At 50.7% G+C, this 72089-nt stretch overlaps 1 pseudogene; it reads right to left on the bottom strand.

Moving 5' to 3' along the window:
• Positions 1 to 43688: 43688 nt before the first annotated feature.
• Positions 43689 to 46138, bottom strand: LOC100344232 (ATPase GET3-like; annotated as a pseudogene).
• Between the last annotated feature and the right edge of the window lie 25951 nt (positions 46139 to 72089).

Raw genomic sequence — 72089 nt, 5'->3', positions numbered from 1 at the left:
CTGGGTCGGTGGGCGGCACCGTCGGTCTGCTGTGCACGTCCGGCTCGCTGCCTGCCGAGGGCCCGGAGCTCTGCTGGGTCGGTGCCCGCCGAGGGCACGGAGCTCTGCTGGGTCGGTGGGCGGCACCGTCGGTCTGCTGTGCACGTCCGGCTCGCTGCCCGCCGAGGGCATGGCATCCCTGCAGGCAGCACCGTCTCAGGCCTTTGTTTCTGAAAGTCGAATGGGGTGGCGTCCCTGTCACCAGTATCTCTAAGTTTTATTTCTCAGTTTTAGTCTGCTTCGTGGATTAAGTGAATTTGGCAAATTGGACAAATTTGACTGTTTAGCTACTGTCAAGTAAGGACATTTCAATCAAGTAAATTAGAACATAGCCCCCTTTTGAATTCTCTCATGGTTAACGAGCTCGTAAGAATAGGAATGAGATCCACACACCTGTTGATGGCCAAGCGAAATCAAATGCGAACTAAATCTAGACGCAGGGCAAGCAAATGGCGTTGGGTCACTTCAGAAAAACAGCAGGTAACGCAGGTTAGCCCCGATGGCTTGGGGCTACTGGAGCTGAGCGTGCGGCTGTACCCGTCACAGCCTCATCCGGGACAGGACTGGCGTGGAGATCAAACGCACTCCCACCGTTCCACGTGCGGCCTGCGCGGGCCAACCCCTGGTGCTTGTGCTGGCCCAGACTTGGTCAGCAGAGGCGGACACGCTGGGTGAGTGTGGACCGCGGGCTTGGAGGGGTCCTGGAAACCCGGGTGCATCCACCCCGAAGTCACTTGTTACACTGGTGGTCAGCAACTTCCCAAACACTGTGCCAGCCTCCACGTGTTCTCGTCAGGCTCCTGCACCCACAGGCAGGGCCCTTCTCTCCCACGGCCCGAGGTGCTGAATGCTGGGTGCTAAGGGAAGCAGAGCCACACTGTCCCCTGATCCTGATCCTCCGCTCGCCGGCCCGTCGTGCCTCTGCCCTCTGGTCCTGATCCTCTGCTCGCCGCCCATCGCGCCTCTGCCCTCTGACCCTGATCCTCCGCTCACCGGCCCATCGCGCCTCTGCCCTCTGACCCTGATCCTCCCCTCACTGGCCCATCGTGCCTCTGCCCTCTGACCCTGATCCTCCCCTCACCGGCCCATCGTGCCTCTGCCCTCTGACCCTGATCCTCCGCTCGCCGGCCCCTCGCGCCTCTGCCCTCTGACCCTGATCCTCCGCTCGCCGGCCCGTCGCGCCTCTGCCCTCTGACCCTGATCCTCCGCTCGCCGGCCCGTCGCGCCTCTGCCCTCTGACCCTGATCCTCCGCTCGCCGGCCCGTCGTGCCTCTGCCCTCTGACCCTGATCCTCCGCTCGCCGGCCCATGGTGCCTCTGCCCTCTGACCCTGATCCTCCGCTCGCCGGCCCATCGTGCCTCTGCCCTCTGACCCTGATCCTCCGCTCGCCGGCCCATGGTGCCTCTGCCCTCTGACCCTGATCCTCCGCTCGCCGGCCCCTCGCGCCTCTGCCCTCTGACCCTGATCCTCCGCTCGCCGGCCCATGGTGCCTCTGCCCTCTGACCCTGATCCTCCGCTCGCCGGCCCATCGTGCCTCTGCCCTCTGACCCTGATCCTCCGCTCGCCGGCCCATCGTGCCTCTGCCCTCTGACCCTGATCCTCCGCTCGCCGGCCCATGGTGCCTCTGCCCTCTGACCCTGATCCTCCGCTCGCCGGCCCCTCGCGCCTCTGCCCTCTGACCCTGATCCTCCACTCGCTGGCCCATCGCGCCTCTGCCCTCTGGTCCTGATCCGTTGCTCGCTGGCCCCTCGTGCCTCTGCCCTCTGACCCTGATCCTCCGCTCGCCGGCCCATGGTGCCTCTGCCCTCTGACCCTGATCCTCCGCTCGCCGGCCCATCCTGCCTCTGCCCTCTGACCCTGATCCTCCGCTCGCCGGCCCCTCGCGCCTCTGCCCTCTGACCCTGATCCTCCGCTTGCCGGCCCATCGTGCCTCTGCCCTCTGACCCTGATCCTCCGCTCGCTGGCCCATGGTGCCTCTGCCCTCTGGTCCTGATCCTCCGCTCGCCGGCCCGTCGTGCCTCTGCCCTCTGGTCCTGATCCTCCGCTCGCCGGCCCGTCGTGCCTCTGCCCTCTGACCCTGACCCTCCGCTCGCCGGCCCATCCTGCCTCTGCCCTCTGACCCTGATCCTCCGCTCGCCGGCCCATCCTGCCTCTGCCCTCTGACCCTGATCCTCCGCTCGCCGGCCCCTCGCGCCTCTGCCCTCTGACCCTGATCCTCCGCTCGCTGGCCCATGGTGCCTCTGTGTCTTGTCTGTTCGCCCTTTCCCAGGCAAGCATGTTTCATTCTCACTCTTCCTGCCAATTTCATGTTGTGTCTCCCCAGACTCCAGATTTTCGTGCTCTGCTGACTATTCTCGTGAGCATTCCAATTTGCACAATTATTATCAGTTTGATCTTGCACACAGTCAAGGAATGATATCCGTATGTGAGGCACTGTCAGTGAAGCCTGGGCGTTCAGAGAGAAACATGATGTCGTCTCTATCGTATCATCTCTATCATATGATCTCTGTCATCGTATCATTCTTTGAGCACACTTTGTTTTTGTAAATAAAATAAAATTTTTATTTTTGTAAATAAAATACAATAAAGCACACTTTATTATTTCAAGCTCTCACTTCCCCACTTTTTGGTCAAATACATTTTGCACTAGCTTTTTCTTCCTCTTGCTACGGATTGCCACAGTGCACACTTGGCTCCATTCCGGTGCACACTGGGCAGAGAGCTGGCTGGAGGTCAGAGTTCATGCCAGGACACTGGGTGGAAGGGTCAGGACCAGATGTGGCAGCCGCTGGGGGCACTTGCTGCTTGTGGAGCGGGCGGTAGAAACAGCTCTAATCCCAGCGCTGGTGTGGAATGACCCCTGTAAGCCCAGCCCTGGGTCTGCGTAACTGCCTGTGCCTGGAGAGGTGCAGCCTGGGTGCAGCCCACGCATGGGCAGCTGGGGGTGCTCCGTCCAGGCGCACTCACATTCCTCCTCTACAGAGAGCCCCGGAAATGAGCCCCTTAGGGGCCTGTCCGCTCCAGGCGTCCGGTCTGAGCACAGAGCCGACCTCACGCCTGCTGAGTGCAGACAGACGTGGGTATGGGTCACACACGGTTCTGTTACCCACATCCTCACAGATTTGCTTCCAGCCCCAGGGGGCACCATGGGAAGAGGAGGAGGGGAAGGAAGGAGGCCCGAGGTCTGTGTAGCAGAGAGAGGTTCCTGTCACCAGGGTGCTATGGCTGGGCTCGGTGGAGCTCGTCCTGGCGAGGGAGCAGCCACCGCCCAGGAGCAGCCAGTGTCTGGTAGATCAGACATCCCTCAGGCTGGCGCCTTCCTGCCTGCTCCTGCCCCAGGCCTGGCTCCCTGGATTCGACTCTCATCTGATGAAGGAGATCTGTCTTGTACTCAACTCCTTATCAGACACCGGAACACCTTGGGTGCTGCTCCTGAGTACTGCAAAGTGCCAGGTTAGCCCATTGGAGGAGTACAAATCAGAAAATCAAATGTGTCGCCTCTTGGAAACTGAGAAACGGAGCAGAGTGATCCAGGACTCCAGACCAAGTCCTAAAGGCAGCTCCTGTGCAGCAGACAAGCTGCGATGGACAGCAGGTCAGAGAGGAGGGAGCAAAACAGCTCTTGCAGGAGAACTGGGCACAGTCCCAGGAGGACCACACCAGTCCCCGCCCAGGGCAGCCGGGCCAGCCACCGCCACCTCTTCCAGGTCCACCCACTGGGGAGCCAGTGCCAACCCATGAAGTCTCGGGGACAAATCACAGGCAGATCATCGTGACCCGTTTAAATCCTGAGTCTTCTAGATCAGACTGGACTGTCAGCTACAGCACAAGCGTATTACATACAAGGGCTACAGCACACACACATACAAGGTCACACACATATTACATACAAGGGCACACATATTACACACAAGGGCTACAGCACACGCATACAAGGTCACATACATATTACATACAAGGGCACACATATCACATACAAGGGCACACATATTACATACAAGGGCTACAGCACACACATACAAGGGCACACATATTACATAAAAGGACACACATATTACATACAAGGGCTACAGCACACACATATTACAAGGGCTACAGCATACGCATATTACATACAATGGCACATGTATTATAAGGGCACACACATTAACACAAGAGCTACAGCACATGTATGTTACATGCAAGGGCTACATCAATGCATGTTACATGCAAAGGCTACAGCACACACATATTGCATACAAGGGTGCACATGTTACATACAAGGGCACACACCTATTACAAGGGCTACAGCACATGTATGTTACATACAAAGTCTACAGCACACACATATTGCATACATGTTACGTACAAGGGCACACACAAGTTGCAAGCCTTACTTCTAATGGTTGCATTTTATGCTGCATCAGGAAGTTGCTAATAAAGCAGAGACAGCAAGCCATGGCAGGCACATGACGGCACCAGCCCCACTCCACAGTGCCAGCTACTGTGAGAACACAGAAGGCACCACACAGCGCTCCTACTCTTCCTGCCTCCTCCCCACCTGGTGGGGCCTGCAGAGACCTCAGGAAAGAGGGAGACTGCTGGGCACCTGCGGAAGGTCTTACTGTCATTGTCCTCCCATAAACCCAGCAACCTGACTGCAGCTGGCCCTGTTCCCAGCCTGGTCCCTCCTCCCACGCCCTGCATGGCCTGTGCCGTGGCTGTGACAGCCTCCTGGGTGGTGGATGAGCACAGGCCCCCCTTGGGGTGCGTGGACCCCTCCTCACTCCGTGTTCCCAGTGGTGCTCGGTCCAAGCCCAGCGGCCAGAAGGCTTTCCCACTTCACTGCTCTCTGCTGAGCTTCCCACCCAAAACCTGGAAAGTGACCCCTGTCGAGCTGGAGCCATTGCACCTGGTCACATATGTCATCCCCTTAAACACACTCGTGCAGTTACGCTGTTTTAAGAAAACTTTAGCAGCCAAACTGCCTATTTTGTGTGTGTGTTTTAAAGATCTATTTCATTTATTTGAAAGGCAGAGTTGGGGGGGGAGAGAGAGAGCGAGAAAGAGGGAGAGAGAGAGCGAGACTCTCCATCTGCTGGTTCACTTCCCCAGTGGCCAAAGCAGCCAGGGCTGGGCCTGACCGAAGCCAGGGCCAGGAGCCTCATCTGGGTCTCCGCGTCGGGGCAGGAGTCCAGGCACTTGGGCCAGCTTCTGCTGCGCTCTCAGGCACATTAGCAGGGCGCTTGAGGAGAAGTGAGGCGGCTGGGTCTTGAACTGGTGCCCCTATGGGATGCTGGCCCTATAGGCGGTGGCTTAACCTGCTGCACCGTGATGCTGGCCCCTTTTGTGTATGTTTGGAAAGTTATTCTTTTTATTGTTTCCTTAAAATAAATTGAGTAGGAAAGTTTTTGTTTATGACAGGAAGGCAATGTCCGTTGAAGAACACATTAATCTTTATTTTGCCGTTTTGAGTATGTTATAATTGCTTCATTTTACAAGTAGAAAATGACATCTTCAATGCAGTAGGTCCCCAATCCTTTAGGTAAATGATGCATAGCAAATATTTAATCAAGCAATTAACAGTAATTTAAATATATATAAATGAGGTGATTATATAACATCAAAATGCATGCCTTATTAAGCTGGTGATTGCTTTCATTATTTTCTGTTTAATTTTCTTTGTTATCCATCAATTCTTTTTTTAAAAAAATGAATAATCCATGACTCTAAATAGATTTTGCTGCATTTTCCTATTAAACAAACTTCCTGTACATTGCTATCTGCTAGTGTACTTGGCATCCCATCACACATACTCCACAGAACACTGTGTCCCAAAGTCATGTTATTTTTGTCAATATACACGTCACAGATGTCATAACAAGAGTGCCATTGCTGATTAGACTCACCCCAGCTGGCGCTTCTGAAGTCAGCGGTGCTGCCTGTGTCGTTCTTGCTGTGTGAAACCTACTTTTGAAAACTGCTGATGACTCTCATCTGCTGAAGTACTCCGGCGCCCACCTGGGTTCATTTCCTGCTCCTGGACAAATCCATGATTCCTGGACCGGATTGGGCATCAGCGCACATCTGCCCTGGAACTCCTCACAGCTCCTTCTGAATATCAAGATGGAAAAGTCTCCCCTAAACATTCTTGACATTCATAAGATATATAAAAACAAGAAAACGCCAGCTTCCGCCTGGGTGCACACGTTGTCTAGGATCCATATTTGTACCCTGAAGTTACAGAATTGAGGGCAAAACTTGTTGCTGAGCTGAAACCGACTGAAGAATCCATCACTTGCCAGGCATTCTGTTGAGGGTCTCCCTCGGGAAGCCGTCCCCTGATCACCGTTCCTCCTAAAGATGGCGCCTCCTAACGACAGGCTGGGACCTGGTTTGCTGTTTATGTCTAAGTAAGTCTCAGCACAACATCTCAAATCTAAAGAACAACTTAATGTCATGGGATTTATGTCACCATAGCAGCATTTGGTATTCCATGAGTTAAATGTGAGATAAACTTACTATTTTTCCTTGAAGAAAACAAATGAGTAGTTAACAATTCTTGCTCACAGCAGCAGTTGAAGTTGGACTTTTTCAGGCCAAGGCCGAGTGAGCAAATACAGGTGCAGGCTGACACTTGCCCAGGGTGCTGTAGACGCCAGCACACTGACCAGTGGTCTTGCTGCGAGCCTCCCAGGGGGACACAGTGACGAGGGGCACCGGGAGATGAGCCGCGTGGGAGACGCTGAGTACTTCCTATGTGGACATGCAGGGGGGCAGATGGAGCCGTGGCGTTCCTGGAATCTTGGGTCTGCTGTGGGTGCCTGCTGTTCTGTTCCCACAGTGCCCAGGGTTTAGGCTTTCCCTTGCTTCAGGGATGTTCTCCGAATTTTCTGTGGCTGCTTTACGTGCGATTTGAGGACAGCGTGACCACAGCTCTTCGAGGGTGGGCATAGGGGCCAACGTGTCTTCACATCAGCTGTGACGCCCTTCGAAATGGGATAAGAACACAATGAGAGGAAAACTTTGATGTTGCCTTTAAAAAAGTCCACAATTCATTTAAAGATATAAAGAACTTCTTACAGTGTAAATGTCCTAAAAACTACAAAAACTGTCACCAGCCGCAGGTCCGAGCTGAGCGTCAGGGTGGTCTCTGAGCTGAAACTCCCTGAGGCTCCCACGTGGGGAGCGGGCACACAAGTACTTGAGGCGTCACTTGCTGCCTCCCAAGGGGCCAGTTAGCAGGAAGCTCATAGGAACAGAAGCAGGACTTGACCCTGGCCCCTCTGACTTGAGATAAGAGCACACCAAGTGGCGGGTTAGCTCGCCACACCACAGTGGATGCCCCTTTGGAATGAAACTCTTGGCTCCTGTTGGCCTGGCCCCATCCTGGCTGCTGCTGCCATTTGGGGAGTGAACCAGTGGATGAAGGACCTCTTTCCGTCTCCCTCTTTCTTTGGCGACTCTGCTCTCAAAAAAATAAGACACCTTTTGGTTTGCTTGTCTTTTTAAGAAAGTGTGCATCTATTTGTCTTTGCAGAACAGATTATTCTGGATCATTTGTGTTCTTCCCACGTCATTTGATAGCTGAAATATATAAACTGTACGTTCTAGGATTATTTCTTTGGAACATGTTGTTGTAGTTTACCAGGGTATTCTGATTCTTTTTTTCTTCTCTTTTATTTATTCATTTATTTGAAAGTCAAGACACACCACTATCACCTATTTATTTATTTGAAAGTCAGAGTTAGAGAGAGGTAGAGGCAGAGAGAGAGAGAGAGAGAGAGAGAGAGAGGTCTTCCATCCACTGGTTCACTCCCCAGATGGCCACAACGACTGGAGCGGCATAGATCCCAAGCCAGGAGCCAGGAGCTTCCTCGGAGGCTCCCACTCAGGTGCAGGGGCCAAAGGACCTGGGCCGTCTTCTACTGCTTTCCCAGGGCATAGCAGAGAGCTGGATCGGAAGTGGAGCAGGCGGGACTTGAACCGGCGGCCATATGGGATGCTGGCACTACGGGCGGTGGCTCTACCTGCTACACCACAGTGCCAGTCCTTTCAGATTCTTTAACAAACTGATAGTTCATAACTTTTGCCCAAATATTTTACTGTATTTTTCTTCGTGTAAGTCAGGCATTGTATCCAGGAAGAATATCATCTGCCATGAGATGATCTGGTGAAATAAATACGTAAATCCAGCTTTTCAAAACCAATTATTTGGAAGACACAATTACAAAGAGAGAAAAAGAGAGAAATGAGTCTTCCATCCACTAGTTCACTCTTCAAATGGCCACAACCATCAGGGCTGGCCTGGCTAACGTGAAGAGCATGGAACTCCATCTGGGTCTCTGATGTGTATGGCAGGGGCCCAAGTGCGTGGGCCGTGTTCTGCTGCCTCTCAGGAACCCTAGCAGGAACCTGGGTCCAGTGCAGAGCAGCTGAGACTCGAACCCGTGCTCCTCTGTGGGATGCCAGCACAGTAAGCAGTGGTTTAACCTGCAGCACCACAGTGCCAGCCCCCAGATCCAGCTTCCCAACAGAGCAAGGGACGCTTTCACACTGCTGACAAAGCTCAGACTGTAAAAGCTCTCTGAACTCTGACTCAGTGTATGTAGCAGAAATCTGAATCTGCCCATCAGTGACACTGAAAATACAGAAACAGACGTAAGCTCAGCCTTGCGGTTCCAGTTTGCACGACCTTTTGGAAGTGCACTTGCATTCTGTTGGGTAGAGGTCTCATGTTAGCTCCACATGAAGGCCGCTGGCCAATTCATTTTTAGTGTGTGTCATTCCTATTTTACTTCCTTAGTTACTGCACAGGAGGGCACTTCTGGCTTGATGCTGAATAGAAGTGAGCAAGCGCACCCTCTCCTGTCACCAACCCCTCTGTCAATTCATGAATGTGCGTGACCTACATGTGGAAACCTAGAAAACGGAAAACAATGCACAGAAGGGGATGTGTGTACGTGGAGAGGCTCCGTGTCTGGGATCGCGAAGCTCCATGTGGCTGATGGCTCACTCCGCCCCATCTGCTCTATGGGTCCAGGGAAATCTCAACCCAAACGGCAGCCTGGTATTTTGAAGACACAGGCAACTTGACTGTTAACTTTATTCTGAAAGACGCAGAATAGGCCAAACAGTGCCAACTCACAGCACAATCAGAGGATGCAGATGGCGCGATTTCAAAGCTTCCTGTCAAGCTGGCGCGAGCGAGACCGTGTGGTCCTGTGAAGAGAAAACCCGCACAGATCAGGATTACACGGCCACCCCAGGCACCCTCGTCAGGACGCCCGGCTGAGCCCAGAATCTGCCAGGGTCTGCAGAGGAGCCGGCACCTCCTGAGAGCAAGGAGCCTCCCTGAACAAGTGTTGCTGCAACAGTCGGAGTCCGATGCACAGACCCCACCTGTAGCGCAGACAGCTCAGATGGACAGATGACGACAGGCATTACACTCCCTGCACAATTGAATTTCCAGAAGAAAACACAAGAGGAAATGGCTGTGACGTTGCATTTGCTAACGAGCTTTAGATCCAACACCAGAGCAGGGTTCATGGAAGAAATAATTGGGTTTTATTAGCAATAGAAAAGTCTGCAGTGTTAAAAATGCTCTTCAGGGAGTGAAAAGACTGGACCACCTGCGGATTAAGAGCAAACGTCCAGAGTCGACATCTGATAAGCAGCTGTATCTAACCATACACAAAAATACCTGAGACTCTAAAATTAAAAACAAACAAAGCCAACAAATCCTGCCAATAAAAGTGGCCACCACAAAGACTCCACTGGTAAGAAGAGGTGTTGAATAAACTCAGGTTCAGCCCTGTCTGGGGGAAGGGAGAGCAGTGAGCTGCCACTGTGGACGGATCGGAGTGGCCACAGTTCAGTCACTGACGGTGCCAGCGGCCGAAGCTGCCCGTCAGTGCCCGTGGGCAGGCAAAGCAGCTCGATCCCTTTGAGTGGGCAGATTTGGTAAAGCTGAGCACACCCCTCCCACGAGATCCAGTGTTCAGTCCGCGTAGTTAAGAAGCTGGTAACTCATCCTCACACGCATCTTTGCACAGAGGTTTTCTGCACCATTATTTGCTGATAATCACCAAAGACTGGGACCAAACGCCCTTCCCCAGGCGAGTGAGCAAGTGACCCGGTGCACACCCGCCAAGGGGGTGCCATCCAGCTGCTGTGGTCCCAGACTCCCAGACTCCTGTGTTCAGGCGAAGCCTTTTGCCGGTGGCTGCAGGGCTGGGGCACCGTGAGGGGTGATCAGGTCCTGGGGCCGTGCTCAGCAGTGGAGCAGTGGCCTTCTCACGGGGGTGAGTGGGCTGCCAGTGGAGGCATTTGTTACGAAAGCTCCCGCGGGTGCTCTCGCCACCTGATGCCCTCCCCAGCAGGGTGCAGCCTAGGGCTCTGGTCATACCTGTGAGAAGCACGTTTCCTGTAGTGTCCCAGTCTGCCATGCTGTCCCACAGCAGAAAGCAGACCCCACAGTCCTGAGAGAAACAGGCAGATCTTCAGTGTCGAGTGCAGTGAAAGGGGCTCTCTGAGCGGTCGGCCTGTGGTCTCCCTCTGCTTCCAGGACGTGCGGGTGGTTCTCTGGGACAGGCAGGACCAGGGCTTCCAGGGAGCCCGCAGGTGGTTTGCAGGGTGGAGGGGCTGTTCTTCTGGACTCTGCCAGTGGGCGCCTGGAATCACAGGGTCCTCGCCACCCTCAAAGCTCAAGGACTTGTCAGCAGGGTGAACAGACATGAATTTGCAGAATTTGAAAGAAATATTTAGAAGATTTTCATGGTTAGGATAAAATGCGGATTGTGCTAAAAGACTGGAGCTGCGTGATGAATATATGCCGTAACCTCACTGACTGAATGGGGGAAAAACCTCTGGTCACAGTTACTTTGGAAATGAGTAGAGCTTGTAAGACTAGTGGGAAAATGAAGTGAGCATAAACTCTTTATCCCAGCAAGTAAAATCGTGTGCCCTGGAGCATGATAAGCAGCTCTGGCTCCAGGACACTGTGAGTCAAGGGATCAGCAGACGCCTGGCACAGAGGAGGAACTGGGTTCTCAGAGCTGGAGTTGTGGTTTCAGATGGCCAGGTGGAGAGGCAGAAGATGGTCTGGGGTGTGTTGGAGTCAAGCTGAAGACAGGAGTACACACTTGGGCTTAGCTTCCTTTGCGGACAGGCAGGAACACACAGTGTGGAGAGATGTGCGGACATGTGGGTGAGTGCACACTCCCACACCTCTGTCCTGCCAGCGGATCGTGACCTGCAGCTCTGAGCCCCAACACAGCTGGCTCTGCACCAGGTGTGCTTTCTCCCACGGAAGGAGCCAGAGTGGTTGGAGAAGTGCCAGGGTGTGGAATACACCCCATGAGCTGGTGAACTTGGCAGTGCCGACGGCAGGAAGTGCTCAGGGCACAATGCACTACGATGCTCAATGCAATGCAATTCCAGCCCTGGAATCTGGAAGTTAGAGCAACGAATCAGCAGCGTCGTACAGGATCACCGTGCTAATTCTAAACAGAAATCCCCGCATCTGTATGGATGTAAACGCATGCTTAAGCAAAATCAGTGAATGGGGAAGGAAGAGAAATTCTGCAGGCAGAATGATCCCAAATACGGCATGCAGCTCCAGCCCCTCAAGCAGGTGGACTAGGCCTCCCCTGCCCTCCACCTGTGCTGGGCACCGCAGCTTGGTTCCCAAGGATGCAGTGCAAAGGAGAGAAACGTCACCTCATGGTGAAGGGACCAACAGGTGCCAGGTCGGTAAGGAGACCTGGAGCATCAGCAGGGGCATGCCACGTGGCTGGTGTGCACCTGGATGTGACGATACAATGAGAACAGAGCCTGCTCCACCAAACCCATAACCCACTGCCTCAGGAGAAACTCCGGCTGAGAGGGAGTCCACGGGACACCCGAGCAGAGCACCTCAGACATACCGAGGCTGTCCAAAACACGAAGGTCTGCAGAACGGGCCTCACAAGGAGCTTCAAGAGTCAGGCACGAAGACAAAGTGACATCCTGCGTGGCTTCCTGGGGAGTGCAGGTGTGTGTGTGTGCACGCCAGAACACGCTCCGATGTCCATGTAACTGTGTGTGCACATACCAGGACATGCTATGACGTCCATGCAAGTGTGTACAATGCACACCCGGACACACTCCAGTGTCCTTGTAAGTGTGTGTGTGCACACTGGGACACACTATGACATCCATGCAAGTGTGTGCCTATACACACCAGGACACATACAATGCCCAGGAAGTGTGTGTGTGCACACCGGGACACACTGACATTCCTGGAGACAGATTTAAAATCTAGGCATCTGAGGAGTTTTCACCTAGTTCATGGAAAATACAGATTATGAAAATTTTATGCACGGATTTTGAAACTTTTTGTACCAAAATAAATGATCCTTTATCTTCATCTTCCACAGACTCTTGAAATATCCCCATATATTTCAGTAATGAATTCACAGTTCTATGAAATAGAATACAAATAAGTATGAGCAAGAAAAATATGAAAGCACCAAATGTAGGTTCAACATTTTCATTATTAAATACAGCAGATAGAATTACATTTCAATAAATAAAAACCGTAATAAACAATGCAGTAACATAGAAAAACATTTCTCAACTTACATACTTTTTCATGGCTATTATGCATATAAATGACTAATTTAGAGAATCATTGCTTTATTTGCAATTTTTTGTTCTTCCACAACCAAAATTAAACAAAAACTGATGAAGCGGCTAGTGGTTGCTATGTTAAACACCTGTACACACACCTTGAGGGAACATCCTGTACATCAATATTTAAGCTTTTAATGTGAGGTGTACTAGCGGTGCCGGCACACCGGGTTCTAGTCCCGGTCGGGGCGCCGGATTCTGTCCCGGTTGCTCCTCTTCCAGGCCAGCTCTCTGCTGTGTCCAGGGAGTGCAGTGGAGGATGGCCCAAGTGCTTGGGCCCTGCACCCCATGGGAGACCAGGATAAGCACCTGGCTCTTGCCTTCGGATCAGCGCGGTGCGCCGGCCGCAGCGCACCAGCCGTGGCGGCCATTGGAGGGTGAACCAACAGCAAAAGGAAAACCTTTCTCTCTGTCTCTCTCTCTCACTATCCACTCTGCCTGTCAAAAAAAAATAATAATGTGAGGTGTAATCTTGCTTCTTGCTAATGCACTTAATTACTTTAGGTTGGTTGGTGGCAAGGTTCCTCTTGAGGAGTAATTTAAATGATTCCTGTATTTTCTTGTAATGAAGTCCATAGCAGAGAAACCTGTGTCTCACAGAAATCTATTGGAATAGAAGAAATTTCAAAGTAATTCTCACAAACACAGAACCTTACTTATACATTTGATCACCACTGAGTTGTGTTGTTTGAAGTCTGACTTCATCCTCCAGCCAGCTGCAGTCATTCCCTCCGTACGGTTATACTTGTCTTCCTTTATCAAGTCTTTTATTTATGTATATTTCTGTATTTGTCAGGCCTCGAGGGACAGAAAACAGAGACAGATAGACATCTTCTGTCTGCCAGTTCACTCCCCAAATACCTACAAGTGGGTCAGGCAGAAGCCAGGAGCCCAGAGCTCAACCCAAGTCCCCCCCCCCCCCCCCCGGTAGCATGGACCTGACTCCTTGAGGCACTCCTGCGTCCTCCTGGGGTGCGCACTAGCAGGAATCTAGAATTGGAGGTGGAGCCGGGGCTCAACCCAGGTACTCCCAAGTGGGACACAGATGTCCCTCGTGGCTTCTCAACCACTTTGCCAAATGTCCAGCCCTAGCTGACTTGCGAATATGTTTCAATAAAAGAAAGTGATCCAAGTCCACTAATTGCCTACTCAAGGATCTTCTTTGATTAGAAAATTATAAAGTGTAAAACATACAATCCAATTTTTATTGTATCACCTATGATAGCTTTTATTTAGTAGCAAACCATCAAGAGCATCATCCAATTGTTGGTGAAGTGTGAGATGCATTACCACAACCTGTAGAGATGCGTCTCGTCCATTCCTCTGTCTTTCACTAATAATACATGTTCTCCACGGTCACACATTTTTTGCCCATAGTCTATCTCGAAATGTCACACACATTGACGAGGTCCTGAACTGCACGGGCATCTCCGTAGCCTTCACTGCACACGGCCGACCACACGCACTGGACTCAGCTCTGCCTCGTGTCCAGGTAGCGTGCCCCTGGCTGTGTGGCCATGTCAAGGTGCTCTGGACATTTCTCACTGGTTCATTCCCACTTCTTCCTGACTCTCATCACGGAACACTGGCATCTCATGGGCACTGCTGAAGTCACTGAGACCAGCTGGCCACAGGACACGGCCCTTTCCTGCTCTGTCGGCCATGGGACACGGCCCCCTCCTGCTCTGCTGGTCATGGGATGTGGCTCCCTCCTGCTCTGCTGGCCACAGGACATGGCTCACCCCAGCCATGCTGGGGTCCTTGTTTTCTACCAGAAACTGTCCATGGATGCCCCTGCAGAGAAAATCCCTCTGTCTCCTGGGATACAAAGGGTCCCTTGATTCGCCTTCCGCGTGCCCTTCCCTTCTGATTGGAAGTCTCATGCGCAGCACACTCATAGCTGCACACCCCGGGCTCACACTGGAGGGGGCGCGACAACCGCGGAGTCAAAACGCAGGACAAGAGGTTATTGCAGAGCTGGTGAAGGGGGATGATTGCGTTATCATCTTTACCAGACACTTAATTGGTTTTCCTTAGGCGGCCCAAATACCCATGTCCACCATTAATCAGAAGTGGCTGCTGGCTAATTGTTTGAATTCCAGGTCTGCCAGAAAACATCTCCCTCCCAGCTTTGCTCTGATCTGTTATGCAGACTCTGGAAAGCAGGACAAAGGCTTGGCGTGTGTGGAGTAGGGGCAGAACTGCCTTTTAATGTGAGCACTGCTCCGATCTGCAGAAAGATTTGAACTCAAAGGAGAAGGGGCGGGGGGCCTCAGGGAGAGGCTGCCGTCTGCAGGTGCAGCGAGACGCGGCCCCTCTGTGCTGGGGCAGCTCATCCTCTCATTGTCCAGTCCACGAGCGCCCCAGGGCTTTCTGAGAGCAAAGGTGGACACTGCCCCCCCCCCCAGCCGCAGCAAAGCCCGATGCTTGTTCTAGGGTCCCTCATCTGTCTGCCCTTCTCTCAAAGGTGCAAACTTGGATTTGTTGTGTTTTCCAGGGTGGGGAGCAGAAACAATCTGCTGCTTCCCTTCTGATGTTCAAAACAAACTCCCAACACAGCCCTGCCTTCGTTAAGTTGCAAATGTAATCACGAGGGTTGACCTGATAAAAGCGACAGTACTGGGATTCTGTAAAATCTCTAAACCTGGTGCCCACGGCTGGAAGGCCCCTGGCTCCCCAGCCTCAGTCGGGTCCAGGAATCAAGGTGCTGGGAGGGAGGCCACGTGCACCTGTGCTGCAGACGCTGTCCTGAATTTTCAGCTCATTTGTTTCTGGAAGTGAAGGGACGTGAGTTCAGCCCAGCTCGGCAGCTCAGGGTCCCCAGGGCTTCCGCAAAACCTGTGCACGCTGCTGTCAGCTGTGAAACTTCTCAAGAAAAATCGGAGATCACACGTGGCTCAGAGACTCCGGGGCGTGCACACGGCCTCCAGTGCCCGGGCCATCAAGGCAGCGTCCAGCCTGCCCACCTGGAGCTGGATGCAGTGTCTCCGGGGTTTCCTCTAACAGTTGCTCAGTCTCAGGCTTAGAGCTCTGACCCACGGGGCTGAGTCCTGGACAGGGTGAAGGGTGGCCGTCTTGTTTTAAACCAGCACACGTGGAAATGCAAGCTGTTTCTTGGTGATGTTTCTCCTGATTCTTGGGCAACTTCTGTGGCATTGCGCTCTCTCGCTCTCTCTCTCTCTTCTTCCTCTCCCTTCTCCCTCCCTCTTTTCTTTCTCCCCCATCCCCTGCTCTCCCCCTCCCCTTCTTCCCCTCTTCTCCCTCTCCTTCTCTCTCTCTCCTTCTCCTGCCCGCCCTGCCCCACCGCGTCGCTCATCCTGGCCCAGCGTGGCTGAGGCGTGCGATGCCCATGAATCTTGGGCTCTGGAACCTGCAACTTTTATGTGTGATTACAAATGCATCCTGTCACAGCGGGTATAATTTTGACAAGGCATAAAAGTAATCTATGCCTCAGTCTCCAATCCTGTATATGGAGAATAATAACACTTGATTTGTAGAGCTGTTATTTGCTTCAAGAAGTAATCAGTATAAAGTTCTCAGAACAATCTCTGCATATTATAAATGTACTCATAATACGAGACATTATGAAGAATTTTGTCGTCTCCACTTTTATAACATATTCACAGTGGAGGTGCTCCATCTCCCATCTTGCTTCATTTTTTAAACCATTTCCCAAGTTTACCTCATTTATGAGTAAGAAGGCCTGCATCAAAGGCTCGCAGATCCAGGAGTTCCAGCTGTATACACGCCCGTGCCAGAGCGAGGCCGGCGGTGACCGGCAAGAGGACACGGCAGCCCCTCACTCAGGAGGACCCGGGGTCTCAGGGGCCCTGCTGTGAGGGCTGGCCCTGCTCCCCACCCCTCCTCACAGCCTCCCTGGGCTGGGGTTAAACAGGTGCAGCAGGGGTGGCCAATGCTCCATGGCAACCTTGCAGGGGACAAAGGAGCCCTGGTGACTGCAATGTCTTCCTGCAGTCTAACTTCACAGTCTGAGGCGTGGCGCTCACCTCAGAGGCACAGGGCGCCTGGTGCAGAACAACCCCGCTACGGCTGAGCAGATCGGCTGCATGCACCCTCGCTGTCCACGGAGACTGAGTTGAGGACGGCCTGGGACTGACCCGTCCTGGGGGACCCTGAGGTCGGGGTGCTGGGCGGGGGTCCGTTACCCTCAGGCTGAGCTCACAGTTGATGCGGCGCCCGCCTCCTGCTGCACAGGATGACACCTGCAGTGCTGGCGGGCTTGGCCGCTGTGCCCCCTCCTGGAGGCGTGGAGCCAGGGCAAGCCTCCTCCCAGGGCCCGACTCTCGGCCCGGGACACGGACGTCCTTACGTCTTCTGCTGACAGAGCGTCACGTCTCCTCGTCTGTTTGCTGTTCGTTCCCTGAACTGTTCTGCTACAGAAAACTTGAAATCCATGCACAGCTTCTCATAATAGGCGTTTTCCTTGAAGCCCCCGAAGACCCCTCGTGTATGTGGATTTCAAGTTTCTGTTCTTTTTTTTGCTCTAAAATAAACCTCTCTTCATTCCCACTCACCACAAACTTTTTGAAGCACTCTCAGGCACCTGCATGACAGGAGCTCGATTTGACACACAAGCTGCCAAAGACTTCATGGAGTAGGAAAAAGGGCTAAAGCCATTGAGCTGTTAAGAATTCTAATTAGTCGTCAGATGCCCAAAGTTAAGAGGGGGAGAGGGAGGGGCTGACTTCTGCTTGTTGCCTTTGCTGCAGAGAGAAGCAGCTGCGACCCCTGGGCTGTGTGGGGAGGGGGACCTTGAGCCCCCGGGGCTGTGGGTTTGCTCCCTTTACGAATCATCGTGAAAGAACTGATCTCAGAAGCACTGGAAGCCCTTCTTACACCCCCTTTTCCAATAAACCTCGCACACGCCTTTCATTTTGATCACAGAAATGCCAATTTCCTGACAGGCAGACTAGAGCACGCCTGAGCCCAAATCAAGTGCCGGGCGTCTGCTCGTTTGAAGGAACCACAGGGAAGCCACCAGCTCCAGCTCCAGGTGCCCTGCATCCCGGCCCTGTTGCCTGGCACTGGCTTCGTGCAGTCTCCCGACACTGGTGAACCACTTCGCAAGAAAAGTAACGTGTACACTGCAGGCGATTTAGTGCACCTGCTTCTCCTTCATAAGGAAGCTGATTTCCCCGCCAGGTGATTGCAAACTAAGAAGGGAAATGCGTTTGTGTTTTCTTCGGCTACATCTCATAAATACCCAGAAACGCAGGCACATGGCCTCGTGGCCCTGGCATGCAGGGCGGTTGCTAGGCAGCCTCCTGCCTGCAGAGAAAGGAATTTGTTTATGCAGACGTCCCAGGCAAGGCTTCTCCATCTCTGGTTCCTTCTGCACCCCCAGAAGGGGCGGGGCTGGCTCGCAGCAGTGAGGCCCAGGTGGGCGTCAGTGAGACAGATGGATGCTGACTGCACAAGTTGGTTGGATGACGCTCAGGAGGCTGAGACCTGCATCACAAACGTTTCAATTTACCTGAGTTTTATCAAAGCTCAAAGCAAGATGTGCTGCAAAGCCTAACACGTTACATAGTAACCTAAACGTGACCGAGTGACCCTCGGCTGCACCCCTGCCCCCCAAGTTGTCCTCTGCAAAAGCCAGCCCTCTCTTCCCCTTAGTTGCTTAGTCTGAGTTATTCTGAATTGGATAGAGTCATGGCTGTCACTGGATTCCTTGGTTTTGTGTCTGTTGGCGGCTCACTACAGTGCGTGAGGATTTGTATTACTTTCGCTGTCAAATTGTTTCTTTTGGGTCCTTAATTTTGAAGCAATAATTCCGTTAAAATTGGGAGTTACAGCGTCATCCTGGGTTGATGCTGATAATTACCACAGTATCATAACAATATCACATTTACTTTTTTCCAATTTCTCATGAATTTGGGATTTCACATTTTCTTGTTTTAAACAAAAAAATCAGGCTGGCACTGTGGTGTAGCAGGTAAATCCCATGTGGGCGCCAGTTTGAGTCCCATCTACTACACTTCCCATCCAGCTGTCTACTATGTCCTGGGAAAGCAGTGGAAGGTGGCCCAAGTCCTCGGGCCCCTGTATACATGGGAGACCCAGAGGAGTCTCCTGTCTCCTGGCTTCAGGATCAGCACAGCTCCAGCTGTTGCAACCACTGGAGAGTGAATCAGTGGGTGGAAGACCTCTCTCTCTCTCTCTCTCTCTCTCTCTTCCTGCTTGTCTGTAACTCTGCCTTTCAAGTTAAAATAAAGTTTAAAAACAAATAAAATAAAAACTATTTGAGAAGCGGAGAGAGAGACTTTCCATCCACTGGTTCATACCACATATGCCCTTGACAGTCAGTGCTGGGCCAGGCTCAACCAGGAGCTGGGAACCTCAACCAGGTCTCCCACAAGGGTGGCAAGAACCCAAATTCTTGGGCCATCACCCGCTGCTTCCCGAGTTGCATTAGCAGGAAGCTGGAGTCAGGAGTCGGAGCCAGGCACTGTGTGTGGGACATGGACACTTAGCTTCTGAACGCCAGCCCTTGTGTAAGTGTCTGCACGTGTCCTCCGCCCCGACTTTCTGTCCTCTGGTGCCCTCTCAGCACCGTGTTCCAGAAAGAAGTAAAGCCCAGTCCACGGGGAGTTACAAGTGCTTGTGCAGCCTTGCCACCAGGGCACTGTGCTCTCCCGCGGTGGGCGGGGCCGCTCCAGGCCCCGGGGGTCATCCTGGGCGAGGCCCTGCTTCCTCTTAAGCACATCCTCACTGTTCTGGGCTCCCTTGTGCTCTGCGGGTGCAGATCCTGGCGCAGTTGTGAGCACAGGGCTGTGGAGGCCGCGGCTCCGGGCGGTCTCTGGAACGGCGTCCGTGCAGGTGCACAGTCACCTTCTGGGGCCCCTCTGTCGTGTCCCTGTGGGCATTCCCTCTCTTTCCCGCTGTGTCCCACTTGCTGTTCAGCACATCTTCCTCATTTCAGCGTAGGAGAGGGAAAGCTCGCCCTGCCCTTCCAGGATTAGCTAACGGATTCTGTGGGATAATCCGACAACAGGCAGGTCAACAGGCAGCATGCGTGTACAAGAGCTCCCAGGAAAGCAAAGTGAGTGACCAATACCCCAGAGAGCTCCAGAAGGTTCTGCACCCTCTTCTGAGTGGGGGGTGGGATCCACACACCTAGGGGCGTGTAGGGAGTTTCTGGTTCTCAGGAGATCAGGCAACAGCTGGGACCACGGCTGCCTGGGTGTGGTCCACCTCCACGTCCAGTCCAGGGACTGAGTTCCACCTCATTGGTTGATAAGATTGCCAGGGATGGGTTGGCCGTTGAGTTCCTCAGGGAGGGTCTGTCTCTGTCTCTGTGGAGAGAAGGGAGTGCAGAGACCCCCACCCACTGGCGTGTGGTTTTTCCCATGAGCTGGCCTTTGGAGCCATCAACAGTCAGTGCTGTGTGTTTTGGGTGCCATTGGGTCCTCATTGTGGTCACAGTCAGTGCACTCATTGTGGAGAAAGACCCCACAGCTGTCTGCAAAGGGGGAAGAAGAAGGAACGCTCTCGCACTTGTCCACGTCTGCAGACACCTGTGCCACACTCACAGGCGGTGAGGCCCCCCGTGGGGGGCAGAGGAGACTGCCTGCTGCCTCACTGGAAGGCAAACTCCCTTCACCTCTCGTCAAGGCCGTGTCCAGAAGTCAGCTCGCTCACTCTCTCTTTCTCTCTCTCTCTCCCTGTTAACCTCTTTACCAATGTTGTGTGATGTTGTGAAGCCGTATCCAGTGCCATTACTCTCTTGAGCTGGGCCTTGTGAGTCTCAGAACTGGTGCGTGGCAGGTCAGAGGTGGGGTGCACATGCCTCCCTCTGCTGCTTGTAAGCCTCCAGATAAATGTGAGAAGAAGCAGGACTGAGAATCAGGTCCCTGGGATAAGCGTGAGGTAGAGCAGCAGTCCTGAGCGCCCCGGTGCCCTGTGTGGGTTCCATGCCCCCTCATTTCCTAGGCTCCTAGGAAGACAAATGGGATTGCTGCACCCGCCCAGGAGTTCTTCATTTTCACACGTGGAGCTATGATTCGAGGCCACCTTGATCTAAAATGTGTTACAAATTTATTTTATTTACTTGCAAAGCAGAGTGTGAGAAACAGAAATAGAGAACCACACACACACACACACACACACACACACACATAGAGAGAGTGAGAGAGAGAGAGAGAGAGAGAGAGAGAGAGGGAAATCCTCCAAGAAACAAAAAGGAAAATATCTCCCATCTGCTGGTTTACACACTAAAATCCAAAAATGTTAAATTGTCATAGCTTGGGACAGGGCAGGCTGATGCAGGGAGCCAGGTAACCAACCCACCAGGTTGCGCGGGAGGCAGGGTTCCCCTGAACCAGTGTGCACAGGAGGCAGGGTCCCCTGAAACAGTGTGCACAGGAGGCAGGGTCCCCTGACCCAGTGTGCACGGGAGGGTGGGTCCCCTGACCCAGTGTGCACGGGAGGGTGGGTCCCCCTGACCCAGTGTGCACGGGAGGGTGGGTCCCCCTGACCCAGTGTGCACGGGAGGGTGGGTGCCCCTGACCCAGTGTGCACGGGAGGCAGGGTGCCCCTGAACCAGCGTGCACGGGAGGGTGGGTCCCCCTGAACCAGCACTGCTGCCTCCGTGGATGTGCACCAACAGGCAGCTGGAGTTGGGAGGGGGATGGGAATTGAACCCAGGCCCTGTGACCCGGGGTCGGGCATCTTGACTGGCATCATAACTCCTAGGCCAAATGCCTCCCCGCCAATCTTTCACCTTAGCAAGACTTATAACTTATCCTTAGCTAAGCGCCCACTCTAATCCAGCTTTGTAGGTCAGGCTGTTTTAACGTCGGGGCACAGCGGTCATCACCATGTTTCAGCTGTGGAGCCTGAATGCATGGCCCTGCACCAGGCGCCGCCTGGCCCGGTCTCAGCTCCTGCTGTGTTCTTACCCTCCATCTCAGATCAGGCAACAGCCTGGGACCCCGGCTGCCTGGGTGTGGTGTCCGCCTCCACGTCCAGTCCAGGGACTGGGTTCCACCTCATTGGTTGATAAGATTGCCAGGGATGGGTTGGCCGTTGAGTTCCTCAGGGAGGGTCTTTCTCTCTGTGAAGAGAAGGGAGCGCAGAGACCCCCACCTACTGGCGTGTGGTTTTTCCCATGAGCTGGCCTTTGAAGCCATCAACAGTCAATGCTGTGTGTTTTGGGTGCCATTTCTCTCCTTATCATTTAACACTCCACAGGACAGTATTAGGATTGGACAAAGAACAAAGATGTGAATTTTATTTTTTTATTTTTAATATTTATTTATTTATTTGAAAGTCAGAGTTACAGAGAGAGGAGAGGCAGAGAGAGAGGTCTTCCGTCCAATGGTTCACTCCCTAGATGGCTGCAATGGCCAGGGCTGCACTGATCTAAAGCCAGGAGTCAGGAGTCAGGAGCTTCTTCCGGGTCTCCCATGTGGGTCCAGGGGCCCAAGCACTTGGGCATCTTCCACTGCTTCCCCAGGCCATAGCAGAGAGCTGGATTGGAAGAGGAACAGCTGGGACTAGAACCGGTGCCCATATGGGATGCCGGCGCTTCAGTCCAGGGCGTTAACCCACTGTGCCACAGCGCCGGCCCCCAAAGGCATGACTTTTAAAAATCAAATTTATGGGGCCGGCGCCATGGCTCACTAGGCCAATCCTCCGCCTAGCGGCTGCCGGCACCCCAAGTTCTAGTCCTGGTTGGGGCGCCAGATTCTGTCCTGGTTGCCCTTCTTCCAGGCCAGCTCTCTGCTATGGCCCCGGAGTGCAGTGGAGGATGGCCCAAGTCCTTGGGCCCTGCACCCGCATGGGACACCAGGATAAGCACCTGGCTCCTGCCTTTGGATCAGCACGGTGTGCCGGGCAGCAGCACACCGGTCGTGGCGGCCATTGGAGGTGAATCAACAGCAAAAAGAAGACCTTTCTCTCTGTCTCTCTCTCTCACTGTCCACTCTGCATGTAAAAAAAAAAATCAAATTTATGAACAGTTTACATTTTTAAGGGTTGGCTTACAAATCCAGTGATACAACTTCAACATTAGCTTTGTTACAAGGGCTTCCCAGATTCGAGGACTAGGTTTAAGTAGACACTGTGTCATCTTCAGTTTGCCCAAACTTAGTCTCATAGAAACTTCATGGATTGCTTTCTTTTTCTAATGTTCATGGCAAAATATCCATGGAAGCAGTAGCTAAAAGCAATAAGATTTGCTGTCTCTCTTAACTCTCGACCTAGTGTCCCCATGGCCACTATAGTAACCCTGTTATAACCAGGAAAAACTGAACTATGCTGTGTGATAGTGACCAGGACCCTCACGTTGCGGAGAGGGAGAGGAGCCGGGGCTCTGGGCACTCCGTCTTCTTATTTTTTTTAAAGATGTATTTATTTATTTGAAAGTCAGAGTTACAGAGAAAGAGATGGAGAAAGAGAGAGATCTTCTATCTGCCGGTTCACTTCCCAAATGGCTGCAACAGCCAGGGCAGTGCCAGGCCAAAGCCAGGAGCCGGGAATTTCTTCTGTGTCTCCCATGTGGGTGGCAGGGGCCCAGTGGGCCGTCATCTGCTGCTCTCCCAGGTCATTAGCAGGGAGCTGGCTGCAGAGTGGAGCAGCCCGGGCTCCAACCGTGTGGCAGGTGGCAGCCTTACCTGCTACATCTAGGGCACTCCTTCTAAACATGGATATCAGGAGTCCTCTGCCGCTCCTGAAGTGAAATCAAGGCCAGTGGAGACAGAGACGCTGGGCTGTGCATCCAGGGAGGCCATAACATAAAGTCGGGGGTGGAGTCCGATTCCAGAACCTGCAAATCTGGGAAGTGATCTTCCTTGTCAGGCCCTAGGTGTTGGCACTGAAGCAAATGAGCATCTTGCTCATTTGCCGTAGGGCCGTGTTCTGCCCCTAAGACGTCGGTAAAATGCCAAAGCTCTGTTTTAAGCAGAATCTTAGGAACAGGAGAGAGAGGCTGCAAGGCTTCCTTCTGACGCACTGGGAGGATCTCAAAACCACAAAATCCTTCTGCGGCAGGTGCTTTGACCCAGTGACCCACGGCTCTTCCTGGGGCACAGCATGCAGCAGGCTTTGCCCGGGGTGGTACCTGGGGAGCTTCTGCCACTATGCCGCTGTCAGAGACGCACTGTAAACCCGTCTTTCTGCTTCAACCAACCAGGGTTTGCCTGGGGCCAAGCTGGCCTGTGCCTAGCTCTGGCTCTGAGGAACACAGCAGGAAATAGTTAGAAAAGTTGCAAATTCTACACATTTCTTCCCTCTCTAAATTCAGAATTTCAATCCCAGCTGCACACTCGACTAGCCTGAAAAGCTTTAAGTTTACTTAAAAACCACCAGTCCATCCCACTCCGCCCTCCCTCTGCGTGTTGTGTGGGTGTTGGGTGGACTCAGGCACATGTGGTGCCTGGAATCTCTGGCTCCGTGGTGTGCAGATGCAAGGTGAACACGCACTCCATGGGGGTGACCACTATGCAGCAAGTGCACAGCTGCTTGACACGGCCCCCTGATGAGGAAGGGCCTGGACGCTCTGCACTAGTCCTTTAGGGATGAAAATAAAGCAAGGAAATGGGGGGCAGAAGCTGCCATATATAATTCATGCATTTTCATGGCATCAAATGTGTGTCACACATAGGTATGTCCCATACACAATGCACATGTGTGTCACACACACGGGTGTGTCCCTACACAATGCACATGTGTGTCACACACACGGGTGTGTCCCATACACAGTGCACATGAGTGTCATATACACAATGCACGTGAGTATGTCCCATACACCGTGCACATGTGTGTCACACACATAGGTATTTCCCATACACAATGCACATGTGTGTCACACACACGGGTGTGTCACATACACAGTGCACATGGGTGTGTCCCTACACAATGCACATGTGTGTCACACACACACAGGTATGTCACATACGCAGAGCACACGAGTGTCATATACATAATGCACATGAGTATGTCCCATACACAATACACACATGTGTCACACACACAGGTGTGTCCCATACACAATGCACACATGTGTCACACACACAGGTATGTCCCATACACGGTACACATGTGTGTCACACACACGGGTATGTCCCATACACAGTACACATGAGTGTCCCATACACACAGGTATGTCCCATACACAGTGCACACGAGTGTGTCATACACACACAAATGAGTGTTCCCATACACAATGCACACAGAGCGTAGCCCTTCCTTGTGTGCGGGGTGCACAGGCCCTCTCCTCAGCCCCTCGCCCAGCCCCGTGGCGTCCCCAGCAGAGCAGGTGCAGGAAGTTGCTCCACTGCGCCATCAGGAGGTCACTGCCTCGCTCATTCCCAGGACTCACCCACACTGCCCGGTTCTTGTCGTCCACTTTCCGAATCTCAGAGTGAAGTGTCCAGGCCATGGGGGTCCTTTCGGCTGGATTCGGAGCGCAGCTCTGGGGCTCAGCGTGGCCCAGGTCTCCTACCCATATGTGAGTGCAGTGGGATATTTGTCCCGGGGGCTCTGCTTTCTGTGCCCTCCACCGGTGCCCCCCCCCGGGGGGAATCCTGGAGCCTCCTCACCCACTTCCTCAAAGCTTTCTCAAGGCAGCCCCCCCCCATCTGAACCGAAGCCCGTGTTGTGCCCTCTGAACTTTGTAACGTTGATCGACACTTCCTTGTAATCGACGTCTTAACTCTGTGTGCTTCACTGGACTTCAAGAACCTCCACAGCCAATAGTGGCTGACATTTAGCTGGTAGTAAAAAATGTGCTTTTAAAAGTTAACTTAAGAGCAGAATTTCATGATTTCCTCTAATTATGTCATAAAAATACCCCGTGCAATCAAATATTTATTAGCATGTTGGGTGTAGATGAGATGGAGAAAAACCACCTGGTTTTGAATTCTGAGGGAGAAAGAAGAGCGTTCCCAGCTGGCATTCATTCTTGGGTCTGACGCACTCCCGGGGAAGCTCTCGTTCCTGCTCGACGGGACGTACTGTATTCAAGGGAAATGGCCGGATCCTGTTAATTACTTTTCCCGTCAAGGAGATATAGGGCACTGTGGTTCCATTTACTACAGTGGGTTGGGAGAGCTGAAGTTTGGACAGGGGACCACGGCCAAGAGCATGGGCTGAGCCTGTCTGTCTTGAGAGGGACACGGGTTCTACAGGCTCCTTCAGTGTGCAGAGCTGTCGACAAGACTTGTTACTCTCCCAGCTGGAGAAGGGGTGAGAAATGTGCCTGCTGGACCCTGACATCAAGGAGTTGTCTGGGCCTGATGGCCACAGAGCAAGTAGGAATCAACAGTAACCCCACCATGAAGCAAAACAAACTCCTACGCGAGCCAGGCCACAGAGCCTGCTTCTGCCTCTTGTCCTGACAGTCTAAGCAGTGTCACATCCATCACAGTAAGAGGCAGGTGTATGTCTCGACTTTGGCTCCAGGAGACACCATACGGCTTGGAAGCAGAACAAAGTGCATTCCCTTTAAAGTGGGTAGAATAAGGCTTTTCATAATTCAGGCTGACTGACTCTCATCACTGCTGGATAAGATCAGAATTTGTGCTAAATCTACGACATTCACCCAGAAACACTAATGATTCGACGAAGTTTCAGCAGTTCCATTTGGAGAAGTGAGATGGCACGCTCAGCCCCTTGAAGCACCTCCTCTCTGCCTCAGGCAATCACCTGAAAGTTGCTGACAGCACACATAATTCACAGCAGTAATAAGAGCTGAACCGTGTACTTCTAGCCCTCTAATATGAAATCAATACAAACCCACCTCTAAATGACGATCATCTGAATGGTTATAATGGCAACCGCTATTGTACATCTTCCCTCGCCCTCACTCAAAAGCCAGGGTGACATTTCAATTCCTGTTGCATTACAGAACTAAGGAAAATCTTGAACAATAAATTGATGATCTGACAGGTGCACCACAGAGTCTGAGGAGCTCTGCTCGTAGGGCGTGTTTCACAACGCACGTCGCAGGCACACGTTTTCTCCCGGGAGTTGTGCACTCGACGACACAAACACGCAACCCTGACTGTGGGACGTCCAGGGAGCTCGGTTCTCTCGCGTAGCCTGGCATGTGCTCTCAGGATCAAGCTGCTGTTGCACTGGCCTCAACTTGGATCTTCCGTGGCACACAGGAGCACTTCTGCTGGAACTGCATTGAGGGTTTTCCTCATCGCTTCGTTTCTTAAGTCACGGCGTCTGCGTGTGTACTTGAGAGTTCGTTTTCTTGACGCAGGCTTTGCTCCTGTTGCATCCTACACGCTTTGGTGCATTTCTGCCTGTGGTTTCTGATTCGTTCTCTCAGCCATGTCGGGGCGTGTGCAGCTAACGCCCGTGCATTTCAGAGTTTCCCTAAATTCTTCCTCCTGCTTGATTTCCACTTCCGTATTATTATCGTCAGAAAAGATACTTCAGTCGTTTCAGTATTCTCAGTTCAGATTGACTGTGCGACCACCCTGTGATCCACCCTGCAGATCAAGTGTGTCCTGCTCGAGGGAAGAGCCGTCTGCTGAGCTGGTGCCTTGGTGGGACGTTCTGTGGATGTCTTCTTGTCCCATGTGGTCTGCAGTGGTAGCCAGACTGCTCTTTCTCACTGTTCCCCCCGGGATGGTGCATTTATCATCTAAAGTGACGTGTTAAAGTCCTTATTATTATTCTGCTGCTGTCTGATTCTCCTCCTAGTGTTGATAGCACTTGTTCTATGTAGCTAGTTGCTCCGAAGGTGGAACTATATATACTCAGTCATGCTATCCTCTTGATGTGTGGGTGCCCCACCTTACTGTGATCTCTGCTCTTTGTCAGGGATTGACCAGGAATCTGTTCTGAGGTAAGCACAGCCACGCTCCTCTGCTTATCAAACGTCAGAACACACTTCTGCATCCTTCACTCTCACTGCGTGTGTCATGAAGACTGGAACACGCTTCTGCATCCCTCATGTTCACTGTGTGTGTCATGAAGTCTGGAACACGCTTCCACGTCCCTCACGTTCACTGTGTGTGTCATGAAGACTGGACACGCTTCCGCGTCCATCACTCTCACTGTGTGTGCTATGAAGACTGGAACACGCTTCCGCATCCCTTACTCTCACTGTGTGTGTCATGAAGACTGGAACATGCTTCCGCGTCCCTCACTCTCACTGCGTGTGTCATGAAGACCGGAACACGCTTCTGCATCCGTCATGTTCACTGTGTGTGTCATGAAGACTGGAACACACTTCTGCATCCCTCATGTTCACTGCATGTGTCATGAAGACTGGAACACGCTTCCACGTCCCTCACTCTCACTGTGTGTGTCATGAAGACTGGAACACGCTTCCGCATCCCTCACGTTCACTGCGTCTGTGTCATGAAGACTGGAACACGCTTCCGCATCCCTTACGTTCACTGTGTGTGTCATGAAGACTGGAACATGCTTCCGCGTCCCTCACGTTCACTGCGTGTGTCATGAAGACTGGAACACGCTTCCACGTCCCTCACTCTCACTGCATGTGTCATGAAGACTGGAACACGCTTCCACGTCCCTCACATTCACTGTGTGTGCTATGAAGACTGGAACACGCTTCTGCATCCCTCACGTTCACTGTGTGTGCTATGAAGACTGGAACACGCTTCTGCATCCCTCATGTTCACTGCGTGTGTCATGAAGACTGGAACACGCTTCTGCATCCCTCACTCTCACTGTGTGTGTCATGAAGACTGGGACACGCTTCCATGTCCCTCACGTTCACTGCGTGTGTCATGAAGACTGGAACACGCTTCCACGTCCCTCACTCTCACTGCATGTGTCATGAAGACTGGAACATGCTTCCGCGTCCCTTACGTTCACTGCATCTGTGTCATGAAGACAGAACTGATTCCTTAGCAGGCAGTGAGTGTTGCTCCTTAATGCTTTATTCATTAGATTAGAGAATCTAATCCATTTCCATTTAAAGCAATTATTGATTTAAGGACAACCTTATTGATGTTCTGTTAATTGTTTATTGAATACTACGTAGTTCCTTTGTTCCCTTATTCCTGCCTTGCTTTTACCCTTTGTGATTTGTGGGATTTTTGTAGAAAATGCTTTGCTTTCTTTCTCCTGTGTATCTACTAGTTGTTCTATGTCTTCCTAGTGGCTTGAAGACTATACAATATATCTTACAGCTATAAATTTTACCTTAAGCTATTGACATCTTAAGTTCACATATAGAAACTGTACACTTTTACTCCCTCCTTTGTATTTTATCTTATTTATGTCACACTTTACATATTTTTATTTTCTGTATTCATTCACAGCATTGCAGCTATTTTGCTCCTGTTTTTATATTCATGCTTTAACCTTTTAAACTAGATTAAAAGTGACTTGTAGCAGCATTATCACATTAGCATATTCTGAGTTTAAAAACAGGAATACTCGCCTTTGCCAGTGGGTTTTGCATTTTCACACATTGTCCTGTTGTTAGTTAACATCTTTTCATTCTGACTTGAGGACGTCTCTAGTGTTCCTTGTGAGGCAGGTGATGAATTTCTCCAGTCTTTCCTGCTTCTGTGGGAATGCCTTCTCCCATTGCAGGACAGCCTTGCTGGGTGGGGAGCTCCTGGTGGATGCTTTATGTACCTGTTTCTTGTGCACACACTCTACCTCCCCAGGCTTTCAGGGTTTCTGTGGGCCCCACTTGCAACCTCACAGAGGTCCCGTTAGTAAACGACTCCTTTCTCCTGCAGGTTCACATTTCTCCCTCGTCTGTGACTTCGGAAGGTTCTGCTGGCCGGTGTCAGGACACTTTACCTGAGGTGATCCTGCCTCAGCTCCTTGGTCTTCGGGAGTCTGTTTTCAGTGCTTCATTCGGTAAGATGCCTGCCTCGTTCCCTCTCGGCTTCCTTCTTGAGAGCCCAATGCAGATATTTGTGCAGCTGATTCTGTCCCTGGAGTCTCTGAAGCCTTCCTTACCCTACCTCACTCCTCCTACTCCTCTGCTTGGCTCATTTCGAATGAGCTTTCGGTTCACTGCTTGGCTTGTGAATCTTCTGTTGAAGGCTCCATTGAATTTTCCAAATTTGTCGTTTTCTTCTACAGCTCCAAGATTTGTGTTTAGTTGGACTGTTATTCATCTGAGAGGCAGAGACACAGATTTTTCTAAATGAAAGTTCTCATTTTGCTCATGTAGCATTTTCTCGTGTTGTTTGATAGTCAGTAGTCTGGTGACAGGTGGGAGCTGGCCCTCGCGTGGAGAGCTCCACGTTGGCCACTGGGTTTGTGAGTCCCACGTTCTGGTTACAAGTCACTCTGCTGGTCCTTATTTTTATAGGTTCTTTGTGCATTTGCTCCATAACAACGTCTTTGTTCATGGCCTTTTTTCTAATATTAACCATAGACTTAATATCCATGGTGTCTGTAGCTCACGTGGAAAGCCGGCTAATTCCTCTGTAGCTGGCTTCTTCCAGAAATCAGGGAACCTTGCAGCCTGCTGACCACCAACACACAAACCTAATCCTCTTCAACAGGGCTCTGACTGCACAGAACGAGGAAAACTGCTACAAGATGCTCTGCTCAAGCTGGCAATTCCTTGCTGGAGCTCACGCTATAAAATCAGCCTGTGAGTAATTAACATCTCTTTCCAGTAACACCAGGCTAATGAAAGATATGTCTTAATTTGGATTTTAATCTTGATGAAATATTTCCTGTTGGAAGCAAAGATCCACTCAGCCCTACAGGAGCAGGTGGGAGCCCAGAGGCAGAGGCTGGGAAGAGCGGGCTGACAGTGGCTAGAGCTGCCGCAGGTCACGATTCCCCGGCTGACAGCGGCTGGAGCTGCCGCGGGTCACGATTTCCCGGCTGACAGTGGCTGCAGCTGCCACAGGTCACGATTTCCCCCTTTCAGCGTTTTATCCGGGCTCCCTTTACAAAGTTCTGTAAGCATCTTTATTTTTAGTGAGTAGTTTTGCAGAACTCGCTGTGTTAATAACAAGGAAAAGAGAATTCATATAAATTATTCCTATTCTCAGTTCTTCAAATTTCATAATGGCTTGTTCAACACTAACAATTTCAGGAAAAATGCTCAATTATTTTGTCATGAGAGAAGCTGGAACTTGTGACTAATAGCAATTAATGTGAATGACTCTAAATTGCAACAGCAACTCCTGCATTAGACACCAATGGAAATGCAGTGTCACTGATACACTCGCATCCAGTGATTCTCCTCAAGGACCAAGTGCTGTGCAGCTGGGCAGGGCGTCTCCTTCCTGTGGCTCCACTGACCCCGACTCAGAACCTCCACATCCCTGCTGTGACAGTAACCCGAATGCCACCCCCACCCCGCCATGTCAGCTCTGTGTGTCTGCGTCTCAGCCTCTCTCACTGGAGTGAGTGGCAGTGCTGTAGAGGGTCCCTTTGATTTGGTTATCAAAGTACACAGACGCTTAACCACCTTTTACATTTTAAAGTCACCCTGATGAAGGCTCAGAGCTTTGACTTTGATGGAAAGTTGCTGCTGGCTTGGAGGGTCTCACTCCCTCACTCTACCCCCCGGAGGGAAGCAGGGAGCACGGGCACTTCCTAAAGGACACCATTAGAGCTGCTTAGCAGCGTTCACCTCCAGTTGTTTTGCAAAGCTGCGGGAGGGGAAGGGGTGCTCATTGGAGTAAATTCTAACACACACCCCTCCCACTGCGGTGAAGATCTCTGAAGTATGATGTCATACTTGTAACTGCCTGGCTTGTCAGTGTGTTTAACAAATGAATCAGACGCCTCTCACGACCCCGCCCCGTCACATTTCCTGCTCTTCCATTTTCCTCAGAAGTAATAACATCACAGAATCGCCGCATGCAAATGAGAAGCTGCCGAAGCCAAGGAGTCGCTGGGCATCTGGAAATCAGGGAAACTTAAGAGCAGATGCCCTTTCCTTGTCACACCGGAGCGGCGTCTAACAGGCCCAGTGGGCTTCTTCATCTCAGCTTGCTGACGCTACTGTTTTGTATCTGGATAGATTCTCGATGCTGTGAGATTATGCATCAGCTTGTGGAGTTTTCTGGTATGAAAATGATAACACCAGAGGGTATGGGTCTGTTGCCCGTAATACATTAGCCACATTGTGTCTATCTAATACCGCAATTCTGTTCTCACCCTCTTTATAAGAACATCCATTTCCTCAGCCATTGTGTCTACCACACACTTGTAGGAGAGGCATATGCCCTCGCCTTCTTTGCAGATCATTCCTGGCAGTAACTCCTCTCGCCCAAACACGCCTGCTGTGCCCAGGTGGCAGGTCGGTCCTGCACAACCTCGCAACAGAAGCCTGGGTGCGTCTCACTCTGCCGCCAGTTTGGAGTCACTGAGCTGTGGTGGCCTGGACACCTCGATTATGCACAAGGAACCCAGTGATCCTCATACAAGCAGCCGCGAACTACTCTGCTTCCTCATCACCTAATACACAAATCACCAAACGAGCCAATCCACGAGGCTGGCAAAGGAAGGGAGCAGTGGGCATACCAGACCCGAAGGGGCCGCCTGGTGAACTTCCTCTGTAGATGCATCCATTTCTCTTTGCCAGCCGCAAATCCTCTTCTCCATTGGAAAAACGGAAGTGGGAAGGCCCCTTTCTTACCATTTCCATGGCAGCGTTACCTTTGGCCAGCATGCCCCTTGTCAGCCCATGTCAGAGCTGTGCTGTGAACGAGACACTCAGTGTGGCCTCCAATCTGCCCGCCACCCTCCTACCTGCCAGCTGGGGAGGGGCTCCTGATCACTCAGAAACCCTGTGGGTGACAGGAAGAGGTCGTCGCAGTGTGACCTTGACTTTCCACGAGAAGTCCGTCGCAGTCAGACACGGCTTCTCTCCCTAGTGTCCGCTTTTTCATGGGACGTGACCGCTGGCTGCCCCACATGTTGGCTGACTTGTGATGGTGGCTGTGGCAGGAGGAGCCTAGTTCCAGTTGTACCTGCTCCATTTGCCACTCCCTCCTCCGCTCTTTCCGGACACCTTGACTGCTGGGCTTCCTTCTGGTCTCATGTCCTACCTTTCATGCGGCCACTCTGCTTTGCATTCAGGTCCTAACGAGCACCACGGTGCTTTCTGTCCACCCGAAAAGACTGCGGGAAGTGCATCTCGGCACCAGGTGGGCCATGGGAATGGGGGCGGGGCATGGAAGTCGCAGGGACAGGCCAGGAGGGAGCTCCCTTACGTTCAGGCTGCTTGGGTCAGGGTGGCCAGGGGCATGCATACTTTAGAAGTAAAACAAGGAGCCGGTGCTGTGGCACAGAGGGTTAAAGCCTTGGCCTGAAACGCTGGCATCTTATATGAGCGCTGGTTCTAGTCCCGGCTGCTCCTCTTCCAATCCAGCTCTCTGCTGTGGCCTGGGGAAGCAGTGGAGGATGGCCCAAGTCCTTGGGCCCCTGTACCCACGTGGGAGACCCAGAAGAAGTTCCTGGCTCCTGGCTTTGGATCAGCACAGCTCCAGCCGTTGTGGCCAACTGGGGAGTGAACCATCGGATGAACGACCTCTCTCGCTGTGTCTCTACCTCTCTCTGTAACTCTTTCTTTCAAATAAATAAAATAAAAATCTTAAAAAAAAAAAACAAGTAAAACAAAAAGGATGAATTAGGACACGGAAGCCATGTTGGAATTCTCTGCTGCGATGGGTGCTCTGGGTGCGCACGAAGCTCCTGTGTGCTGAGGGCATCTTCCAGCTGAGCCGAGTCGAGAGAGACAGGATCTCCCCAGCTAAGACGGACGTGGCCACCGGAAGGAAGCCCTGCAGGACCCAGCTCAGCCACTCGGGACAGAGAAGTGTGAGGAGGCGTGGCTGGGGCAGGGCGTGCGGGGGCACCAGTGGGATCTGGAGGCCCCGGAGGCGTCTTTCTGGTTCAGTGAGGAGCTGCAGGGTTTTGAGGAGCGCGTGGTGACCTGTGTTCTCCTGAGAGGAAGACACACCACTCCGGTTTAGCGTTGGGAACTTCGTCAAATAAAATGACGGAACACGCCGCGTCCTGTTAAGAGTAGGGGCATGCCGAGCTGATGAAACACCCGTTTTCCTTCTGTTTCCATTGTAACTGCCTGTCCGTGTGCTGTCTGGAGCCTCCCATGTGGTTCTGTGGGAAGGATGTCAGCACAGACCCAGAGAGACACCAGGAAGAATGGTGTGAAGGCCACAGGTAACCCCACGTGGGGACGGTGTGAAGGCGACGCTGACTTGTGGATAACAGTGGACGTGGACAGGAGGGGGGGATCCGAGATATTCCATGAGCAGAGCCGAGAAGACTTTACTGATCAGTCTGTTTAGAGGTGGCTCGTGTGAGATAAAACACGCAGGTAGAGAGAATTCCAGCGCAGACATGTGAAGCCCGGTGCAGAGACAGGGAAGACTAAGGAAGGTGTCGTCCTGAAATGAGATCCCACGGCAACTGTGTTGTTTAATGTCTTCAGACTGTATTTACTTATAGAACAGAAATATTCATTTATTTTCTAACAAGTCACATTTAAATATTGATGTTGTATAGGTGGAGTTTTCCATAAAGTAATGGTGTCCAGTCCACCATGGGATCTCTGCTCAAGATAAAAGAATGCGGAACGGGGCTGGTGCTGTGGCTCAGCGGGTTAACGCCCTGGCCTGAAGCGCTGGCATCCCATATGGGCACTGTTCCGGTGCCTGCTGCTCCTCTTCCGATCCAGCTCTCTGCTGTGGCCTGGGAAAGCAGTGGAAGATGGCCCAAGTCCTTAGGCCCCTGCACCCTTGTGGGAGACCCAGAGGAAGCTCCTGGCTCCTGGCTTCGGATCGACGCAGCTCCGGCCGTTGCGGCCAATTGGGGAGTGAACCAGCGGATGGAAGACCTCTCTCTCTGTTTCTACCTCTCTCTGTAACTCTGTCTTTCAAATAAATAAAATAAATCTTTTTTTAAAAAAAGAATGCTGAACAATAGTGCCCATGGCAGAGAAGACTCACACGAGCGGGGCCCAGCGCCTCACCGCAGGAGTCAGGTAACAGGTGTTGCCCGTTTGTCCTGTCAGCTGACATCTTTGGAAAGTTCCAGGTAGAGAGAGAGATACAGAAGTGCAAAGCATAGTAAAACAGGGATTCAGACGTCTGATGGAGCAGGACTGAGAGTCACGGAGTCCGTGAAGCTGTCAATATGAGCAGCTACTCTAAGACTTGTCAAGGAGGAACAAGGTTCTTCAAGGCCTGGAAGAGCAGAGAGCAGAGGGTGCCTCCTGCTAGGCTCGAGGGTTGCACTGGCTCAGGGCAGGCAGGGGAGCAAAAGGGGCAGCCTTGTCCCCTGTGTGCCTGGGCTGAGCAAGGGCATCGAGGGGACTCCAGCGACGACTCGTGTGGCCCTGCGACTTCAAGGAGTCCTAACTCACCGTCACCAGTTAGGGGTCGGGGCTGTGGGGAGCCTGGGACAAGAACAGAGAGCCCCCACACTTGGCGTTAGAGACCTTCCACAGAGAGCCCTGCCTCTCTTTCCTCCCCACTCTTTCCTCGCCTGCAATCCTGGAGATCACCCCCTCGCGCCTGGCAAGGCCGGCACCGTGAGCGCCGACAGCCAGACTCCAGGGCTGGGAGCCATGTTTTGGTGATCTGTAAGTGATGCAGCTTGTGGGACTTTGGTATGCAGCCCAGACCAGTAAGACACAGACTGATAAAACACGTGGCTAATACTGACGGAAAACAAGGCAAGACACTGATGAACGGAATGTTCTAGATTTTGTTCACCAGAGCCACATCCTTAATGACCAAAGCCAACAGAGCTACATTTTTTGCAACACTTATTTACTAATTTGGAAGTCAGAGAGAAGGAGGAAGTCAAAGAAAGGGGGGGGGGAGGGAGGGAGGGAGAGAGAGAGAGAGAGAAACCCTCAATCCACTGGTTCCCTCCCCAGGTGACCACAATGGCCAGGGCTGGCCCAGGCCAAAGCCAGGAGCCAGGAGCTTCCTCTGGGTCTCCCTCGTGGGTGCGGGGGTCCAAGCACTTGAGCCGTCCTCTGCTGCTTTCCCCAGGCCACCAGCAGGGAGCTGGGTCAGAAGTGGAGGAGCTGGGACTTGAACTGGTACCTTTATGGGATGCTGGTGTCAGAGGTGGCAGTTTACTCACTGTGTCACACACCAGCCCTGAAAGTTACATTTTTTTTAAGATTGGGAATAAATAAAATATAAAAAGATGACCGGATTACTGCTTGTGTCTGGATCTTCCAGTGAGCTGACAATGATTAAATGCATAATGATTAGAACAAGGTCATTCATAAATCAGATGACTTTATCTTTATTCCTCAAGATTTATTTTCTTGTTGTGATTTTAACAAATTCTCCAATTATGTAATTAAAACCAAACATTCACACAATTTCTGCAGTCTTGTCAGTAGTGATCAAAAGAATTCCAAATAAAGTATAAATACATTAAAGTGACAACAATGGGGGCAGGCGTTGTGGCCTAGCAGTTAAAGCCTCTGCCTGCAATGTTGGCATGCCTCGTGGGTGCCGGTTGGAAACCTGGCTGCTCCACTTCCAATCCAGCCTCGTGGGTGCCGGTTGGAAACCTGGCTGCTCCACTTCCAATCCAGCTCTGCTAATGGCCTGGGAGAGCGGCAGATGGCCCAGGTGCTTGGGCCGCTGCACTGGTGTGGGAGACCCAGTGGAAGCTCCTGGCTCCTGGCTTGGGATCCGCCCAGCTCTTGCTGTTGCAGCCATCTGGGGGGTGGACCAGAGGATGGAAGTTCTGTCTCTCTCTATCGCTCTCTCTCTCTCTGTCTCTAACTCTGCCTTTTAAATAAATACATCAATTAAAAAATGACAACAATTGGGATGTAATTCCATTAAAATAAAATTAAAAAGAAAAGGAAAAAGTTAAAAATGTATACATGTTTTCCAATTTGTATTTTTTCTGAAATATTCAAAACTATCTGTTAAAATTAGAAGGCAGTCTGCTGCTTGCCTAAGAACTCCCTGCTCCAAACAACATGGAAATGGGGTGGGGGGGCTTGCACTGGTGAAGCTTCTGCACCCCAGGCAAGGAAGGCAACGACCCGGGAGAGACGGAAGGACCCAGGGGTGCTGCAGCATGGCCCGGGCTCCCCAGGGGGTCCCGGCTGTGCATGCTCCGGGCACAGGTGCAGCCCTCCCCAGGGCTGAGAACGGAGGAGTGCAGACTGTCACAGTGACAGGAGCAGGGCCACCAGAGGGTCCCTCCTGCCTGTCCTGGACTCCGTGTTGGCTGTCCATGTGCCTATGAGCAGGTGGGGCGCCTTGAGGACACCTCCCTTTTCACCTTAAAAGCCAAACAGCAAACGCAAGTGTGAACCAGTATTCGTGTTCAAACAATACTTAAATATTCCTAAAATCTAGTGCTGCTGTGAGAGCAAGCGACCTCATGAAAAGCTCCCAAGAGCAGCTCTCTTGCATCCACGTAGCTGCCAGGCGGGGCAGCAGGGTCGGGATTCGTGGAGGCGTGGGCCAAGCTCGCACCTGTTGCACCTGTGCCTGGTGGCCTCTGCCGTGGTGAGCACCAGCGCCCGGCTGTGACCCTACAGATGGGTGGAGACCCACACGGTGGGGTGGACTCCTCACACGGGGCGGGCCCCCATGTGGCGGACTCTGCTCTCCCTGGACTCTTGCACTGCCCGTGCTCTCCCCACACTCGGAGCTGGGGTCTCCTTTGGCATCACCAGCCGCACAACCCACTCCCTCCCTGGCCTTCATCTGCTGCCAGGGGTGTGGAGAGAGAACACCTAGTCACACACGCAGACGCAGGCAGAGGTGCCAGCCCAGCATGGAGGGAGGCTGGAGACTTAGGGGCCCTGCGACTGACTGGGCAGTGCGGGCAGTGTCCAAGCATCAGCATGGGAGGCCAGGGCCTCACTGGGAGGGTGGGTGGGTGGGCTTGCAGGGCTGCACTTGGATGCTCACTTGCGCCAGGGCCTGGAGTGGGAACCCACATAGTGAGGGAGGCGGTAGGCAGGGGAGGAGGCCGGCCCCTGGCTCCCAGCTGCATGGCCTCTGCAGGGCAGCCCTGGAACCTCCTGGACACCCCCAGGACGGGGTTATATTTAGCTCAGTGCTTGCCTGAAATTCTCCAAATGTTTTTACTTTTAAAAGTGGTTTCACACAGAGGGCACACTTGTCCAGAGTACCCTAACGGAGAGATCCTGATTAAAGAAATACAGCTCAGGACCCTCAAAGGAGTGTTCTTGTGCAGATTTATGCAAATGCAATGCAAATCACCCTGCAAGTAAAGTGAGCAGAGGGTGAGAGCCTTGTGCCCAGCTGCAGCTCTCTCCTCTGTCCCCCGGAAGCTGCTTGGTGGAAAACAACACAAACCAGCTGAGAAATGGGGGAGACCCTGCCTGCCACATCCCCTTTGCAATCAGGTTTGGGCCAACGCTGTGGGCAGTAGGTTAATCCTCTGCCTGCAGTGCCAGCATCCTCTTCTGATCCAGCTCACTGCTGGAGCCGGGGAAAGCGGTGGAGGATGGCCCAAGTGCTTGGGCCCCGGCACCGGCATGAGTGACTCAGAAGAAGCTCCTGGCTCCTGGCTTTGGACTGGCTCAGCTCCTGCCATTGCTGCCATCTGGGGAGTGAACCAGCAGATGGAAGACCTTTCTCTCTGTCTCTCCCTCTCCCTGTCTCTAACTCTACCTGTCAAATAAATAAATAAAATCTTAAAAAAAAAAAAAAGAAAACAATCAGGTTTGGGAGATGTAAGTGGGTAGATCACAGCAGCTCCCTGGTCGTCCTGAGCACCGGGCAACTCAGGTCGTCCTTGATGGGAATCGGCCAGGCAGGGGCCCTCTGGCCTTTGGGCTTAGCTCTAGGAAGCCGCACATGTATCTTGGAGTCGCTGCTTCTGGATATCGGCCCCGCCCCCCGCTGAGCCTCCCCAGGCGCCCTCAGCTCGGCTCCCCGTGGTGCCCGTCTTGGGAAGGGGGCTCCCCAGGAGCGCGCCCGCTCTCCTCCACTCAGCCTTGCTCTCTGGGAGCATGCAGCTGGCCTCTGATGTGGCGCCACTCCTTGGAGTCCTCAGTTCCCGGCTTCCAGCTGATGCTCGGACCCTGAAGCCGTGCAAGTGGAAGCAGCCTCCGGCCATTCTTGTCTTCCAGGCGTGTGTGCGCCTGCAGGCGTGTTTGCACGCATGTCTGTATGTGTGCATGTGTCTGAAAGTCAGAGGGACAGAGAGACGGGGATCATGTGTGCTGGTTCACTGCCCAGACGCCCATAGCAGTCGGGGCTGGGCAGGCCAAAGCCAGGAGACAGGGACACCAGTCCGTCTCCCATGTGGGTGGCAGGGGTCCAAGTGTCTGCACCGCTGCCTCTGTCGCCTTCCCAGGAGTAGGAGCAGGAAGCTGATCAGGACTCAAACCAGCACTCTGATATCCCAAGTCATGGATTAAGCCACTGGGCCACAGTACTAGCCCGGCCCTGGTCATGCTTGATTGTGTGTGTGTGTTTTTAGAAGGTTATTTCTTTCCCATGTCCCTCATTTTCGCCTCGCCGAGGCCTCCTGGGCTGGAAGGCCTTCCTGCACCGGCTCACATCTCAGCTTCCAGCAAGCCCGGGCCTGTCTGGTGAAAATCTTTCTGTAGTGCAATGAGAGGCCAGGCCCTGCCTCCAGGCTGCTTCTCACTTCCTGCCTTGGCACGGCCGCTTTAAGTTAGCTTCTTGGTTTCCCTACACTTTTTTACAAGAAATAAACTTTAAAAAGCATGAAGTAATAGAATGCTTTGTTTGCGGACCAACAGAGTCCAGGTGGCTATCCCACTCAACGCTGTTCCTACCAGAGCCTCACGCCCCTGTCTTCCAGGCAGCCCTGTCCTGCACACAAGCTCAGTGAACTGAAAACCGGCCCGTCCTCCAGTAGCGGTCGTTTTAGAAGCTGTGCCCTTTCGGAAAATGACAAGTCAGATTTCCATTTCCAAGAACTGGAACTAAGAAGTATGGAAAGGTTTGCCTCTCGGCAGCTGAGGCAAAGGACAAAGAACCATCACAGAAACCTGAGACAAGGCCAAGTCCAGTCCCAGGCAGGGTGGTGGCGTGGCCAAGTGCTGTCCTCCCTGCTGGGCCCCAGGAGGCACCTGCTGGGATTTCTGCCTGACTTGGTCTCCATTCAGCTGTGGCCAAAGAAAGGGGAATTAGTGGAGCAGGCGTTTCTCATCTCTGTCCCTCTCACTCTGTGGTTTCAGTCTGGAATCTTCCCCCTGCCTCGGCCTCCAGCCCCAGCCGTGGGCATCGTCCACAACTCTCGACCGGTAGACAGAGGTTCTCCATCTGCTCCCTGCCGCATGGCGGGAAAGCCCCACCTTGTCCAGCCCCTGTCCGGCCACCGCTGGCTTCTGCCGTCTGCTCCCTGCCAATGTCCTGAGTGCTGGGGTGGGGAGAGCAGGAACTGCAGATACAGGCTGTTGAAGTTGGGGTCTGACTTCCCAGCGAAAACAACCCCACAGAAGGGAGTTGCTGGTCCTGGCAGGCCACAGGGCACGCGCCTGGGCACGCGTGAGTTGTCCTGTTTGAAAGATCACTTTCACATCACACAGTCCCTTTCTGCAATGATCAGGCTAACTCGCTACCTTGGCTCATAGACTTTTAAATCATAGACAACAGGCCTTCAAAACGTCCATGGAAAATCCATATTATGAAAAGACTGCATGCATTTCAAGAATGTCACCAAAATAAACTCACTCTTTCCATTTTGGGACACATTCTTTGGAGTCTTCTTTTAGCGACTTTCTTAGGTGAATCCCCTAGTCCCTTGGCACTTTTCACAGTCTGCATGATGCACTGTGCCCACCCGGAGCTCAGCACCTTCCTGGGGGCTGGAGTTTCTTTGCAAACCACACAAGAGATGCTCAAGCAGCGTCTTTGTGCCCCGGTACCCAGGTGAGTCCCCCACTCCATACACAGGGCGAGAGGCATGGCGAGCTGTTGGCGGTGGAGACACTGTGTTAGCTGTCAGCTGTGTCGCTCTGTTGTACAGACCCTTGGGCCTTGTCACCCACCTCCGGCTTAACAACATTTCCCAACACTTGTGGGCACTCACAAGGTTCTCCACAGTCTTTTCACAACCATCAGTAACCTGGGATTTCCTGTGACGCGAAAGCAGAGTGCACTGCCTCTCCGGAGATGGTCACGAGCAAGGGATTCTGCCTTTCAGACCACTGACCGCGCTCCCTTTGCTGTCTGAGACTCTTCTATGCTAACAGCATTCTTCTTCCTGAAACTCTAAAATATGTTCTGCATGAAACATAAAGTCAACCCAACACCACTCTGGCTGTCTAACCATTGACAGGGGCACAGTCGGCTCTTCGTGCTGTAAAACACATTTTATAACTTCATTATCTCTCACCAGCACCCAGCGTGCGAGAAGGAGAAATGATGGCCAAACAGAAGAGAAGCTTGCATTTTTTTTCATAAAAAATGAACAAATTCACTTGTTCTCTGTTAATCCAACTTCAGAACATGTCCCCCAAGGATAAAAGCAGTAAATCCGTCTGCGTGCATTTTACCATAATTATTGCAGTGAATTTGCAGAGAAGATGGGATTGCTACCGGCTTGGGACACGCAGCCATCGCCTTGTCCTGCCCACAGATGCACTGCCTCCACCTCGTCCCTGGCCTCCTGGCCTCTGTGTGCTGTCTGCGCTGGCGTCCTTCTCCTTCTCCGAAGGGGCTTCTTTTTTATTTCATTTCCCTGGGTTAGCAAGATTCTAGGAAAAGATTGCCATCCTCTGACCCTTGAGTGATAATGAATGATTGTGCACTACCTTCGAAAAACGTTGATAAAAAGTTGCTAAAAGTATAATTCACTTCTCATCGTGCTCCTTGGGCCTGAAGTGACGCCGAGAAAGAAGACACGAGGGTCTCTCTGATCTCCGGATCAGTCGAAGCTTCAGCCCGGGCCAGAAACAAGATGCTGCTAAAATAAGATACAAGGGCATCCACAAAACACACAGAGAGAATTGGAGAATGAGAAAGGTGACCGGAGGAACTCAACATCAGGTGGAAAAAGACGGCGTTAAACAGGTCTCGTAGAACTGGAAAACAAAAGAGGCACACACACACACACACACACACACAACCTGGAGAGTGAGGGTCTGAGGCACAGCAAATTCAGGAGTTTAACACGTAAATAAAGCAGTGCTGGGGCAGGGAGACAAGAACACAGTGAGAGGAAGTGTGTCCAGGGTGGAGAATGTTCTCAGAGCTGAGATAAGCTGTGTGCAGATGGACAAGAGCCGCGAAGTCCAGCACAAGAAACACGTCGAGGACCACACCGAGGGCTCTGAGGACGGAGAAACAAGGCAGAACTGAGTTTGTGAATCCAGCAGGATGCAGTTGCTTAGCCAGGATGGCCGTTATGCAGAGCAACATGGCATTTCCTCAAACAAATGTGAATCAACCATTTGTAGCAAATGTGCCAGCTCTCCCACTTCTGGGCACGAATGCCAAGGAGCAGAGATCAGCTGTGGTCCACACACGCACAGTGAGCATGATTCAGGGAGCAGCGGGCACCCCAGGGAGCTCCAGTGCAGACCAGGGCACAGTGGCTGGTTCCAGCTCATCGAAAGGTGACAGCCCCAACTTCACACCAAGAGACAGGATTGAGCTCTGTGATGCGTGCACACACGTGTGTGTTCATGTTACAGAACTACCAGAAGCTTGTGGAAAATGCAAGTAAAAACAAAGTTTATTTTGGTTGAAGAATTTCAAATCCATCCACATGAGGGGTCTTCAGAAAGTTCATGAGATGTACTTATGAAAGCTACACAGAGATTTCACAAAATTTGCACCAATGTAAAGTGATCTCGTAACTGTTTCTTCATGGACTTTTTCGTCCACTGCTTCACTCCCTAAAGGGTCAAAATCGCCAGGTCTAAGCCCGGCTGAAGCCGGGAGCCGAGAACGCCCCGTGGTCTCCAGCCTTGGTGGCAGGGGTTCCAGCACTGGAGCCGTCGTGTGCCTTCCCGGGTGCATTAGCAGGAAGCTGGATTGGAAGTGCAGCTGGGACTCCAATGGCACTGGCATATGGGGTGGCGGAGTCACCTGCTGTGGCACGCGGTGGCACCTCGAGGTTCTCCTGCATGCGATGGGCAAGCTGGAACGTGGCTTCTGCATCAGCGTCCCGTGGCACTTAGGAGAGACCCAAGAAAGCGGCTGTGGAAGTGCAGGGAGAAACTGGGACTCAAACAACAAAGGAAGGAGAAGGAGTTCTCCGTTGGAATTCAGGCAGCCTGATCTGACTCTGGAGATTAATCTTCATTACATTCAATTTCATCCTGGATTTAATTTTTAAAATAAATTAAGGACAGTTCAGTTGTTTTATAATTAAAACCATTTAATCCTTCTTTATGAAATTTTTATTCAAAATTTAAATAAGAAGTAAGCTTGCTTCAGTGCTTCTCCCCACCCACTCGTGTCCTCAAGAAGAGCAAGAGAAAGGGGATATAACTCCTTCAAGTTGCGAGAGATGTAAATCCGCCTAATACCCAGCTACGTGAGATGGCCACTGTCATTATCACAAGGAAGCTGGGTATTAACTGGACCGCGGGGCTTCTGCAGTTCTGAGAAATGAGACTGTTAAGCCTCGATGGCAGCGGGAGGGGCGACCTGGCTGTTGTCGATAATCCAGCTCTCCGGTTTCTCACTGAACCTGGAACAGCTGCTCTGCTGGGAGCCACTGCCACGGGCCAGAGCGGCTGCGGAGCTCACTTACAGCAAACAGCACTTCCCGGACGCCTCTCACGGCAGACGCCTGCAAGGAGGTGCGGGACTTTACAAGCACTTTCTTTCAGTTTCTGGTCATTTTATTGAGGAGGGGAGGCAGGAAGGGGTGGGGGACGAGTACAGCCCTCCAGCCCCACCAGGGGCACAGGACCCCTCCCGGCCTTCTGCCGGCCCCAACACGTGGCTCTCCCCCTGCACCGTGGGGGAGGGGGTGGGCCTTGTGCAAACTCTGCCCCAGTGTGGGGGAGGATGGTGTGAAAATGGCAGCAGCTGTGGCTGGTGGTGTTGGGGGTGGAGGTGGGGTGGGAGGGGTCCAGGGTGCTACCGGGCTCTGGGGGGCGTGTAGGGTTCCAGGAGGAGGGTGGAGAAGGTGTTGACCTTGTCGCCCCCTGCACCTCGTGGGGTCACAGCGGCAGCTTCACGATGTGGAAGTCTTCATACGGTCCCTCATCGGGACCAGGAACCTGGCCTGCATCTTGCAGCGGGCCTCCTCCTGCAGGGCTCCTCCAGGTGGGGAAGAAGAGCTGTGACGATGATGTCGTGTGTGTCCATCGTGCACTTGGCCAGTTCCTGGGTCAGCTGCTCCATCTTGTACAGGGACAGGAACTCAGCAACGCACACGCAGACAAAAGTGGTCGGGGTCCTTGAACTGCTGGCTGACCGAGCCGATAACCGGCAGCGTCTCCTCCAGCTTGGAGGCAGCTGGTCGGCGTCCCTGCCCCCCGGGCCCAGCACGCTGCACATCTGCAAGACGAAGGGGCTGATCTGGTGTTTGATCTGCATGAGCCAGCCCAGCCCCCGCTCCTCCACGGTGAGGAAGTGAGTGGCCACAGCGTGTGGCCCATGGGCACTGTGTCAGATGCCACCACCGAGAAGTTCCCGCCCTTCACCAGCCTCCCGACCTCGGCATCGCTCATGGCTTTGCTGACACCCAGGAAGGTGCTCACGGCCTCTCCCATCCTCTCCGCCCTCAGCATGTGGTCCTCCAGCTCTGCCACCCCCAGCCTGGGGTCCATCTCCACAGCAAAGGGGTTGTTGTAACCTTTGACCTTGGTAGGCACCGTGCAGAACTTCTGGCCGAAGGCATCTGAGATGTTGTGGGTGGGGTCTGTGGAGATGATGAGAACACTCTCCCGCGCCTTGGACAGCTGGACCTCCAGGCTGCAGCTGCAGGTGGTCTTGCCCACCCTGCCCTTGCCCCGACGAAGATCCGCTTAGGGCTGCACTGCTCGGTGATGCTGCTCAGCTCGGGCTCCAGCAGCTCCACATCAGGTGCACCCTGAACTCCTCCACCTCGGCCCCCCACTGGCCACCCCCAATGCCATCTTGGACAAGCAGTTTCTAAAGATGCATTTACTTATTTATTTATTTGAAGGTCAGTGCGAGAGAGAGAGAGAGAGAGAGAGAGGAGCTCTCCCATCTCCTGCTGCACTCCCCAGTTGGCCATAATGGCCAGGGCTGAACCAGCCAAAGCCGGGTCTCTCATGTGGTTGGCAGGGGCTCAACCACTGGGCATCTTCTGCTGCTTTTCCTGGGCCTTGAGCGCTAGATGAGAAGGGGAGTGGCTGGGACCCAACCCGGCACCCACATGGCTTTACTCACTACGCCACTGACAGAGAGGCCATGGGCGTGGAAAAAGGTGGGGAGCAGACAGGAGAAGAAACAGGGCCAGGGTTGGAGGAACGGGCATTGATCCTTCTGACCTCTCACACCTTGGCTTCTCCACGTTCTCCCACCTTTCTCACAAAAGCTTCCTAACAAGACACAGCCCGGTGCACAGAACAAAAAGGCTCATCAGTGAGGCACAGGCGCTTTCGTACATGGTGCAAATCGTTTGTTTCTCACACATGGAGAAAGTCCATCCGGGTTTTTCTACCAAGTAGTACATCTGAGCATCCGCCATCTGACTGCGTAGCCAGGTGATGTCCTAATGGAATATGTGGGAGGTCAATTAGATAGTTATATTCAGTTTGAAAACATCTGATATTTTCAACATGGCCTTCTTAGTGATAGTGAATTATAGTGTTCTATACTTAAGGAAAGATGTGTGCATTCTCTATACCAGTGAAATTTCTTTTACAAAATTATATTGAATGTTTCTAAATTTATTTCTGCATTTTTAAGTTTAGCTTGATCAAATGCATTGTTCATGGCACTAATCAATGCTTTTTTAAACAGGAATCCTATTGTGTGCATAGTCTCACTCACAAGGTAAGTTCACAAAGAAAATAAATCCGAGTGAGAAGACAAGTCCCTGTGAGGGTGGATGTGGTTGATGAGAAGTCATTTCACAGCACGCCACGGGACATGCAGATCTGACACACGAGGACGAGGGAGATTATTTTAGACAGGCAAAGGCATGTGACAGGAAAACACAGATTTTGTTGGGAACGTGAATAGACTTAGATGGATTGGAGGAAGCCAACAGCATCAGGGAAAATGAGGATGAAACGTGACGTAGGCGGGCTCCTTTCTTCAAGACCAATCTCATCTGCCCATCTGAGCACCTCTCTCTCTCTCTCCTTTATGTTAATTGACAGTATTTTAAAGAAAAAGAAGATTCTTAGAAAATACAGCAGCCGTAATAAGCACAACTAGCAGGACAGAAGGTTTCAGAGTCGGCACGTGCAGCCAACACTGCAGGAGCCGCAGATGTCACCACAGCAGTGGCAGCCAGCACGTCTGCCCGTCCAGCAAGTGGCGGTGCACACGGACACGTCTGTCAGGTCCCCTCGACACACGCAGTCTTCTGTGTGCCTCGAGTTCTTCATCTTACGCATGTCATCTTCTGTATGTCCCACAGCCTTTGCGGTACACATGGTCACATGTGGTCTTCTGTGTGTCCTGTGTTCTTCGTGATGCACATAGACATACACCATCTCCATGTGTCCCATGCTCTTCATGTTATACATGTGGTCTCCTATAGGTCATGTGTTCTCCATGTTACACATAGACACATGCAGTCTCCTGTGGGTCACATGTTCTCCATGTTACACATAGACACATGTGGTCTCCTGTAGGTCATGTGTTCTCCGTGTTACACATAGACACATGTGGTCTCCTGTAGGTCACGTGTTCTCCGTGTTACACATAGACACATGTGGTCTCCTGTAGGTCACGTGTTCTCCGTGTTACACATAGACACATGTGGTCTCCTGTAGGTCACGTGTTCTCCATGTTACACATAGACACATGTGGTCTCCTGTAGGTCACGTGTTCTCCATGTTACACATAGACACATGTGGTCTCCTGTAGGTCACGTGTTCTCCATGTTACACATAGACACATGTGGTCTCCTGTAGGTCACGTGTTCTTCGTGATGCACATAGACATACACCATCTCCCATGTGTCCCATGCTCTCCATGTTACACATAGACACATGCGGTCTCCTGTGGGTCACGTGCTCTCCATGTCACACACGGACACATGCGGTCTCCTGTGGGTCACGTGCTCTCCATGTTACACACAGACACATGCGGTCTCCTGTAGGTCATGTGTTCTCCATGTTACACTGACCGCATCTTCATGGGAGACATATCAGTTTGGGGAGGGGCTCCGGCTATCTGAGGATACTCTCAACGATCAGGCTCTCCTGTACAATACCAATACCCCGAGCCATTTTCTGCTGCTTTCCAGGCACATGAGCAGAGAGCTGGATTGGAAGTGAAGCAGCCGGGACTCAGACCAGCACCTGTATAGGATGCCAGCACTGCAGACAGGGCTGTAACCTGCTGAGCCACAGTAGTAGTCCTCTGGACATCTCTATTTGATCATTGAAATATCACTGATCTACACGTACTTAGGCTTACTGATTGCATTTTCTGATTGCATTTTCTTGCATGCTGATAATTACATTGAAGTGTTGGAATTTTAGCTGGCACACGTGCGGTTTGGTGTGTTGGGGTGTGCATATGCTTCCATGATAAAACATCTTTTTCAATTCTATGCTTTCCCATGTGTAAAACCCAATCAACACACGTTTGTGGGATTTTATTTTCGTTAATCCCTTTCCAAACATCCTGCAGAGTCAGATAAGAAAAAAAAAAATGACCAGTTCTTTGCACTGTGACTTACACTGCCACAAGATCTGCATCAGCTGCTACATTCGCTATGATTGAGTGTAGCCAGGAGAGACGGGAACCTCTCCCACCAGTGATTTAAACAGCACAGGGGCTTCCTTCTCTCTTACGGAGGAGCACAGAGGCCCATAGGCAGCAGCAGGGGGTGCCTTTGCTCCTGAAGCCCCGTGGAGTCCGGGCTTCTCCAGGGTCTCCAGTCTGGCACCCCTAGGACATGGTCCTCATCCACGAATCCATGACATTCACGTTGCAAGCAGAAGGAAGGAAACGGGAGAAGGCGGCACAAAGGTCGTGAGAGAGGCAGCCCTTGTCGGAGGGGAGGTTCCGGAACGCGCCCCTTCCCCTTCCCTGATACACCACGTCATAGTCACGGCTGCACCCCTGGCCACACGTGCACCCGGAAAGCAGAGGGAAGCCGGGTTCTCCTGCTCTCCCTGGCCTGTGAGCTTCCTCTGTAGCGGGCACAGTGCTGGCATCCTGACAGCTCTCCTGTGGCTCGATGGTTCCTGGCCTTCGTACCTCCTCAACTCACACTCGCCACAGCAGTGTTTCTGCGTCCTGTTCTCTGCCTACATGGGTAGCCTCTCTCTACCCCTCCACCTAGGCCCATGCTCTCTCACATCAAGTCACAAGGAGGCGCCATTCCATGGAACGGCGTCTATTTCCTGCCTAAGAATCACCTCAATTTTGATTTCACTTCTGCGTTTGATTTTCAGTCCTTCTCATCCTAAAGATTGGATGCCCAACAAACAACAGCAACGGACATCAGCTCCCTGCAAAAAGCATGGGGCCAAAGGCATAATTAGTGCCCGAAATGAATAAAAACAGTGGTAAATAAACGGCTAAGCTGCACTGCAGTGACACCCCTCCTTGATCCCACAAGCTATGAGCTCCGAGGAATGTGGCCTCGCCTCTGGTGTGAGGCCGAGCCTGGTGCGCTGTTCCAGCGCCTGGTGCGGAGCTTCGCTCGCCAAGTTCCTGTTGTCCAGCGAGTGTCTTGCCCTCCTTTGGCTGTGCCTAACAATTCTGGGACCCTTTCTCAACCTTATGTTGTGCTGTCTTTCTAGAGATGTGTTTCTTTGGATAAAACTTGCTTTAAATTTGTTGAAATTTTTTTCAAGAGTTTGTGCGCATACACGTGTATGGTTTTCTCACGTCTTAGCAATTATGCAATGCGTTTGTAGTGATCTATACCTCCATTTGCTGAAATTCTGGGTTTTTTGGTGGGATTGACTGAGTCTGAGCCCCAGACTCACAGAGGAGCGTGCCACCAGGCACCTGGTCCCCAGGCCAGAATCAGGCTGAGAGGGTGACCGATTTGTCTTCCCCATAAACTGCTGAGTGATGACTTCCTTATCTGGAATGACGTGATCCAGAGAAAACACCACTCATGGTCTTCTCCCGTCTCTTTCCCTTCTGGGAGCTGGACCTCGCAGGTAGCCTGTATGTCCTCTATTTTTTTTCTCTGGGATGTTTGAGTTGTATTACCTCTGGATGGATTTGCAAAGATGAGGGTCATGAACAAAGCACTTGAGAATGGGCTCACAAGAGCTCCTTATGTAGCAGAGAATGGCTCCCCTCTGACCTGGGATGTCACAGACGTCCCTGGATTATCTAAGATCAGGAAGGAAGTGTGGACTCCATTCTGTGGACGGGGTAGGCTTGGTTCTGTGTCCCGGCTTTATTCTTGCTGCAGATCCTGGGTTGCACAGGTGTTACTATCTGGGTGTGCGGTCAGTTTCATCTTTGGTGATTATGGACTCACTGGGCCAATTGGAAGAGCCTGCATCAAAGACTGCTTTTAGAAGCTGTTTTTCTTTTTCTTTAAAGAATTATTTTATTTAATTGAAAGACAGAGATACAGAGAGGTAGAGCCAGAGAGAGAGAGAGAGAGAGAGAGAGAGAGGTCTTCCATTCCACTGGTTTACTCCCCAAATGACCACAACTACGAGAAGCCAGGAGCCTGGAGCTTCTTCTGGGTCTCCTACGTGGGTGCAGGGGCCCAAGGACTTGGGCATCTTCCACTGCTTTCCCAGGCCACAGCAGAGAGCTGGATCAGAAGAGGAGCAGCCAGGACTAGACCCAGTGCCTGCATGGGATGCCGGCACTGCAGGCAGGGGCCTTAGCCCACTGCACTTCAGCGCTGGTCCCTAGAAGCTGTTTTTCTTAGGCTGTCAGGGTGACCCATGCGGAGCTGGAGGAGTCCGAGCCACGACCCTGACTTGTCAGCTCGGGGTTTGTCATGTGGACTTCACGTTGTAAGCTACAGGGTGTGCTGAGCATTTCCCAAGAGGAACTTGGGTGGTCCTCAGGCGGGGCTGGGACCTGGGGGAAGGACGCGCCGCCTGGTCATCACCAACCCCAACATCGTCCTCCTGGCTCTGCGGCCTCTGTGTGCTCGGCCGCTGTGGTGCGCTTTATTCGCCATCTCAGCACCGGCTGTGGGCCCTTCCAGGGTGGCATCACTCACATCCGACAGGGAGGAGCCTTTGAGAAGTCGTGGCGCGGTCCGACCAGAGAGCCTCCCGCTTCAACCCGTGAGTCTCTGGCACCTAAAGTGATGGACACTGCTGATCTCAAGTTTGAAAAAAAGTCAACCTCAAACAATGTCTCCACTGTCTTAATACAGGGCAATTTAACCCTACAGTTTGTCTCAAACTCAGCATTGCCGAGACATCCAGCTTTTGTGTGAGAAGCGGAATCCACTGAGACATATACTAGTTCTTTCCCAAAGGTTACAACTGATGAATTATATTTAAACGCATAGTTTGAAAACACTCTGAAGGAAGGCAAGGCAGATATTTTATGTTAATGATCACACATTTGCATAAAGCAAACTTCAATTTTCACCTCATTACCTTCTTTCTGATACAGAGGGCCTAGTATATTATTTTTAATACATCATTTATTCTATGCCTGTATATTTATCTGGGTGTTTAAATATTTCTAGTATTTTCTGAGTGTCTAAGGTCCTCTAACATATCTCAGTATGTTTAATATTTCACACAGAACTGAGAGAATGAATCCGAAGACACTCATTATCTGACTTGTAGGTAAGCAAGGCTGCACTGCTGCCTCGGTACCTGCAGAGGCGTGGATTCGAGGCCCCTGCAGAGCCCAAGTCCCCATCATGTCCTCCCACCCCTCAGCTATCCCAGCTCCCGGCCACTGCACACCAAGCCCCTTGTTGGTCTGACTGCCGTGCGCGCTGCCACCCTCCCGAGCCCTGCTATTCTGTCAGCTGGGTCTTCTTTCCAGCGCCCTCCAATGAAACTCTGCTGGTGAGAGCTGTGCAGCCCAGGACGCTCTCCCTGCTGTGTGGTCCCTGCAGCGCGTGACGCTCTCCCGTCATCCTCTTCCTCTCCTTTAGTTCTTTTTTTTTTTTTTTTTGACAGGCAGAGTGGACAGTGAGAGAGAGAGACAGAGAGAAAGGTCTTCCTTTGCCGTTGGTTCACCCTCCAATGGCCGCCGCGGCCGGCGCACCGCGCTGATCCGGTGGCAGGAGCCAGGAGCCAGGAGCCAGGTGCTTTTCCTGGTCTTCCATGGGGTGCAGGGCCCAAGCACCTGGGCCATCCTCCACTGCACTCCCTGGCCACAGCAGAGAGCTGGCCTGGAAGAGGGGCAACCGGGACAATCCTCCTTTAGTTCTTTCAGATGGCTTTGAGTTACCCAACTGGCTATCGTTCTTTTTAGTTAAAAACTGAAATGTAGAGGAACAGAGGAGATAGGGCCACACCTGCACCCAGAGGAGCACGGGGTAGAGGGATTCGAGCCAGCGGCAGACTCCTGGGCAGAGCTCCAGGCGGAGCAACAGGAGCGCAGCTCAGTCTCCAGGGCGGCCTGCACCACACAGAGCTCACCCTTGGCCTGAGAGCCACGGGCAGCATTTCCCCGAGATTGAGCCGCCAGAGACAGCTTCCGAGTGTCCAGAACAGAGACCTGCGCTGGGGGAAAAGCAAATCAGTAAACTCCAGGAGAACCACAGGTTTTGAGCTGGACTTACGTGGAAAGAGGTGAAAAGCAAAGGCTTGGTTGGAGTGAATCCACAGACGCTACGCGGGACAGGACATGCGCAGGAACCCCTCTCAGGAGGGTGCGCGGCCCTGGTGGTGAAACCACCGTGAGTGTTCCATGCAGAGACTGCGGACAGGCTGGGGAAGCGGGTTCCCTGGAGGAAGAGGAAGGTGAAGTGACAGGGGCCTGCCTGAGTTTCTGAGAACGGAGCCGGCTGCTGGGGAGAGCCCCTGGCCTAGTTCTAGCAGAGCCATCAGGAATACTTTGGGGCCCGCCAGTGTGGCACAGCAGGTGAAGCCACCATTTTGAGCCGGCAGCCCCTGCTGGAGCACTGGTTCCAGTCCCAGCGGCTCCGCTTCTGGCCCAGCTCCCTGCTAATGCACCTAAGGAGGCAGCAGCAGGTGGCACAAGCGTGGGCCACATGGAGACTCTGATGGAGCTCCAGACTCCTGGCTGCGGCCTGGCCCCGCCCTGGTCACGCAGCCGCCTGTCGCTCTGTCCTCCCCCTTCACTCTGCCTTTCGGGTCAATCAATCAATCAATCATATTTTTTAAGAGTGTTTTGTAATAATCTGGAGAGTAATAAAGGAACATGACAGACCAATAGTCCAGGGCATGGAAGAAAGAGTCAGGCATCTGCTTGTGAAGTGCTGACTTCTACATCTTTTTCGCTTTATTTATGTTCATCTGTGTCCCTCTAGAGATATGGGTAAACACGGTGTACATTCAGTCAAGACCGCTTTCAAGTGGACGTAAGCTAAATAAAACAACTTCCAAGAAAAAGTTGCCATTAACTGAATTTTTTTTTTAGAATTCTGATTCATGCATTGAAATTTTAAGATTTGATTGGTGAGGGGCCAGCCTTGTGGCACAGCAGGTTAAGCTGCTGCCTGTAGCACCAGCATCCATATGCGTGCTGGTTCAAGTCCCGGCTGCTCCACTTCTGAACCAGCTCCCTGCCGATGTGCCTGGGAAAGCAGTGGAAGATGCCCAAGTGCTTGGCCCCTGCACCCATGTGGGAGACCCAGATGAAGCTCCTGGCTTTGGCTTGGCCCAGAACCATCTATTGTGACCATCTGGGGAGTGAACCAGCTGATGGAAGATCTCTCTTTCTCTCTCTCTCTCTGTAGCCCCTCCCCCCATCTCCTGCTGTTGATATGCCCAAAGCGAGTCACAGAGAAGTGCCACACACTCAAAGTTTGGAATGCGTCCTTTATTAAGTGGGTGGTCAAGAGCAGGCTCATGCTCTAAAGAACTCTCAACGCTGAAGCTCAGAGCAACAGGGTTTATAAAGGCAAAAACCACAAGGAGGAGAGGGGGGATCCGTGGTCACTAGGATCAAGCTGACTAGAGCCTATGTTAGGTACTGACCTAAATCACACGTGGACACACACAGGTCATAGTGGACGCTAGCCCAGGTACTGACCTAAGTCACACACGGGACACACACAGACCATGGTGGACGTTAGCCCAGATACTGACCTAAATCACACGTGGACACACACAGGTCATAGTGGATGCTAGCCCAGGTACTGACCTAAGTCACACGCGGGACACACACAGACCATGGTGGACGTTAGCCCAGAACTGACCTAAATCACACATGGACACACACAGGTCATAGTGAACGCTAGCCCAGGTACTGACCTAAGTCACATGCGGGACACACAGACCATGGTGGACGTTAGCCCAGAACTGACCTAAATAACATGTGGGACATAAAGAGATCATAATCATGATGTTAGTCCTGGTACTGACCTAAATCACACGTGGACACACACAGATCATAGTGGACATTAGCCCAGGTACTGACCTAAATCACATATGGACACACACAGATCACAGTGGACATTAGCCCAGGTACTGACCTAAATCATATATGGACACACACAGATCATAGTGGACGTTGGTCCAGGTGAAGCCCATCTGTCCAAGCTTGCGTGATTCTGCCAGGGGATTTCCATGCCCTGTTAAGCAGCACGTGGTACGTTGCCATTGTCTGTCTTTTTAAACCCTAGTCTCACCGTGGGGGTGCTTTTCCTTGTTCAAGGTGGGGTCTCCTCTGTCTATAAAATCCAGCCCCTGCTGTCAGGGTGTCACTTCACTGTAATTCTGCCTTTCAAATAAATTAATCTTTTTTAAAAAAGATTTTAAAGGTAAATGTTAAATATCTGTTAGAGGTACAGAGGACAGCAGCAGTATGCACATCCAGCCATCCAAGACAGGTTAGTCACTTATGTTGTCCAAGTGTACGGACTTAACACATTTCAGTTAAAATTAAAAGGACAAGGGAATCCTGCAGTGTTTTTAAGTCAAGATGTGAAATGTATGTCTAGACATAAAGGAAGAGCTGCAGAAACCTCAGTGGTGTTTGCCTGAAAACATCTCTCCTGCCTTATCCTGGACAGTGTTCCTCTACTCCCCGCGAATTCTCGGTCACACAGGACCACGACTTGTGAATTCATCGGTGACACAGGACCAGGACTTGGGACTTTCTGTTGCGGTTGCTTTTGGTCGGACACCTTGCTGAGACTCCCTTCATTCTGGCTGCCTGCAGGAGAAAAATCCCCTCCCCACCAGGACCTGCTTCAGAGCGTGGCTCCCTGGCTCCCTGGCTGCTGCCCGCTGCGGCAGGCTCCGTCTCCACCAGGGAAGACGTGAGAACACTCAAAAGCGAGCTGTTGGGAAGCGTGCCTTCCGCTGCCTCCTGTAACTGGTTAACACATCTGAATTCATTTAACTTTAGAAAACACACGCAGCTGTGCTCAGTTTGCAGCTTTCAAGATGGAATGATGCTTAGGCTTGCAAATAAATAAATGAAAACTGTGGAACATAAATGCATCCTCCTCTGGAACCAAGGGGCAGAGCTGGTCGTGGGAGTGCTCTAGTGAGTGGCCGGGAAACGAATGCACTGATGGATGCAATCCTCTTCCTCTTCCTCCAACTTGCTTCCCTTAGGAACACCAAGGCAGACATCAAAGGAACTGGCCGGCCACACCATGTTCCCTGCCGGACAGCAGCAGAGCACTCTGGGATCCCTCGGCTTCCCACTCCCCGCCCCTCGCTTCCTCGGAATGAAACCTTTCCTGTCCGTGAAAACTCTCCTCAATAGTTACCTGTCTTTGACACTGCTCCAGAATAGTTCCACTTTACTTCTCCTTTCTACTTTCATCTTTCTAATATCTCAGAATATTCCACAAGACAACTAAAGAAACGAATCGTGATGTGGTTTCTGTAAGTTGCACCCCATCTCCTTCCTAAACAGTCAAAATCCCAGAGAACTGAGGTTTACTTCGGTGGTCTCTGTCTTGGCCGTCTCAGCTGGAGAATTAAATGCAACAGAAGGTTAACAGGGTCTGAGACTAATTCTGAATTTTTAATCTTTATCATTATTTTAATTAATTACTTTATTAGATAGTAATTATCCCATTATAGATTTTTCAATTGCAGTTTATAAAAACAGAGAAGCACACAAATCAATAAAATATTTTAGTCACAGAAAGCAAGATTTGCTTCACTTTGAAACACAACCAGAGGAAATAATTAAAAAAAAAAAAGTAATGTAAATCTGAAACACAACAAGTTTCAGAGCAAGAAAAACAAATGTTTACAAAAATTTGTTTCTTTTTATTTATTTGCTCACTGGTGTCTCAGAGGGAGAAGGTGCGTGTTGCTCTTTCCAAGTGTGGACAGAGGTGTGGGTACAGCCACGGGGGCAGTGACTGGACAGAGGTGTGGGTGCAGCCACAGTGGTGGTGACTGTGGACAGAGGTGTGGGTACAGCCACGGTGGCGGTGACTGGACAGAGGCATGGGTGCGGCCACAGCGGCAGTGACTGGACAGAGGTGCAGGTGTAGCCACAGTGGTGGTGACTGGACAGAGGCATGGGTGTGGCCACAGCGGCAGTGACTGGACAGAGGTGTGGGTACAGCCACAGTGGCGGTGACTGGACAGAGGTGCAGGTGCAGCCACAGCAGCGGTGACTGGACAGAGGCGTGGATGAGGCCACAGCGGCGGTGACTGGACAGAGACGTGGGTACAGCCACAGCGGCAGTGACTGGACAGAGGTGTGGGTACAGCCACGGCGGTGGTGACTGGACAGAGGTGTGGGTACAGCCACAGCGGCAGTGACTGGACAGAGGTGTGGGTACAGCCACAGCAGTGGTGTCACTCGCTCTCCAGCTCCTGGGATGACCCCAAACTCAGAAGAAATCTCACACCGTGTGTCAGAAAAAAAGAAATGCCCTTGGGTGTACTGGTGTACTCTTTCAGCTATTTTTATTTTTGCGAATTTAATCACAAACTAATATTTTTAGATGTCTGTTATTTTTTCCCCCAAATTGCAGAAGCGTAAGCATCTGACTAGAACACTCTTGAGCCAGAGAGACGGGAAAGCTGACGAAGGAGGATGTTTAGAGAATTTCCAACAAGCAGAAGCGCGTCCCGGGCTCGTGACCCAAGCAAGGAGCCTGGAGTCAGGCGCAGTGACAAACCCGAAATGCCCCCGCCTCCTCCTTGTGTCCGGGGCCTGGGTGCGAGCCGAGCCTGCGTTGGGGAGCGCTCTGTCCGCAGCTCCTGCTGAGGGCCGAGTTCTAGGATCACCGCCCGCTGCAGGGGTGCTGGGGATCTGGCCCGGGCGCCGGTGTGCACAGGGCGGGCACAGGGCGGTCCCCCGGGAGAGGCGTTCACGAGGAAATGAGCGGTCAATGCGGTGGAAATGCAGACGGGCCTGCTCCACGACGACCCGCGGCGTGCGTGGAACTGTCGCAGAGCACCTGCCAACACGTGCATTGTGATGTCACACGAAGGGAACGGCCAAGCAGAATGGCCCCAGCTCCCACGCGAGGAGAACCCGGGGTGGGTGTGGGCGGGGTCTCCTGACAGTGCCCGGGGACCCTGCTCCTGTGAGGAGCTCGGGACGCTGGCGTCACCCAGAGCACGACCGTATTACGTCACTGCGCCTGCAGTAAGGGTCACCGTGACGTCACGCCGCAACCTCCGTTCGCTGGCAGCCTGAAGGGAACGACATGGCTCCCTAACCGAAGCCACGTGAGGTCACGTAATCTGCAGGCTACACACGTTGTCACATGCGGGTGTAGACGTGGACGCGCCGCGAGCGCACACTGTGAGGAAACCTCAGAACACGGCGACCCTGCGAGTGAGGACGTCTGGTCCTCGGGCACCTCGACTCGCGCCGAGTCCAAGCCGGAGAGCCTGGGGCCGGTGACACAGACACGCACGTGGGGCTCGCGGTTTCCTCCACGGGGCCTCTCGCGGGGAACTGCGGGGTCCGAGCCCTCGGCCTCGCGTGGCTGCAGGATGGGAACCTTCCAGAAATCTGCGTCCCAGGTCTCTCGCACTGTGATGCTTCCTCCTCCTCAATTACTCCTCTAATTGATATTCTCACTGCATCGTCTCTGATTGTCTTCATGTTTGTCAGTTCAAGTTCTGAGAACATGATTTCTCGTTATTTATTTAAAGATTTATTCATTTACTTGAAAGAGTTACACAGAGAGAGAAGGAGAGGTAGAGGCAGAGGGAGAGAGAGAGAGAGAGAGAGAGAGAGAGAGAGGTCTTCCATCCACTGGTTCACTCCCCATTTGGCCACAATGGCCAGAGCTGCACCGATCCAAAGCCAGGAGCCAGGAGCTTCTTCCGGGTCTCCCACACAGGTGCAGGAGCCCAAGCACTTGGGCCATCTCCCACTGCTTTCCCAGGCCATACAGAGAGCTGGATCAGAAGTGGAGCAGCCAGGTCTCGAACTGGCACCCATATGGGATTCCAGCACTGCAGGTGGCAGCTTTACCCACTATGCCAGCGCACTGGCCCCTTATTTCTCGTTATTTACCACATTGTTGTCTCTGAAATGTATCTACTCAGATACTTATTTTTGATTCTTGTCTTAACTCCTTGAAATGCACCATCTTTAGGCATGAGATCAGCAACGAATGCATCTTTTGTTTTCCATTCGGAAGAGAAAGAGCGTTGCTGGGGAGGCAGAAATAGGGATAAAACGCTGGCCCTCAGCTGATGCACATCACAGCCTGTGGCCTCACTTGAGTGTGTTAAATGTAACCCTCTAAAGATTCATTCAGTTATTTGAAAAGTAGAGTTATGGAGAGGGAGGGAGGGAGGGAGGGAGAGAGAGAAATATCTTCCAGCTGCTGGTTCACTCCCCCAGTGGCTGCAACAGCAGGGGCTGGAACTCCTTTGTAGGGGCAGGACCCAAGTACGTGGCCACATTCCACTGCGGTTCCAGGTGCTCTAAGCAGGGAGCTTGAGTGGAAGTAGATGGGCAGGGACTTGAACCTGCACTCCTAGGGGATGCTGGTCCCCACGCCCACCAGGTCTGAGTGTACTGACCCCTGCAGTGCAGATAACAGCATGGCTCAGGGTGAGGCATGGATGGGAGTGTGTCTCCAGTTGCACATACATCAGTGGTTGCGTGACTTCAAACTTCAGGATCCGTTTCTTGTGTGTGGCTTCATCACCACAACAGCGCCAGCCCTCAGTGGAGGGGGCGGTGAGTACTTGTAAGATTTTGGCTGTCTGGTGTCCCCTCCCTCCCCCCTCCCTCCTCTCCATCCTCGCTGTGTGCACCCAGAACTTCTCCGTCCCTGCCGTGGTGTGAATGTTAGCCCGGCTATTAAATGTTAAAGGCTTGCTCCAGCATCGGATGTTGACGGGTCAAGAGGGTGGACATTCAGTCCAGGGATGAAGCTTGGAGGCGGGGCTTCTCAGAGGTCCTGAGGTGGAGCCCCCTCCACTGGATCCTGGTGGTTTCTTAGAGGCCACTTAGACAGGCACATGAACAAGCCACTGCGCTTGCCATGTACCTCCCTAGCCCCTGACCTCTGCCAGGTGCTGGAGCAGTGGCCCATCTGACCTGAGACTGTGGACCTCCAAAACCAGGAGCCATAGTCAACCTCCTTTATTTATAAAATGCGTTGCCGCAGGGCATTTTGTTGTAGTAATAAAAAAACTGATGAACTCTTGTTACCTGCCAGTCTCTGTTCGCAGACTTGCTCATACCTGTACTTCACTTCTCTGTGGCTTGGATTGCTCCTCATTGCACCTGTGCCTGATGGATAATCCCTGAACTTTCCACCTGGCACATGGCAGGCAGCCAGCCCCACCCCCACCTACCCCATGATGCGATGCTACAGCCATGAACGACTTCAGTGGCTTTTGATATCTGTCTTTTCCATGGATACTCCCTAGGAGAACACACTTATTTTCACAAGAGTTTTACGGGTTTGGTGCTGTGGTGCAGCAGGCGATGCTGCTGTCTGCAATGCTGGTACCCATATGGGTGCCAGTTTGCGTTCCAGCTGCTCTACTTCCTTCCGACCCAGCTCCCTGCTGATGTCCTGAGAGAGTGGCAGGAGGTGGCCCAAGTGCTTGACCTCCATCTTCTTCTGCTGTGCTGTCAGGCTGTCTGGTGCTGGAAAAGGTCATACAGAGGAGGTAACGCAGGCAGAAGTCAGGCCCGATCATCTTGGGCTCCAGGACACGGGCCTGTCGCGTCAGTCTCCCTCCTCACTCAGCTCACCGCCCTGCTTCCCAGACTAGCATCCTTACCTGGATTTCCACATGTTGTAACTCAATTTGTATGTTTGATTTCCTCAATTTTTTCTTGAAAATTTGCGATCACTCATTTGTGATTTCTCTCTCTATATTTTTTTATCAAAAGTTCTCTATTACCTTATTTTCCAGATACATGATCTTGGTTTCAATCGATGTCACATTTTATCACAATTCTATGTGAGGGGAAGAAGTTCCTGGTCTTCCTCTCGAGCCCTTTCTAATACCCACAGCTGGACCAGAACCATCCTGTGCGCTCCGATTGTATGCTGCTCATATCTCATTGCTACGCTTGACCCACTCGCTCTCACATCATACGTTAACAACATGTGCAAGTGTAAAATCCGCTAAAACTGGAGAGCTCCAGCACAGCCTACGCTAACAACTCTCAGACGTTGCTAGACGTCTACTCCCTCCCCTCCCGCTAACGCATCTGCACTGGAAGGATCGAAGTGACCAGTGCTCTGACTGCTCGGGTTTGTGCCCAGGAACTTGAAACGGAGATGATGGGCTCAGGACCTTTCAACCTGTCCTGAAGGACAGACACCTGCTGTGGCTGAAAGTCTTCACTGGACAACCACTTGGTGTTGGTCACCATTCCGGACAAGCCTCCTGTGATTGGACACCTGCGGGAGAGCTTGTCACTCCGGGAAGTGGATTGTTCCAGAAGAGGCCCAGCTGCTTCTTTGATATTGGCTGACAGCATCTTTAAGTCCCAGGCCACCATCCCATTCTGCCTCACAGCAGTGCAGGCTGGAAGGATGTCCAGGTGCCCTGTCCTCGGTCGCCAGGGGAGATCAAAGCTTGCACCTGCCACCCGCACTTACAGAAGAACCCCTTCCTCTGCCCCTCCACCAACCAACAACATAAAAACCCTGCCGTTTTCAGGTCGTCTCGGGCAGCTCACCCCTTTTCCCTGACAGCCTCATTCTGTACATAACAAAAATGTTCATGACCTGCAGCTGTGTATGACATCATCGGTCTCAACTCGCGGGCTGAGTCTGGTCTGGGGTCCACTTTGTGCAATGGAGTAGGTACAGCATGGACAGTCAACTTTAATTTATTCATCATGGTGGTGAAAGGATGCTTAGCATCACATTAATCCACTTACTACATGAAAGATGTTTCGGTAGACATTGGAAACCACATTTATTTATTGGAAATTTTTGATCAAAAGCCTAAATAAAACTGACTTAAGTAAAACATGCAATTTATTACAGTGACAGTGCAGGATGCTCCTTGACTGACAATGAGTTTAGGTCCTGATAAGGCCAAACCATGTTAAAAATATCATGAGTGGAACATACACTGCGTGCCTGTGGCCTGGCAGGCGGCACCCTGGAGGACATCAGTCGTTTCCCGTCACCCCAGGAGACACAGCATTGCCAGAGCGGGTGGGACCCCATGCACTGGCACGGGAAAGACAGGCTCCAGTTTCCTGGCAAGGTTTCTCCTGAGTGGGGACGGCTTTCACACCACCGAAAAGTCACAAAGTTCACAACCGCAACCCTTCCAATTCAGAATCTGTCTAGAAAGAAACTGAACAACTGAGGGCGCAGGCATCTTACTAACATGTTTGCAACGTGAAGTTCTGCGCTCAGTCTGATGCCGCCTTCTGCACTAGGGTGACTCAGAATTTGAGGTCTCGCTTGCTGTCCTCAGATCCGCGTCTCAGACCCGCGTCTCAGCGGACCTCTGTGCTCCGCAGAAATGGGACCCGGGCTCAGCTGGAGCAGCGTTGCTCTGCTTTCCTGTGTGGTCCGGTGCCTTCTTGTCGTTCCGCAAGCCCGGGCAGCCTGCAGTCCCAAAGAGAAGGTCATAGGCAGCCTCACACCATCTGAGGGACAGGACTCCCTCCCTCAGCTGTGACGGGAGCTCCAGAGGGAGGGGTGACTTAGTCTTCACGCCCAGGACCAGCCCGGCCAGTCCCGCGCCAGGAGAACTGCACCTTCATCCGTGGGCAGGAGGGGGGACCACAGAGGGGAGGGAGTGATGGCTCCCCACACCTTAGTGCACCTCTCCTGCAACTCCCGTGTATTCTAAAACAAAGTAGGAGTTTTCTGTTATTAAATTTATGAAAATGAGTCTCCGAGGAATGTATAGAATATTTTCTTTTATGACTAACACTTAGTGGAACACAAACTCATCCCCAGGTTCTTAGGATTCGGGATTGTTCTGATAGACATCATCGGCCACACCTTCTGAGGATGGCCCGCCCCTCCGAGGACCGGAGGTCGCTGCCCGCATGCAGGGTGAGAACGAGGCTCTCCGTTTAGTGCAATCTCAGCCTCGCAGAGATGAACATAAAACGTGATGCCTCTCCTGTCCTTTCTTGCCTGCCTGTCAGCCTGGAATTCACAGTGTATTCAGGAAATTAAAATCCCAGGAGGAACATACACTTTGCAATAATTGCACCCTCAAAATATATTTACTTCTAAGAGAATTTCATGAGCATTTCACTCATTGTTTGACTTAAACAGAACTGCTGACATACTCTGATTTTCTAAGATGGGGAAACAAGACACGAGATAGAATTGCTCTGACATTTGAAATAATTAGAATGTGTTAGAGCCACTTTGAACCAAGCTAAACTCGTGTGTGTGTGTGTGTAGCAATTACAAATGAAAGGCAGAAGCAAATGTATGCTGGGTATAATTAAAACAGAGGTGGAACCCATTACAAGAAGAAAGAAGAACGTCTTTTATTACTGTTTTTGCTATTTAAAAAAAATCACCATCATTTTCTCCTTGCAAAGCCATGGCAAGGGCCCTGTGGTTTCCCAGACATTCGCTGTCTGTGCATCTGCTTCATTGGTGTCCTGGCAGCTCAGGCTGGGCCCGGCGTCTCAGAGCCGTCTTCGTTCCTGGAACGCATGCCGCAGGGTTTGACCTCCACCACCTTCCTCTACCGATGCCGGAGGATGGGAGGCCTCTTGTGGCAAAGTGCGTGAAAGAATGTTACGGTTTTGTCTGGACTACTGTCTGGTACACAGACACTCTTGTAATATGATCTTAGATAAATCATTGCTAATTTGGTACCATATATTTTTCCTGAGTTATTATGCTAAAATAAAGAGATACAAGAATGTTGTTTATAGTATTGTTGAACTATAACTGGTGCACATACTGGCACATGTGGGCGTATGACTGGTGTACATACATATTGGCTACATACTTATTTATTATCTTTAATTTGTACACATCCATAAACATTGACATAGACTTGCATCCATGACAAAACATCGCTACGACCAAACAGTGAGCACATCTGTCACTCAGGAAATCCTTCTCATTCCTCTAGTCAAGGCCAACACCATCCCCAGAAACCACTGCTTTCATCACTGTAGAAGAGCTAGCATTTTTTAGAATTTAAAAAGCACACAATAAGGATATTTCTGTTGGATTTCTTTCACCGAGTGTAGCTATCATGACCTCAACTACACCGTTGCATGTGTCATGTGTCATTGCTTTACACTGCTGTTTAAAATGTTGTTTTATTTATCACACAGTAAGCAATTTGAATTTTATGACTATTTTAGATTCCCATTAAAGCTTCTGACTGTTGTCTACAATTGAAGCTGAAGCAGTTCAGATATGCTGTTAGCCCGAAGGCAGAGCCCCAGACCTGAGCGTGTGAGCAGTTAGTGCGCTGGTAGCCAATGACTGTAGAGTTCCCGCTCCAGGCACTGCGAGCCCTGTCCCCATCTGCCTCATCTCGGCTGTGCCTGAAACTCCCAGTGTAGAGCACACAGCGGGGGCTGTCCAGCCGCCTCGCATCCGGGGGTTTGAGCCAGGCGGGCTTCCTGGGCTGGGAAGGGGGCACTGGAGCTCTTGCCTCTCCGGCTGCTGCACCAGGAGGTGGGACTGGCATGAGCTGGTGATGCCGCTCAGAAATGGCCCATCTGCCTCACTCCCCAAGGACACCCACTCAGGTCAGCACTGAGCTTGGCCTCTTCATTAGGTCTAAAATTACTTCAATGCCAGACACAATATTTAGTTCCTGTCAAAGATAAAATAATCCCTATTACAAATATTGTAGATGTACCATAGTAGGGTAGAAAAGGGTCAGTTAGTGCAATTGTACAAGCAGAAAGTAAGCACCCTACTAGTTCATGAACAAAAGACCCATCGAAGGCCCTGCTTCAGGCTGTCACTGTGTACACCTGCCCCATAGTTCCCTGTTCATCCACTGTCACCTCCGTTTTCATTAGTGCTTCTCTATCTTCTTGTTCACTGTCTCTAGCCCATAAATACAAGCCAAAACAGGCTGTAGAAACATGGCTAAATGTACTTACCTCAAATCATAAATTAGAAGAAAAACTTTGTGCATTGAGTACAGTGCCTTCAGTTTTTAGTTCCAACTTTTAAAAATTGCGTTTATTTTGTTATATGTTATGTCGATATTGACATATTTGTATTTATAACAGTTAGATTTATGTATATTTAATGTAATACAAAGAGACAGAAAATCCGACCGTGTGAGTCCGTGGACGCTGTCCGTGGTTGTCCTTACCCAGCACTGCTTCCACGGTCCCTTTTACGGAGCATCTTCCTAAACGGCTGTCCCGTGTGACTGACCCTTGGACTGCACAACTTTAAGGTGGTGTGAGTTATATCCAGTGAAGCTTATTTGCGGAATCTGTACATATGTGCATGTATTTTGTTGAACAGTGATTTTTTTAAAGATTTTATTTATTTATTTGAGAGGTAGAGTTACAGACAGTGAGGAGACAGAGGAAAAGGTCTTCCTTACGTTGGTTCACTCCCCAAGTGGCCGCAATGGCCAGAACTGTGCCGATCCGAGGCCAGGAGCCAGGAGCCAGGAGCTTCTTCCAGGTCTCCCATGCAGGTGCAGGGGCCAAAGGACTTGGGCCATCTTCTACTGCTTTCCCAGGCCACAGCAGAGAGCTGGACTGGAAGAGGAGCAGCCGGAACCAGAACCAGCACCCATATGGAATGCCAGCATGGCAGGCAGAGGACTAGCCTATTGCGCCATGGAGCCAGCCCTGAACAATGATTTTTTTTTTTTTTTATCACAAATGTGTGTGTGTCATATTGCTCAATTAGGGAAATAATTGGCAAAACCGCTTTTGGATTTTCCTTGTTTTTCTCAGCACTGATGATCAGAGGGACACCATGACATCTGCAAGTATTCCCTGAGAAGACCTTGTAGCAGCGCATTTCCTGCAAAAATAAGACAGACAGTAAGTGGAGGAGAAATGGTTGCTGCCTGCCTGCCAGGTGAGTCTGAAGTGGAGGAGGCACCTGCTGGTGCTGACAGCAGCCTGCTCCTATGACCTTGCGTGGTGGAAGGGAAGAGATTTCCCTCTTCCTCGGAGGAAGGCACAGACCTGTCGCACCTGTTGCTTTGAATCTCGCTTAGCTCTAATCATTTCCTCAAGGCCCCACCTCCAGATAGGGCTCACTGCGGTTAGAGCCTTGCCGCGAGAGTTACCAGGGAGGCACAGAGCCATCCACGGCGCTCAGTCCCTGCCCCCAGCCCGTGTGGTGCCTGTGTGCAAGAGGCATTCATCCCAGCATTCACTCCAAAGCTGAAGCTCAATCGCATCTGAGTCAGAAAGCAATGGAACTTGAAGCAACTTCTTCACAGGTGGGAACCTGTTGTGTCAAACAACAGGCTCCAAATTGCAGGGTGGAGCACGCGTGGGACAGGCAGCTTCACTCCAAAAGGCAGACATCGGAAGGAAGAAGCAGGGGGGGCGGAGCCAAGATGGCGGAATAGTGAGGGCGCGCACCGATAGTCCGGGAAAATTTAGTTTAATAAAAGGGGAGTTACGGTAGCCGCAGAAAATAGAACCAAACAAAAATTGCAGGGGAAACCCTTCTGAATGGAGCAGGCGTGAATCGGATGACCTACTGGGAGAACAAGGTCGCCCACCGCATGGAAGCAAAGTCGTGGGACCCAGCCGCAGAAGCCCCAGGGTCTGCGCGACAGTGCTCCAAGGAGAGTGCACGCCACACAGAAAACAGCGGGGAGACTTGAGACGCTCAGGGCTCCGAGTCCACACATCGGCGCTGGAAGGGGAGGTGAGCTCAATAACCCGAGACATTGGTGGGGAAACGGGGGTCAGAATCTAGAGGGGGGCCGGAAAGTGCAGCAAACTCACTACCGGAAAGAAGGAAAAAAAAAAGCTTCGGGGTTTCTCTTCCCCCTAACCTTGCAAAGGTTACAAGCCTGCAAGACTTGAAGAATTCCCAAGAGACAAAGAGCAGGCCTCCTCTTTGGATTTACATATCAGTGGGGGAGAGTTAAGGAACTGAGTCACTACAATTCAGTAGCCTAGGCAACCCAGTGGGAGTCCAGAGGAGCCAAAGACTGGAAGCTAAATACCATCAATTCTGCACAGCCCTGTCCTGCAGTGTTACTTACCCCCTGAATAAATAAAATAAATAAATAAATAAAAAGAGAGAGATTTACCACGCATAACCTGAGGGTGTCACCTTTGCACACCCTTAACCTGGAAGAACCAGGCAGAGCTCTCAGGCCCCACCCATCTCAAGCCTCCAAGGCTCCTCCAACAGCAGGCAGTCCACTTAACACGGACACAGTATAAAAAAAAAAAAAAGAAAAAAAAAAGCGCACAGTGACGCAAGAAGAATTAACTATGCCGAGTAACAAACACAGAAATAGAGGGAGCAAGATCAACGATGACACTATGATGCCTCCAAATAAGCAAAACACCCCAAGCCAAGAGTATGAAGATGATGAGATAGAAGAAATGCAAGATACGGATTTCAAAAAATTTATGATAAGAACATTTAGAAGTTTTCAAAAGCAAATCCTTGAACTACAGAAATCCTTAATGGACAAGATTGAAAATCTTTCTCGTGAAAATGAAATTTTAAGGAAGAGTCAAAATGAAACTCAGAAACTAGTAGAACAGGAAAGTGTTATAGTGAAGAGAAATCAAAATGAAATGAAGAGCTCAATAGATCAAATGACAAACACAATAGAAAGCCTTAAAAACAGAATGGGTGAAGCAGAAGAGAGAATATCGGACTTAGAAGATAGAGCACAGGAAAACATACAGTCAAACCAAAGAAAAGAAGAGGAAATTAGAAACCTGAAAAATATTGTTGGGAATCTACAGGATACTATTAAAAAAACCAACATTCGAGTTCTAGGAGTTCCTGAAGGCATGGAGAGAGAGAAAGGATTGGAAGGCCTTTTTAGTGAGATACTAGCAGAGAACTTTCCAGGTTTGGAGAAGGACAGAGATATCCTAGTACAGGAAGCTCATAGAACCCCCAATAAACATGACCAAAAGAGATCCTCACCACGACACGTGGTAATTAAACTTACCACAGTGAAACATAAAGAAAAGATCCTAAAATGTGCAAGAGAGAAACGTCAGATTACTCTCAGAGGATCTCCAATCAGACTCACAGCTGACTTCTCATCAGAAACCCTACAAGCTAGGAGGGAATGGCGAGACATAGCACAGGTGCTAAGAGAGAAAAATTGCCAGCCCAGAATATTATATCCTGCCAAGCTCTCATTTGTGAATGAAGGTGAAATAAAGACCTTTCATAGCAAACAGAAATTGAAAGACTTTGTGGCCACTCGTCCGGCCCTGCAAAAGATACTTAAAGATGTGCTACACTCAGAAACACAGAAACACGGCCATCAATATGAAAGAAGGGAAAGGAAGAACACCTACCAGTAAAAGAGCATGGGAAGCTCAAAGCATATACTAGAAAATATTTCCGGGAAAATGGCAGGGCAAAGTCACTACGTATCAATTGTCACATTGAACATTAATGGTCTGAATTCTTCAGTTAAAAGACACCGTTTAGCTGACTGGCTCACAGAACACAACCCAACTATTTGTTGCCTACAAGAAACACATCTCTCTAACAAAGAGGCATGCAGACTGAAAGTGAAAGGTTGGAAAAAGATATTCCATGCCAACAGAAACCAAAAAAAAGCAGGTGTAGCCATATTAATATCAGACAAAATAAACTTTAATACAAAAACTGTTAAGAGAGACAAAGAGGGACACTATATAATGATTAAGGGTTCAATTCAACAGGAAGATGTAACTATTATAAATGTATATGCACCTAATTACAGGGCACCGGTCTATTTAAAAGATATGTTAAGGGACTTAAAGGGAGATTTAGATTCCAATACAATAGTACTGGGGGACTTCAATACTCCACTCTCAGAAATAGACAGATCATCCGGACAGAAGATCAACAAGGAAACAGCAGATTTAATTGACACTATTGCCCAAATGGATCTAACAGATATCTACAGAACTTTCAACCCTACATCTACAGACTTCACATTCTTCTCAGCAGCGCATGGAACCTTCTCTAGGATTGACCACATACTAGGCCATAAAGCAAGTCTCAGCAAATTTAAAAGAATTAGAATCATACCATGCAGCTTCTCAGACCACAGCGGGATGAAGCTGGAAATTAGCAACTCAGGAAACCCCAGAAAGTATGCAAACACATGGAGACTGAACAACATGCTCCTGAATGAACACTGGGTCATTCAAGAAATCAAAAGAGAAATCAAAAACTTTCTGGAAGTAAATGAAGACAACAACACAACATATCAAAACTTATGGGATACAGCAAAAGCAGTATTGAGAGGCAAATTTATAGCAATAGGTGCCTATATCAAGAAATTGGAAAGGTACCAAATAAATGAGCTTTCAGCGCACCTCAAGGACCTAGAAAAACTGCAGCAAACCAAACCCAAATCTAGTAGGAGAAGAGAAATAATTAAAACCAGAGAAGAAATTAACAGGATTGAATCCAAAAAAACATTACAAAAAATCAGCCAAGCGAGAAGCTGGTTTTTTGAAAAAATAAACAAAATTGACACCCCATTGGCCCAACTAACTAAAAAAAGAAGAGAAAAGACCCAAATCAATAAAATCAGAGATGAAAAAGGAAACGTAACAACAGACACCACAGAAATAAAAAGAATCATCAGAAATTACTACAAGGACCTGTATGCCAGCAAACAGGAAAACCTATCAGAAATGGATAGATTCCTGGACACATGCAACCTACCTAAATTGAACCATGAAGACATCGAAAACCTAAATAGACCCATAACTGAAACAGAAATTGAAACACTAATAAAGGCCCTCCCAACAAAGAAAAGCCCAGGACCAGATGGATTCACTGCTGAATTCTACCAGACATTTAAAGAAGAACTAATCCCATTTCTTCTCAAACTATTCAGAACAATCGAAGAAGAGGGAATCCTCCCAAATTCTTTCTATGAAGCCAGCATCACCTTAATCCCTAAGCCAGAGAAAGATGCAGCACTGAAAGAAAATTACAGACCAATATCCCTGATGAACATAGATGCAAAAATCCTCAATAAAATTCTGGCCAACAGAATACAACAACACATCAGGAAAATCATCCACCCAGACCAAGTGGGATTCATCCCTGGTATGCAGGGATGGTTCAACATTCGCAAATCAATCAATGTGATTCACCACATTAACAGACTGCAGAAGAAAAACCATATGATTATCTCAATTGATGCAGAGAAAGCATTTGATAAAATTCAACACCCTTTCATGATGAAAACTCTAAGCAAATTGGGTATAGAAGGAACATTCCTCAATATAATCAAAGCAATTTATAAAAAACCCACAGCCAGCATCCTATTGAATGGGGAAAAGTTGGAAGCATTTCCACTGAAATCTGGCACCAGGCAGGGATGCCCACTCTCACCACTGCTATTTAACATAGTTCTGGAAGTTTTAGCCAGAGCCATCAGACAAGAAAAAGAAATCAAAGGAATACAAATCAAGAAGGAAGAAGTCAAACTATCCCTCTTTGCAGACGATATGATTCTGTACTTAGAGGATCCAAAGAACTCTACTAAGAGACTATTGGAACTCATAGAGGAGTTTGGCAAAGTGGCAGGATATAAAATCAATGCACAAAAATCAACAGCCTTTGTATACACAAGTAATGCCATGACTGAGAAAGAACTGCTAAGATCAATCCCATTCACAATAGCTACAAAAACAATCAAATACCTTGGAATAAACTTAACCAAGGACGTTAAAGATCTCTACGATGAAAATTACAAAACCTTAAAGAAAGAAATAGAAGAGGATACCAAAAAATGGAAAAATCTTCCATGCTCATGGATTGGAAGAATCAACATCATCAAAATGTCCATTCTCCCAAAAGCAATTTATAGATTCAATGCAATCCCAATCAAGATACCAAAGACATTCTTCACAGATCTAGAAAAAATGATGCTGAAATTCATATGGAGGCACAAGAGACCTCGAATAGCTAAAGCAATCTTGTACAACAAAAACAAAGCCGGAGGCATCACAATACCAGACTTCAGGACATACTACAGGGCAGTTGTAATCAAAACAGCATGGTACTGGTACAGAAACAGATGGATAGACCAATGGAACAGAATTGAAACACCAGAAATCAACCCAAACATCTACAGCCAACTTATATTTGATCAAGGATCTAAAACTAATTCCTGGAGCAAGGACAGTCTATTCAATAAATGGTGCTGGGAAAACTGGATTTCCACGTGCAGAAGCATGAAGCAAGACCCCTACCTTACACCTTACACAAAAATCCACTCAACGTGGATTAAAGACCTAAATCTACGTCCTGACACCATTAAGTTATTAGAGAACATTGGAGAAACCCTTCAAGATATTGGCACAGGCAAAGAATTTCTGGAAAAGACCCGGGAGGCACAGACAGTCAAAGCCAAAATCAACTATTGGGATTGCATCAAATTGAGAAGTTTCTTTACTGCAAAAGAAACAGTCAGGAGAGTGAAGAGACAACCGACAGAATGGGAAAAAATATTTGCAAACTATGCAACAGATAAAGGGTTAATAACCAGAATCTACAAAGAGATCAAGAAACTCCACAAAAACAAAACCAACAACCCACTTAAGAGATGGGCCAAGGACTTCAATAGACATTTTTCAAAAGAGGAAATCCAAATGGCCAACAGGCACATGAAAAAATGTTCAAGGTCACTAGCAATCAGGGAAATGCAAATCAAAAGCACAATGAGGTTTCACCTCACCCCGGTTAGAATGGCTCACATACAGAAATCTACCAACAACAGATGCTGGCGAGGATGTGGGGAAAAAGGGACACTAACCCACTGTTGGTGGGAATGCAAACTGGTTAAGCCACTATGGAAATCAGTCTGGAGATTCCTCAGAAACCTGAATATAACCCTACCGTTCGACCCAGCCATCCCACTCCTTGGAATTTACCCAAAGGAGTTTAAATTGATAAAGAAAAAAGCGGTCTGCACCCTAATGTTTATTGCAGCACAATTCACAATAGCCAAGACCTGGAACCAACCTAAATGCCCATCAATGGTAGACTGGATAAAGAAATTATGGGATATGTATTCTTTAGAATACTATACCGCAGTAAGAAACAACGAAATCCAGTCATTTACAACAAAATGGAGGAATCTGGAACACATCATGCTGAGTGAAGTAAGCCAGTCCCAAAGGGACAAATACCATATGTTCTCCCTGATCGGTGACAACTGACTGAACACCAAAAAGGAAACCTCCTGAAGTGAAATGGACACTATGAGAAATGGTGACTTGATCAGCATAGCCCTGACTGCTAATGGACAACTTAATACATTATCCCTCATAGTATTTTTTTTTTGTCTGTTCTACTTAATATGACTGGTTTAATTCTGTAATTATCACACAGTTATTCTTAAGTGTTGAAAATTAACTGAAATGTGATCCCTGTTAAACATAAAAGTGGGAATAAGAGAGGGAAGAGATGTATAATTTGGGGCATGCTCGGGCTGACTTGCCCCAATTGGTAGAGTTGGAAACATACTAGGGGATTCCAATTCAATCCCATCAAGGTGGCATGTGCCAATGCCATCTCACTATTCCAAGTGATCAATTTCAGTTCACAATTGATCATAATGAAAGGACTAAGAGTCAAAGGGAGCACATAAACAAGTCTAGTATCTGCTAACACTAACCGATAGAATAAATAAAGGGGAGAGTGATCCAACATGGGAAGTGAGATACTCAGCAGACTCATAGAATGGCAGATGTCGTAAATAGCACTCTGGCCTCAGAATCAGCCCTAAAGGCACTCGGATCTGGCTGAAAAGCCCATGAGAGTATTTCAGGCATGGAAAGCCAAGACACTCTGGCAAAAAGATCTCTGTGAGTGAGATCCCAGTGGAAAGAACAGGTCTTCAAAGAGGGAGGTGCCTTTCTCTGAAGGGAGGAGAGAACCTCCACTTTGACTATGACCTTGTCTAAACAAGATAAGAGTCGGAGAACTCAAGGGGCTTCCATAGCCTTGGAAACTCATGACTGGTGCATAGGGAGATTACTGATGCCATAAACAGGAGTGTCAATTTGTAAAGTCAACAACAGGAGTCACTGTGCACTTACTCCTCATGTAGGATCTCTGTCCTTAATGTGCTGTACATTGAGATTTAATGCTATAACGAGTACTCAAACAGTATATTTCACTTTGTGTTTCTATGGGGGTGCAAACTGTTGAAATCTTTACTTAATGTACACTAAACTGATCTTCTGTTAAAAAAAAAAAAAAAAGAAAAGAAACTATCAATTCCCAACTTGACTCTCACTGGGATTAAACATGACAATAGGTCTGATCTGATTTCATCATCATTTAAAAAAAATCATCTATTATTTTTCACTTTATGTTTCTGTGTGGGAACAAACTGTTGAAATCCTTACTTAAGGTATACTAAGCTGATCTTCTGTATACTAAGATAATCGAAAATGAATCTTGATGTGAATGGAAGGGGAGAGGGAGTGGGAAAGGGGAGGGTGGTGGGTGGGAGGGACGGTATGGGGGGGAAAGCCATTGTAACCCATGAGACGTACTTTGGAAATTTATATTCATTAAATAAAAGATTAAAAAAAATAAATAAAATAAAATAAAATAAAATAAAATAAAAAAAAAAAAAGGAAGGAAGAAGCAGTCATGGATGCCACCAACATTTCTTTAAAAGCTTTATTTGGCTT

Source organism: Oryctolagus cuniculus, chromosome 16 (genome assembly GCF_964237555.1).
Source record: "Oryctolagus cuniculus chromosome 16, mOryCun1.1, whole genome shotgun sequence".
NCBI classification, from domain to species: Eukaryota; Metazoa; Chordata; class Mammalia; order Lagomorpha; family Leporidae; genus Oryctolagus; species Oryctolagus cuniculus.
Note: the sequence above shows the minus strand (reverse complement) of the source record. Positions and strands in the feature narration are given on the sequence as shown.